The sequence below is a fragment of the Populus alba genome, chromosome 19 (assembly GCF_005239225.2).
Source record: "Populus alba chromosome 19, ASM523922v2, whole genome shotgun sequence".
In the NCBI taxonomy this organism is placed as follows: Eukaryota; Viridiplantae; Streptophyta; class Magnoliopsida; order Malpighiales; family Salicaceae; genus Populus; species Populus alba.
The window spans coordinates 21,060,461-21,132,549 of record NC_133302.1 but is presented as its reverse complement, the minus strand read 5'-3'; the positions used below and the strand labels follow the sequence as shown (position 1 = coordinate 21,132,549).

The following is a 72,089-nucleotide window of genomic DNA, read 5'->3' as shown; positions in this document are numbered from 1 at the left end:
AAGATTGTAGTTGGTCAATCAATTGTTCAGCAGTAGCAGCAGAGATTATGATTCGTCGTGCGAAGATGTTAGAAATTCCTGTTCCACAGCTTGATCAAGGAAAGACAGCAACTTATCATAAAAACCATTAACATTTAACAAACCTATGGGTTTATGGTGAATGTGCAGTTGGGCCCAAGATGAAATATGAAAGATCTCTTCCAATGTGCCCAGACCACCTGGTAAGGCAATGAAGGCATCAGCATGGTTAAACATGGTATTCAGTCGGTCAGACATTGTTGGGACCTGTAGTTCTTCTCCAATTGTTTTTTCCAATGATGTCCCCATTTGCTAAAGCTTTGGGGACAACCCCCAAAACTTGACTGCCTCCTAAAAATGCAGCCATTGACACACCTCCCATTAACCCAAGGCTACCTCCCCCATACACTAAATGAATCTTTCTCTCAGCTAGTACCCGGCCAAGATGATTTGCTGATTCTAAAAACTCTTTTTCTTTCCCAGAACTAGATCCACCGAAAACACAAATATTTCTTATATGATGACTTGAGGAACCTGCCATTTCTACACACTTCTATATTTGATGAATATATGGGATGAGTAGAAATGAAGGGAAGGAAGAGAAGAATTTATAGATGAAAAAGTGAAAATGCAATCATACCACCTATATGTAGGCCAGCTGTAGTCTCACAAACTCTCTCTCTCTTTATTAATTATTTATTTTGAAAAAGCATGTATGTACAGGTAGTTGTGATTGTGGCTCACATCTTCCCTTGGTTTTACGTCCAAGAACGGCTTAAACGCCCTCTATGGGTCGGGGATAGGCTTCCCATCCAGTTTTCTTAAAAACTGGCAAACAGGGTCTTTTTTAGTCAGATTCCCAAGACTAAGTCGATCATGTTCTTTATGGAATTGTGGCCATAAATCATGAATTACACGATGTACATCTCCACTAGGATGCGTCTCAAGGGTCAACAAAAGATTATCTAAAGACCCCTTACTCAGGCCATCCTTAATGAATTGTATCTTATCTTCACGGTTTACAGATACCATTCCTAAAGAACGACATGTTGCATTACAAGTCCATCTGGCACATCTGTGACAGACTTTCAGTCGTTTTGCACGACGTTTCTTTGCAAAAGTGCTTTTACCTGTTCCAGGCATGTGTGAAATGAAAGAATTGAATGACTCACCTGATAATCGAACCTTTGCTTCAATTAACCAACGGATATCTTCAGGAATTCCATGATTCATTAACAACCTCAATCTTGCACACCTAGCACGGTAAATTTTATTAATCGCATTTGGAGGCAAAGCGGGAAAATACCTTTTCAACTTTTCAAGAGTGGTGTCCATTTTCAAAAGAGAATTAGAGAAGCGATTCAAAGAAGGAAGAAAGAGCTAAGAATTATACAAACATATACAGATATCAGTTATTTGGGAAACTGAAAAAACCGACTTAAGTCACGGAGTACCGTTATCCGCCATTTGACCGGGGTGAAAGAGAGACTAGCAAAAACAACAAAACACAAAACAATGTGAGAAAAAGAATCAATCTTTATATACAGGATCACTCAATTCAATAGAGTCATTTTCAACCGAAAAATTATCAAAATAAACTTTCAAACGATGCCCATTTACCTTGAAAACATTGCCATTCTTTGGATTCTCAATATCACAGGCCCCATATGGATACACATGTTTCACAATAAAAGGACCGCTCCATCTTGTTCTTAGTTTTCCAGGAAATAAATGGAGTCGAGAATTATAAAGCAAGACTTTTTGACCAACATTGAATGTTTTTCTCAGTATTTTTCTTGTCATGAAACTCTTTAATTCTTGCTTTATGAATTTTTGAATTGTCATATGCATCATTTCTTATTTCCTCAAGCTCATTTATTTGCAATTTTCGCAGCTGACTAGCATCATCAAGGCTTGAATTGAAAGCTTTAATAGCCCAATAAGCTTTATGTTCAATTTCCACAGGCAAGTGACAAGGTTTTCCATAGACTAGTCTATAAGGTGACATACCTAATGATGTTTTATAAGCAGTTCGATAAGCCCAAAGTGCATCATTAAGTTCTTAAAGACCAGTCTTTCCTATTAGGGTTCACTGTTTTCTCCAAGATCTGTTTGAGCTCCCTATTAGCAAGCTCTACTTGTCCACTTGTCTGAGGGTGATAAGGGGTGGCAACTTTATGTGTGATTCCATATTTCTTCATTAAAGACTCAAATGGCTTGTTGCAAAAGTGTGTTCCACCGTCACTTATCATGGCTCGAGGGATTCCAAATCGACTTTAAAATGTTTTTCTTTCAAAAACTTTATCACTATTTTGTGATCATTGGTTCGACTTGGAATTGCCTCTATCCATTTTGAAACATAATCTACTGCGACCAATATGTACAAGAAACCAAATGATGGAGGAAATGGACCCATGAAATCTATACCCCAACAATCAAAGATCTCAATGACAAGAATAGGGTTTAAAGGCATCATGTGACGTTTCGAAATAGATCCCAACTTTTGACAATTTTCACAAATCTTACAGAATGCATGTGAGTCTTTGAACATGGTGGGCCAGGAAAATCCACTTTGTAAGATTTTTGCAGTTGTCTTTCTTGATGAGAAATGACCCCCACATGCCTCAGAATGACAAAATTTAATGACACTACTTACCTCATTGTCAGGAATGCATCTTCGAAATATTTGATCAGGACAATATTTGAATAAATAAGGGTCATCCCAATAAAAGTTCTTCACTTCGTTCAAGAACTTTCTTTTGTCTTGGGTACTCCAATGAGCTGGCAATTGTCCTGAAACAAGAAAATTAACAATATTAGCAAACCAAGGCATCGTAGAGACAGAAAATAAAGATTCATCAGGAAAGTAGTCATCGATTGGTGTAATGTCAGATCTCGAATCGGTTGTCAATCTTGACAAATGATCTGCGACAACATTTTCGGTGCCTTTCTTGTCTTTGATTGTGATATCAAATTCTTGAAGTAACAAAATCCACCGCACCAATCTAGCCTTAGAATCTTTCTTAGAGAGAAGATATTTCAATGCTGCATGATCACTAAAAACAACAACAGGTGAGCCAACAAGATAAGATCTGAACTTGTCACATGCAAATACTACTGCAAGTAATTCTTTTTCAGTGGTAGTGTAATTCATTTGAGCACTATTTAAAGTTTTACTTGCATAGTAAATCACATAAGGTTTCTTATCTTTCCTTTGTCCCAAGACAGCACCCACGGCATAATCACTAGCGTCACACATTATTTCAAAAGGTAATGACCAATCAGGAGGTTGAATGACAGGAGCAGAAGTAAGCAAGTTTTAAGTTTAACAAAGGCTTCCTCACAATGTTTAGTCCATTCAAAAAATATTATCCTTTGTTAGAAGGTTACTCAAGGGCTTAGATATTACACTAAAATCTTTGATGAACCTTCTGTAAAAACCAGCATGTCCTAAGAATGATCTAACATCTTTAACAGATTTTGGTGTTGGTAAGTTGGCAATTAACTCGATTTTAGATTTGTCAACCTCAATTCCTTTCGATGAAACAATGTGACCAAGTACAATGCCGTTTGTTACCATAAAGTGACATTTTTCCCAATTCAGTACAAGATTCTTCTCTTCACACCTGCTCAAAACCTTTTCTAAGTTAGTCAAACAATCATCAAATGAATCACCAAAAACAGAAAAATCATCCATAAAAAATTTCAAGAAAACGTTCAACCATATCACTGAATATGCTAAGCATGCATCTTTGAAACGTGGCTGGTGCATTACATAATCCAAAAGGCATCCTTCGATATGCAAAAGTACCAAATGGACATGTGAAAGTAGTCTTCTCTTGATCTTCCAATGCAATTTCAATTTGATTGTAACCTGAATAACCATCTAGGAAACAATAAAATTCATGACCTGCAACTCTTTCTAGGATTTGGTCCATGAAAGGTAAAGGGAAATGATCTTTTCTAGTCATTGAATTAAGTTTCCTATAGTCAATGCACATGCGCCAACCCGTAACAGTCCTAGTTGGAATTAACTCATTTTTCTCATTTGTTATCACAGTGACTCCAGACTTTTTGGGTACAACTTGGGTAGGACTTACCCATTTGCTGTCAGAAATAGGATAAATGATTCCATTATCTAGAAGCTTAATGACTTCATTTTTCACTACTTCTTTCATATTAGGATTAAGCCTTCGTTGCATTTCTCTAGAGGGTTTAGCATTTTCCTCCAAATAAATCCTGTGTGTGCAAATCAAAGGGCTAATTCCTTTTATGTCAGCTATGGTCCATCCTAATGCATTTTTTGTGCATTTTCAAAGTCTGTAATAACTTACCTTCTTGATGCGCATTAAGTTTGGACGAGATTATTACCGGAAAAGTTTCATTTTCTCCCAAAAATGAGTATTTGAGATTAAATGGTAACGGCTTCAATTCAGGTTTTGGTGGTTGAACACTTGAAGGTATGGGCTCAATTGATCGTGGTGGCAATTCTTCAATTTGTGGTCTCCAATTGCATGCCTTTGATTCCTGAAAGTAGACCATTTGCAAATCATCAGATTCATCAATCTCAGTTTCACTAGAAGTGGTTTGAAATTGATCATGAACTAATTTTTCAATAAAGTCAACTTCCTGTAAATCATTATCATCTCCAGGTTGCTTGTAAATGTTGAAAATATTCATTTCCAATGTCATGTTTCCAAATGATAGCTTCATCAATCCATTCCTACAATTAATCAATGCATTAGAAGTGGCAAGAAATGGACGTCCTAAAATGACAGGAATTGAATTACATGCTTCAACAGGTTGCGTGTCCAAGACAACAAAATCCACAGGATAAATGAATTTATCAACTTGTACCAACACATCTTCAATTATTCCTCTAGGAACTTTTACAGATCTATCGGCGAGTAAAAGAGTTACAGAGGTTGGTTTTAACTCACCTAGATTGAGACTCTGAAAAACTGAATATGGAAGTAAATTCACACTAGCTCCAAGATCAAGTAAGGCTCTTTCAATTTTATGTTCTCCAATAAAGCAAGAAATTGTAGGACAACCAGGGTCTTTTATATTTCAAAGCATTATTGTTCTGAAGAATGGCACTTACTTGTTCGGCTAAAAAGGCTTTCTTTTTCACATTCAATTTTCTCTTCACAGTGCACAGATCTTTCAAAAATTTAGCATAGGAAGGAACCTGTTTAATAGCATCCAACAAAGGTATATTGATCCTTACCTGTTTGAAAATTTCAAAGATTTCAGAGTTGTGACTAACTTTCCTTTGTTTGATCATGGCATGAGGAAATGGAAGTGCTGGCGGGGAATCAGCCTTTTCTTTGCAATGTTCAGGTTCAACCCCTTCCTTACCCTCAGAGATAGACTCATCATCTTTCTCACAAGGTTCAAGAATAGGTTTTTCAATAACCTTACCACTACGAAGAGTGATGACTGATTTGACTTGATCCATGTGTTGGCTTCCAGAACTACTTGCATTTGCATGGTATTGCCCCTTTGGATTTTGCTGTGGTTGAGAAGGAAAACTTACCTTTCTCTTGGAAACTGAGAGCAGATGTTAATTTTGCAAGAGCATCTTTAAAATCAGTCATGCTTTGAGCAAGTTGAGTGTTGATTGTCTCCTGCTTTTCAATGAATGCATGCAATGTTTCCTCAAAAATTTCTTCTAGGAGGTGGAGCATAAGGAGGTGCATATCCATGAGAATTTTTGGAAATTATGGTGTGCTTGAAACGGTGGATGTGAAGTTTGTGCATTGTTGCTATCACTCTTCCAACTAAAATTTGGGTGATTTCTCCAACCAGGGTTATATGTTTGTGAGTATGGGTTATGGTTGGGTCTTTGGAAACTGTTTAAAGCATGGGCTTGTTCATGGAGGCATTCCTTGAAAGAAGGCAAAGTTGGACAATCATTGGTTGCATGCTCATTTGTTTCACAGATTTGACACACAATGTCTTGAACAGATTTTAATTGACCACTCTTTTTTAATTCTAGTGCCTCGACTTTTCTAGCTAAAGATGCAAACTTGGCTTGGAGGTCATGATCTTCCCTAAGGTTGTGCATACCCCCACTAGATGTATGAGGTTGAGTTTTACCTGGTGCCTCATAAGTACCTGTGGTGTCCCAATTTTGAGCATTTTCGGCTAGCAAGTCTAGGTACTCCATTGCTTCATTAGGGTCTTTATCTTCAAAGGTTCCATTGCACATCAATTCAACCATTTGCCTATCTCTAGGTGTTAAACCTTCATAAAAATGTGAAACCAATCTCCATGTTTCAAAACCATGATGTGGGCAAGTATTAAGCAAATCTCGATACCTATCCCAACATTGGTAAAATGTTTCTCCTGGCTTTTGAGTGAAAGTGATGATTTGTCTTTTGAAAGAGTTTGTTCTATGAGATGGAAAAAACTTCTTTAAAAATTGTTGTTGCATATCATCCCAAGCACGAATGGATCCTGGTCTCAAATTTTGTAGCCATGTTTTAGCTTTATCTTTTAATGAAAAAGGAAAAAGCTTTAATCGAATGGTGTTCATGCTACAATTTGAGTCATTATAGGTATTACAGACCTCCTCAAATTCCCTTAAATGCAAGTATGGATTTTCTAAGTCTAAGCCATGAAAAGATGGTAAAAGTTGAATAATGCCTGGCTTTAAAATTAAAATGAGATGCATCAGGAGGGAAAACTATGCATGAGGGTGCACTTGTTCTTGTGGGATTCATGTGGTCTCTAAGTGTTCTCATACGGTTATTCTCATTATTCTCATTATGAAGTGATTGATTATCTTTCTTCGGCCATATTTTCTGAAAATGATGAGGATACCCTACAAAGTCTACCACTTAATGTACGTGACCAAACTCTCATGCACGTGTAAGAAGAGAATAAAAGCAAGAAAAGAAATAAAAGAAAAAGAAACAAAACAAAACAAAGGAAACAAAAATAGATAAAATGAAAAGTGAAAAGAGAAAATAAATTAAATATTATAATTTATACAAGAATTTACCTCCCCGGCAACGGCGCCAAAAACTTGACACGACCAAAAAGCTTGATGTCTCTTCCCAAGTGCAGGAGTGTCGAAGTAATAAATAACCCGGCAAGACCGGGGTCGAACCACAGAGAGGTTAATTGTATAAATTATAAATAACAAGACAACAACAACAACAACAACAACAACAACAATAATAATATACTCAGTACGTGGCGTTGTTATACCTGAGAATGATCTAAAGATCGGGTCACAGGTTTCCAGCCTATATACTGACTTTTATGAAAAGATCAAAGATATATATTATATAATATAAACAGAATGTAAATAATAATAATAATAACAATGATAATAATAATAATAACAGAAGATGAAGAAATTAATGAGAACTTTGAGATAAAAGATTAACGTAAGGATTTAAACAATGATAAAAACAAATGTCAAGGTTAGAGGATCCACTAATGGTACTTCAAACAAGTATAATATAAACTCTTATTACTCAATTGGAAACCACACATAAAGGAGGTTCCAATCAGATTATAAATTGTTAACATGATTACATTAATTATCTTATTCGAATAAAGCTAATACTTGTAAATGTTGGCAGGCATTCATGATTATAACTTATGTTAACAACAAATCAAGTTCCTTTCATAGCTCAGGTGTCGGTTAAACCATACAGTATGGGCTATGAAAGTGCCAAGTATTTGTTGTACCAAGTGTTACACAACATAAATCTAGATTAACCATTTAACAAGCAAAGTATTAAAGTGAACAAGATAACAAATATAAAACATGTTAGTATCCAATGTTAAGGTCCATGTTAAGTTTATATTATACTTGTTCTTACACCATTAGTGTACCCTTTTCACCTTGACATAATTAACTTAGCTAGACATAATAAAAGAAAGAAACATAAATGAGCAAGACAAGAACATAAATGAGAAAGAAGTTAACTAGACAAAGGAAAGGAAATGAAGTGCATAAACTTGATATTAATGAAAGCAAAACATAAGCAATACAAAGAGAGAAAGCAAGAGCATGATCTTGATCTGGAAACCAAGATGCCTCAATACATGGTAAGTGCCTCCTTTTATAGGCCAAAATTTGGAACTATTGATTTGTTGACTAATTGATGAGTGGGTGGCCACATCTTGACTAGATAACAATCCTTATCTTCTTGTCTGATCAAGACGTCATTGATAACATCATAATTTGCCCAGAATCCTCAAGAATGTTCTAGGAAATTGTCTCAGCTTCCAACAAAAAAAAAAATGAGGTCATTTTGGACTTCTAGAACTCAAGATATGGGCTGAACACTAAATAGTGTTTGGGCTGCAGGACAGCTTCGGACTTCTTCGTTGTTCCTTCAATTTGGACTTCAAAACGACCTTTTCAAATCTTGGGCTCCTCATAAAAGTTGTAGGCCTTTGTCTTACCTTTCCATCCATATAAAGTGGACCTAAATCCGAAATCTAGAGCTCCAGATATGATCCAATTACCGAGCAATGTTCCGGTTTGGACTGCACCGACATCTCTTTTCTAAGTTTGGCCATCTCTTTGTCCTTTAACTTTCAATGCTTAAACTCATCAATCAATCCTTTTATTTATGTGATAGTCCTGCATTTAAAATGAGCATTTACCATAAATTAAGGTATCTTATAATATCAAACTTGTTATTATAAAACATGCTTTAGTTAAGGAGTTATTGATACTTCAAGTGCAAAATGATGATATAAAACCTTGATAAACATGCACTTTTAAGTATTAATCACCTACCCAGAAAAATATGGTCTCATTGTGATGGGTGACCTACCCAAGGAAAAAGAGGAGTGGTCTCATTCTTTGGGTGACCTACCCAGGGGAAGGAATGGCCTAATTCTTATGGGTGACCTACCCAGAAAAATAATGGTCTCATTGTATGGGTGACCTACCCAAGAAAAATGATGGTCTCATTGTATGGGTGACCTACCCGAGAAAAATAATGGTCTTATTGTATGGGTGACCTACCCAGAAAAATAATGGTCTCATTGTATGGGTGACCTACCCAAGAAAAATGATGGTCTCATTGTATGGGTGACCTACCCAGGGGGAAGAATTCTTAGTAAACTCCATGCTTTTCTAAGAAATGGTTTCAATATGAGGTCCTTTCTGGCGACCTTCCTTGATGAATGTCAAAGTACGAGATCCCTTCTGGCGATCTCAAATAACTTGGAATCCCATCTGGCGATTCCTTTTATTCAAAGCTGAAATATTAGGTCCCTTCTAGCGACCTTCATCGAAATATGAGATCCCTTCTGGCGATCTCCCTTAGCCAAACAACTTGGAATCCCATCTGGCGATTCCTTTTATACCAAAGCTAAAATTTGAGGTCCCTTCTAGCGACCTCCATTGATGAATATCGAAAACGAGACCCCTTCTGGCGATCTCAAACAACTTGGAATCCCATCTGGTGATTCCTTTTATTCAAAGCTGAAATATGAGGTCCCTTCTGGCGACCTCCATCGAAATACGAGATCCCTTCTGGCGATCTCAACAACTTGGAATCACATCTGGCGATTCCTTTTTACCGAATGCTATCGATGTCGTTCTTCCTGCTGGCAGGGTTTGAAAACCATTATCTTCTCTTTTTGTTGTTCTAGAATCAACTCAATGATTCTTTCTTCGTCCATAATCTTGTTGGAATGCGCTAAGATCTCCTCCTGTAACGATCCAAAAAACATATATGCAATGATTTATGATTAGATGCAATGCATGCATTCATACCTGGTTTTGAAACATAGGTCCCATCCTCTTCTTCTAGTTCATGAGACTCCCTTTTAATATGAACTTTGCTTTTGAAGTCGTATGCTGGATTCATCTCTCGTGTTGCCTATCATATTCTTGGAGAAGAAGTCTTTGACTTTCTTCAAGTAATCCTTTTCTCAAAATGTATGACTTGTATTTGCCTCTTTGTCATGCTTTTGTCAAATGCTTTAGCTTGGTTTTCAAATCTATAGGCTTTCGTAAAACTTTTCATAAAACATCTCGTCTTGCCCCCAGTGTAGGGGTGTGATCATAGTCTGGGTTTTTATATAGAGAACAAATTCATTCAGCCAGTGATAAACCTTTTTAGTGAGTGAAGAGATAATGATTGATAAATATAGATGATTATAAAGTGACCACTTAATCATTTATCCATGCAATTTATTATGCTATCAATGATAGGGTTGTATTTTAGCTTTTCTTAAATTTCATATTAAACCATTTTATGATACTTTATTTGTAACCACTCAAACTCGTTCAAAAAAAAAAAAAACATAAACTCATCATTTATCTAAAGAAAAGGTAAGCTCAAAGACAAACACAAAATCTGGTTGACATCATGAGCCCCGATTGCCCACTAAAGAAAATAAAAGCAATGACAAAAGCAAATGACAAAAACATGCTAAGGCAAATAAAGTTGTTTTACATTTTGAAAATTACGAGAAGTTCTTGGGTCAACCCGTTCTGAAACTTCTTCTAGTGTGTGGAAAGTCAACCGAGGCAATGCTTCATCTTCCTTCCCCACTTGCGTTTCCTTGTCGTCTCTTTCGATCTCGCCTTCTTCATTATTGACGATTCTTGACCAAGGTTTTCCAACCCTTTATCCCCTATCACTTTTGTCATGACCAAGCAATGGATTTGAACTGATATTGGGTGTGTCTTCAAATGACACCCATCCTATCTTGATGAGCTTCAACAACTTGTTCTTGAAACCATAGCACGTTTCAAGACAATGCCCAGGAATACCAGCATGGTACTCGCAAGTGAACTCGGGCTTATACCAGATGGGGAATGGTGGCTGTAGTGGTAATGTAGGGATAGGAGCTATTTGTCCCATGCTTAGTAGTTTGGCATATATGTCCTTCAGAGGCATGGGTAATGGCGGTAGTTGTTCTGAAATGTATCTTGTGTTTGGTCTTTGGTGGTTGTTTTGGGTGTTTGACTGGCCATTTGCTCGATTAGTGGAAAAAGGTTTGTTAAAGTTTACGTGGGCCACATGATAGGTAGGTATTTGTGGGTTATATGAATCCGCTATCTTGTCATTGGACCCACCTTCGAAGTTGTTAACGGGACCTTTTAATTTTCTTCCGAAAAAACCCTTTGTCTCCAATGGCTCAATTATGCGTCCCGCTTTAATCCCTTGCTCTATTCTTTCCGCTATTCGTACAACATCATAGAAATGTTGAGATGAGCTACCCATTAAATGCTCATAGTAGGGTGCCTTGAATGTGTTGGCGAACAAAGTCACCATCTCCGTTTCTATCAAAGGGGTTGCACATGCATGGCCTCGTCCCTCCATCTTTGCGCATAAGCCCTTACTGATTCTTGGCTTCTCTTTTCCATTGACATAAGGCTTGTTCGATCTGGAGCAATTTCCAAATTAAACTTGTATTGCTTAAGGAAAGCCTCCACTAAATCCTTCCATTTCTTAATCCTGGCATTTTCCAGTCTCATGTACCAACTTAGCGCCGACCCCGATAGACTGTCTTGGAAAAAGTAGATCAGTAACTTATCGTCATGAATCACCTCAGCCATCTTATTGCAATAAGATCGAAGGTGAGTGTTTGGGCATTCCAACCCAGTGTACTTTATAAACTCCGGTATCCTAAAATCTTTTGGTACCGTGATGTTTGGTACCAAGCATATTTCAGACGCTCGCATGGGGTCAAACCAGTCATTTCACTCGACTGCTCTCAACCTTTCTTCCAAGGCTGATATCTTGTCATCGTTCATAAATCCGGTGGACCTATTATCGGAAGGCCCATCTACAATGATGTGAGCTTGAGGGGGCTGAATGGGAATGGTAGGCGCAAAGTGCTGCCCCGTCACTAAATCTGCCCCCAAGTTCTGAGATACCCCCGGGACATGAACTGATGGTGCTCCTATCGGTGGTTGGGTAGACGTTCCCTCCCCGTTTTTGGCTCTTAAAAATTGCTCAAGCAGATTGGTCAGTCGAGAAACTTCATTTTTCACGGATTCCAACTCGGTATGGTAGTGCGACTCTAAGTGAGCTCTTTCTTCATTTTCCATTATTGATCTTTGTCGAGTGTTGTGGATTCTAGAAGAGGGACCTATGTTTCTTAATCTGGCGTGCATGTATAGATGTATGAGAAAATGTATGATTTTGATGGATACATGATTGAAAAATGCATGTTATAAGCATTCTCTTGTCACATTGCTTTGATAGGTTCTAGTTCCTCTACGTGAGACATAGGGTAGGTTTACTACTGGGTCTCTAAAAGAGGGTCTCTTGCTGTTCCAGTGATCAACCTTCGTAAAGGCGATATGGAGGTCTAGCAGATAGTGGGATGGTACGTGTACCAATCACAATCAGTCTAAACACTCAGCAAAGAGTTGGGGTTTACACAAACTTAAACCTTGACTCAAGTCATAAGGCAAGCTGCTAGTCCCCCACTTAAACTTAGAGTTACATGTGTGTGCACTCCAAAACATAATAATAATAATAAAGTGATGCATGACTATGCCATGTATGATAGAATGTAAAGATATATGCTAAAGCTTTTAAACAAAACATCATAAAAAAAACCAAAACCAATAACACATAACATAAACAAACAAACAAATCAAGCTTAGTCCAAGGGTCCCCAGTTGAGTCGCCATCCTGTCGCACCCCTAAAAAATAAACAAAAAAAAATTTGCTTTTTTGCGACATTCGACTGGCGACTTTCGTTTTGTTCTGTTTTGCTGATTTGGTTCTTTGGAGTCGCCACCTAGTATTTTGGTCACTAGGAACCCTAACTGGTCTTTCAGAGATTCTAAGGCAAGGGACTGGTTGCGTAAAGGGAAGGTATTAGCACCCCTAGTACGCCCTACCTAAGGTAAGCTGCTTGGTGTTTGGTTTGCTCTACAATTGTTATGGTGTTGGTATTTTCTAGGCTCGTCAATTGATTTTGGATAGAAATCTAAGGAGATTCCATGTGCTTTGAAAGCTCATTTTTCCCTTAGTATTTCAAAAGTTTGCAACTCATAAATCGTGTAATAATAAATAATAAAAAAATAAATTTTGAAATGTCCTCGATTATAATCAAGGCTTCTTTCAAGAATGTGTGCAGATTTATTACTCCCAATAATATTTTGGATATTCATCCTTTTAAGGATTTCTTTATCCGAACATTAGCGGTAAATAATAAATAAATTCCCTCTCCAAAAATAAGATTTTTATAGTTTTTGGAATATTGGCCAATACCCTTTGGAGTTTTACAAACACGTTGTAAAATCCAGAAATGCAAGAAAATAATTTGTGTTTAAGAAATCTATGCGAAAAACACACTTTCGAAGCTTCCAATATATTTTTTTTCTAAAAAAAACATTCAAAACATGTTAGAGTATTGGCCGTATGCAACACGCAAGAAAATATATATTTTTTTTAAACAATATTTTTTTTTTGACGAAATCGGGTATTTTAAACTCTGAATTTGTATCTCTACGGTATAAAAAATACAAACCAATGTAAAAAATCATAAACAAAATGTGCAGGAAAATCAACAATATTTTTTAGGGAAATGTTTTAGAATTTTTGAAAGCAAACAGACATTTTTATCTTTGAAACTCTGGATGTTTTGACGAAAACCGGGTATTTTAAACACTGAGTTTGTATCTCCACAATATAAAAGTACAAACCAATGTATATATAAAATATATATATATGAAAAGGAAACAACAATATATTTTAAAAAAAAAACTTTTCGGATTTTATTTTTTTTGTTAAAATATATATACATGCATAATATAATATAATAATATAATAATATAATAAATATATAAATATATATTAAGTGGGATGGGCCGGCCCAACTAAACTGGGCCGGACCCAGCCCCAAAAGTCGTTGGGCCGAACTCGGCCCAAAAGGGGATTGGGCCTATCTCGGCCCAAGAACTAAACTGCCTCGGTCTGGGCCGGACCCAGCCCAGACCGCCAGCCTTGGGCCAGAAACACTCTGGCCCGTCCCAATAGTTCTGGGCCAGAAACCATCTGGCCCCGAAAAGAAAAACGGGGGGGGGGGAATTATTTTCCCCCCCGCCTCCTGCATGCAGAACGATTCTGCATGCAGGAGGCAACTTATGCAGGCCTCAGGGGGAAAGAAAAAAAATGCGCAGGGGGTGAAAGGAAACGTACCTGGCGTGGTGGAGACGATGGCTTGCTGGCGGTGCTACGGTGGAGGCGGTGGCGACGTCCTAACTCACGACGGCTCCTTGGTGATTTCCAAACAATCCGGCGACGCCCTCTCGGTTCGCTTTCTTCGTTTTTGTTTTCTAAACTCCCTCCCTGCGTCAAACTTTCACTCTTCTCTCGGTTTTCCTGGGTTTTCAGTGGCTCTCTCTCCTCTATTCAATTTTTTTCGGCCCCTTCTCTCTTCGGTTTTCCTTCCTATTTATAGGGAAAAAACGGTGCCTTTTGCTAGTGCGCCTTGGGCGTAAATCACGCAACGGCTGGTCGGCCATTGACGCGTTCGGTGGTGGTGGGGGCGAGGAGAGAGAGGCGGGACGGTTTAAAAATGGTTTTTTGTCTTCTGTTGCTGTTCAAATGGGGGGAAGGAGGAAGATGAACAGTGTCGTTCAAAACGACACCGTTCTGGTCTTCCTCTTTTTTTTTTTCTTTTTATATATATATATATATATATATATATATATATGAAACGGCGTCGTTTTGGATAAAACGTGTCGTTTCATTTAAATGGCCAAACTTCAAATCAGTCCTCCAAATTCGGTCCCCGCCCCTCTTGTTGGCCGCCTTTTTCACTTTGGTCCTTGGCCTCTGATTTATGCAATTGAGCCCTCAATTGATTAATAAACTTTCAATTTCTTCAATTAGGCCCCTGAACCGAATAATTGCAGCCCCTCCATTTACGCGCCTCTTCCAATTTGGTCCCTGGTTTCTGATTTTTCTTAATTAAGTCCCTAATTGGCCATTAAACTTCAATATTTATGCAATTAAGCCCCTGATTTGACCCAATAAATTCCTAAAAAATAAAATTTGGCCCCAAAACTTAAATTTCTTCTAATTAAAGCCCAAATTGACTTAAAAATTAATTTTTCTTGCAATCAAATCCTTTATAAATTCAAATAAAAATCCAATTAAGTCCATAAAAATCCAATTAAGTCCATAAATATCCAAATTTGGGCTTTTCTCCTCAAAATTCAAATTTTCCTTCTCAATAGGGCTTTCATCCTTCAAGAATATACTGTCAAAAATTCAATCCTTGTATTTTAAATTCCTTGACCAATTTTCTGACTGTTTTCCGAGCGCTTCTGCCTCCTGTTATTTTTTCTAACATTTTTTGGCTATTTATTTTATTTTTCATGGGGACCCAAAAATGGGTTACAACAGTGGTGACAGAAAAAAAAAAAAATCTTCTTCCCCTGCTTCGTTGCGTGTCCAGGGGAAGAAGATGATGGTGCCGTTCAAAACGGCACCGTTTTGAGTTTTCCCTTTTTTTTTTTAAATAAACAGTGCATGAAACGACGTTGTTTTTCCCAAAACGCGTCGTTTCATTTAAATGGATTTTGGCGCCAAACACGTCAGATTCAAAGAAGGCCCTCAATTTGCGCGCGTTTTGCATTTTAGTCCTTGGTCTCGGATTTCTTCAATTAAGTCCTTAATTGGCCATTAAACTTCAATATTTATGCAATTAAGCCCCTGATTTGACCAAATGAACTTCAAAAAATTATAATTTGACCCCAGAACTTCAACTTCTTCCAATTAAAGCCCAAATTAACTCAAAAATCAATTTTTCTTGGAATTAAACTCTTTAAAAATTCAATTAAATCTTTAATAAAATTTAATTGAGTCCATAAACTTCTAATTTTGGACTTTTCTTCCTCAAATTGAATTTTCTTTATCATCGGGGCTCTCATCAGTCAATGATATACTGTCAAAAATTATTTTTTATATTTTTGAACATCCTCAATCAATTTTTGAGCATTTTTAGGGCGCTCTGGCATTTTTTCACTATTATATTTTTTTTATAATATATTTTTTTTGAATTTTTTTGTATTTTATTATTTTTATATGTGGGGATCCAAAAATGGGTTACAACACATGCATATTGATCATAATGCATTTCTTTCAACATTGGCATATCAGTGTTTCATCACCACCATTTGGGTAGTGTGTTTTCTAACCCTACCTCATTCCGAGTGCGCCTTTGAGCCCTTACATCTCGGGTAGTGTGTTTTCTAACCCTACCTCATTTCTAGTGCGCCTTTGAGCCTTCACTTCTCGGGTAGTGCGTTTTCTAACCCTACCTCATTCCGAGTGCGCCTTTGAGCCACCACCATTCGGGTAGTGCGTTTTCTGACCCTACCTCATCTTGAGTGCGCCTTTGAGCCCTCACATCTCGGGTAGTGCGTTTTCTAGCCCTACCTCATTTCGAGTGCACCTTTGAGCCCTCACTTCTCGGGTAGTGCATTTTCTAACCCTATCTTATTTCGAGTGCGCCTTTGAGCCCTCACTTATCGGGTAGTGTGTTTTCTAACCCTACCTCCTTTTGAGTGTGCTTTTGAGCCCTCGCCAACATTTTTCTAGGTAGGTCACCTATTACAACGCGATCAATTCTCCATGTTTTTTATCTGGTTAGGTCACCCATTACAACGAGACCACTCTTTCATTTTTCTCTGGTTAGGTCACCTATCATAATGAGACCCTTTTTCATATTTTTTTCATTTGTGTAGGTCACCCATTACAATGAGACCACACTTCACATTCTTTCCATCTGGGTAGGTCACCTATCATAATGAGACCATTTTTCACATTCTTTCCACCTAGGTAGGTCACCCATTACAATGAGATCACTTTTTACACATTCTGTTATTTTGGTTAAATGAGGTCGCCAAATGGGATCTCAGGTGGCTTTGGTTAAAAGGAATCGCCAGATGGGATTTCAGGTTGACCGAGCTACGTATATTTTTTGGTTTTGGTTTAATGAGGTCGCCAGGTGGGATCTTAGGTGACTTTGGTTAAAGGGAATCGCTAGATGGGATTTCAGGTTGACCGAGCTACACATATTTTTTTTAGTTCCAGTTGAATGAGGTCGCCAGATGGGATCTTAGGTCCCTTTGGTTAAAGGGAATCGCCAGATGGGATTTCAGGTTGACCGAGCTACACATATTTTTTTAGTTCCAGTTGAATGAGGTCGCCAGATGGGATCTCAGGTCCCTTTGGTTAAAGGGAATCGCCATATGGGATTTCAGGTTGACCGAGCTCCATATATTTTTTAGTTCCAGTTGAACGAGGTCGCCAGATGGGATCTCAGGTGGCTTTGGTTAAAGGGAATCGTCAGATGAGATTTTAGGTTAATCGAGCTACACATAGTTTTTAGTTCCAGTTGATGAGGTCGCCAGATGGGACCTCCGGTGGCTTTGGTTAAAGGGAATCGCCAGATGGGATTTCAGGTTGACCGAGCTACATGCAGTTTTTTAGTTCCAGTTGATGAGGTCTCTAGATGGGATCTCAGGTGGCTTTGGTTAAAGGGAATCTCCAGATGGGATTTCAGGTTGACCGAGCTACACGTAGTTTTTAGTTCCAATTGATGAGGTCGCCAAATGGGACCTCCGGTGGCTTTGGTTAAAGGGAATCGCCAGATGGGATTTCAGGTTGATTGAGCTACACACATTTTTTAGTTGCAGTTGAATGAGGTCGCCAGATGGGATCTCAAATGGCTTTGGTTAAAGGGAATCGCAAGATAGGATTTCAGGTTGACCGAGCTACACACAGTTTTTAGTTCCAGTTGAATGAGATCGCTAGATGGGATCTCATATAGCTTTGGTTAAAGGGAATCTCCATATGGGATTTCAAATTGACTGAGCTACACACATTCTTTGGTTTTGGTAAAGGAGGTCGCCAAATGAGATCTCAGGTTAACGAAAAAAAAAAGAGAAAGAAAGAAAAACAAGAGAAAAAAAAAAAGAGTAATGTCTTTAGATGAGTGGGTATTAAACAAGTTAAGATAAGAAGACAAGTTTTCTTTACAAAGCTTATTCTGCAAAACATTGAGGAGTTTTTCTTCGTAAGCATTGTAAAGAGAGGGCATCTGTTGCTATCTAATTTTTAACCCATGTTTTGATAAATTTTCAAAAAATCCAAAAATAGAGAAAAACATCGAAAATCCAAAAAAATACTTTTTTAATATATTTGCAACGTTTTAGCATTTTCAACGTCGTCTAAGAAAGAATTTAAATTTTTAAGGGTCTTTTGAACGCGTTCGACTTTTCACGCATCATTTTTTAAAATCATTGATTTTCCTCATCGAGTCGACGTTGATATTGCTCGTTTTCAAAAAAATACAAAAAAGAAAAATTAAGAAAAAGCTCCACCTTTCCCCCACTCTCACAGAATCCACACCGTCGAGCACTTCAGCAGCCGTAAACTGCAGCTGAGACACACGGCGCCCATAGACCCACCGCCAGAACTGCCCAACAGCGGCCACCAAAGCGGGCCATCGCTAGATCTACAACTAGTAAAGAAGAAGCTAAGACACACGTTGTCCACAAACCGACCTCCAGTAACAGCCCATCTCCAGCAGCATGCCCGCAGGTGCCGTCCCTTCCTCATCTGCCAGAGCTGCTCACCTTCTTTAACCAGCAGCGACGACCCGCAACCATCACAGACCGATCCAGATCTCCACTAGCCGCCGCCCAACTACCCAGCAGAGGAGAAGACGACGAAGCCCCAAGAACAGACCTGAGAAAGAAGAAAGTGAAGCAGATAATGATGGAAAGCAGAGGAAAACATATCTAAAAAAATTAACTAAAACAGACTGCTTGTGCGTTTTCTTTTGGTTGCAGGTGATGGTGATCTTCACCACCGGCGAGGAAAGGAAGAAGGAGAGAAGCTGAGTCAGATCCACTATGTCTCCTATTCTTGCTTGCGGCGACGCGTGGGAAGACGCGCCACCACTGTTCATGCTGTTCCAGGAGGGCTTCCCAGCACTGTAATGGATTTTTTAGGGGTTATTTTGTAATTTTAATGTGTTTAATGTAATATTTTTTTTAGTTTTGAGTTTTTTTGTAATTTATATTTTGTAAATGTGTAAGCAAAACAAGGAAAAGAAAAGAAAAGAAAAGAAACAAAAATAGTGAAAGTGTAAGTGTGTGTTTGTATTTGTTTTATGAATGTTTTATTTATTTTTCTTTTTTATGATAAAATTGCAAGGATTAAAGAAGAATTTAATATTTTGAGTGGATCACGGTTAAGAATTATTAACTTATACGTAAGTTGTATTTCTAATATCCGATGAAAAGACAATTATTAAAACTTCTTTAACACATCAAATTCGCGAAGCAGCTTACCTTAGGTAGGGTGCGTTAGGGGTGCTAATACCTTCCCTAACCACAACCAGTACTTTACCTAGGAATCTCTGACAAGACCAGTACATCCGGTTTCCTAGTAGCCTTCAATAAATTACTAGGTGGCGACTCCAACGAACCAATCAAAGCGAACACAACAACGAGAAAAAATCATCAGCCGATGCCGCGTGGATTTTCTGACGTGCGACAATACCAATTTGTGGTAGGAGCATAATTGGCAGCACTCTCGCGCACCATCATGACCACGTCCACCGTCTCAAAAGAATGCAACCTACTTTAGGTAGAATGTATTTGGGGTGTTAATATCTTTTATTTACGCAACCAGTCCCTGTACCCAATCTCTTATACCAGTTAGAGTTCCTAGTGACCAAAATACTAGGTGGCGACTCCCATTTTATTTTTCCACTCATGAAAAACAAGAATTTCTTGTCTCCCCACACATTTGCCAGATCGATAGAAAATAATAATTTTAAAGATAGATGTTTTTACCGGGACACGCCACACACAGTTATGAAGATTGTTTACTCCCATGAATTCTCCACTTCCTATGGTAAAGTGTAAGAGTTAGGCTTAAAGCCACGATTTTAGGTTTACTTGTATGGTAACTCGATAACAATGACTTGAATAGCTTAACTTGTACTGTTAGACCAAATTAGTTTTTTACGAATCTCATTTCCTTATTAAGTATTTAGAATCCAAAAAAGAAAAAACTAATTATTTGATCCAATGTTATGTGTTGGGTTGTCCAAGTTATCGTTAAGATAAGATCATGCAATTAAATCTCATGCTGAATGGAAGTTGTTAAATGTTAACAAGAGACTCATAACAGTTGAATTTCATATGTGAGTAAGGAGTTTTGTAGCAAATTTTGATATGATTGTTGCTACCTAATTTTTGACCCATATTTTGATAAATTTTCAAGTAAAAAAATAATAAAAATAAATAATAAATAATAAATAATAAATAATAATAATAAAGGTTTACATGTGGCGATAACATAAAGCATTAGGGCTAATATCAAGGAAGCAATATGTCCAGGAGATAATTATTGAAACATATATAATTACTACAATATAAAATACCATAGATATATGATTTGATTCGTGCTGGTTAGGGAAAATAATCACTGCAATAAAAAAAATACCATATATATAAGATTTGTTGGTGCTGGTTATAGAAGATAATCTCTGCAATAATTATTGCAATATTTCTTTAAATAGCACATGTAAAAATTTTCTATATAAAGTGAACACCCAACCATATAAAAGGAAAAAGAGGAAGAAAATGAAAGGAAAGCAATTTTAGAGATAAAAATAGAGGGCAAACAAAAAACCTAACCCTATTCTCTTTATTAAAAAGGCTACAGTGGCTGCCCCTGTCCTAGACCAAAAAAACAAGCTAACAATTCGGCACCCCCCTCCCTTTTGATATATTTTTTTTCTTCCCAAGCCTCCAGCCAATCCCCTCTCTTACACGGAGACCAGCCCCCCTCCATCTGGGCGACTCTCCCTCACGAGCTCTCCTCTCTTTAGCCAAACTAGAGAAAACGTTGCTTTGGCCTTTAAGAATTGTTAAGAATTGTGTTGCTGTGTTTTGTGCAGGTGAAGGGATGCACAATCAAGAACAACAATGCTGGTATTGAAGAACACGAATTACACACAAGGTGTTTGATAAAATGTCTCAGTGAGTATTTCATTAACTGCATGTCTTTAAATACAACAAACCTCCCTAGTTATCAGCCACTAACTGTAGTGGATAATTTGCTGTCACTAGCCACTAACTATAGTGGAGAATATGCTGCCACTAATCTCAGCAACAACATCAAAAAAACAAGGGATTTACTTTAACAAAATCAAAACAGAAATGAAAGAAAAGAAAACAGACAATACTTGATTAAACAACATGAAACACTAGAGTTAAAAATGTCAATTGTCTAACACTCCTCCTTGACATTTTGACGAAAAATTCCAATCATTTGTCTTAATGTCTCAAATCTCTCTTTAGGTAGTGGTTTGGTAAATATATCTGCAAGTTGTTCTTCGGAAGAACAATGAATCAGCATCACTTCATTAGATTGTTGAACTTCTCTAATAAAATGAAACTTGATTTTGATATGCTTTGTACGTCCATGAAAGACTGGATTCTTTGAAATTGATACTGCAGAACTGTTATCACACATGATTTTAGTAGCTTCAACCTGTTCATGTCCCAAATCCTTTAACATTTTCCTCAACCAAATTGCTTGGTTGACAGCAGCGGCAGCAGCAATGTACTCTGCTTCTGCAGTGGATTGAGCTGTTGTCTCTTGCTTCTTTGAACTCCAGGTGAAGACACCTGAATTGAGTGAGAATAAATACCCTGAAGTGCTTCTTGAATCATCAACACAGCCTCCCCAGTCACTGTCAGTATAGCCTTTTAGTTCCACAGCCCCTTTCTGATGATCTTGGACAGAAAATACCAAGATCAATGGTACCTTTGATGTATCTAAGTATCCTTTTTGCTGCAATGAAATGAGTCTCCCTTGGAGAATGCATGAACCTTGAAAGAATACTCACAGCAAATAATATGTCAGGTCTACTTGCTGTAAGATATTGAAGGCTGCCAATTAAGCCTCTATACAAACTTTCATCCACTTTTTCAGATTCATCATCCTTGCTAAGCTTGATACTTGTTGTCATAGGAGTCCCCACTGGTTTACAATCCTCCATTTTGAATCTTTTTAGGATGTCTGAAGCATACTTCTTTTGGCATGTAAAAATGCCATTGCTGGATTGCATCACTTCCATTCCAAGGAAGTAATTCATCATTCCAAGGTCAGACATCTCAAACATCTTCTTCATTTCATCTTTGAACTCTTGGATCATTCCAAGTTCACTTCCTGTGATAAGCATATCATCTACGTAAATAGATACAATTAGAAAATGGTTACCACATGATTTCACATACAAAGTTGCTTCATTTTGGCTTCTGCTGAACCCAAGTTGAAGCAGATGTGTGTCCATTCTGTCATACCAAGCTCGGGGAGCTTGTTTCAACCCATACAAGGCCTTCTTAAGTAGATACACATGATCTTCTTTATCTTTAACAGCATACCCATCGGGTTGCTCTACAAAGATTTCTTCAGCAAGAAATCCATTCAAGAAGGCAGACTTGACATCAAGTTGGTGAATCTGCCAAGAGTTATGTGCTGCAAGTGTAATGAGAAGTCTAATAGTATCATACCTTGCTACTAGAGCAAAGGTCTCTAGGTAGTCCACACCATATTGCTGAGCATAGCCCTTTACCACCAATCTAGCCTTGTGTTTGCATACTGACCCATCTGAATTGAGTTTTGTTTTGAAAACCCATCTTACACCTATCACCTTACGATGCTTAGGCCTTTCAATCAGCTGCCATGTTGCATTTTTGTTGATCATTTCCATTTCTGCCTCCATTGCTCTCCTCCATGCTGGAAATTCTTGAGCTTCAGTATAGCTGGTTGGTTCTAGGATTGCCATGTTGCATCTTAGGTGAATATCTTCCAATGATCTTGTGCCTCTAACTGGAAAATCATCCACTGATTCATCAGCTACTGGCTGGGGCTGAATGGTGAATGGTTGATCAGAAATCATATTTTTCTGATGTTCCCAATCCCATGCGATTGCTTCATCAACCTTCACATCTCTGCTGAGAATTACCTTCTCTGTTTGTAAGCAAAGAATTCTGTATCCTTTGGTTGTTATTCCATAACCCACAAGAACTCCCTTTTGAGCTTTGTTGTCCAGTTTGCTCCTCTTTGGCTCAGCTATATGATAATAGCATATGCTGCCAAAGATTCGAAGATGATCTACAACAGGTTTAACACCATTTCAGCCTTCATATGGTGTCTTGTCCTCCAGTGCTTTGGTTGGAAGTCGGTTCAGCAAGTAAACAGAGGTATTGACTGCCTCTGCCCATAATGTTTTTGGCATTTTCTTTTCAAGTAAGAGACATCTAGCCATCTCCATTACTGTCCTGTTCTTCCTCTCACATACACCATTTTGTTGTGGTGTGTATGGTGTAGTGTATTGGTGCACAATGCCTCTGCTGTTGCAAAACTCAAGAAACTGATTTGAAGTATATTCAGTACCATTGTCAGATCTTAAGCATTTAATTAGCATGTCACTTTGATTCTCAACTAAAGCTTTGAATGTTTGAAAGATTGTAAATACTTCACTCTTAAATTTGATGAAATACACCCAACACATCCTAGTATAATCATCAATAAAGAGAATGAAATACTTGTTACCACATAATGAGGCTGTCTTCATAGGTTCACACACGTCAGTGTGGATGAGCTGAAGTTTTTGGCTGGCTCTCCATGCTTGCCTTTTAGGAAATGGTGGCCTTGATTGCTTGCCAAGTTGACATGTTTCACACAATTGAATCTCACCATTCAATGTGGGCAATGCTGCAACCATTTCCTTTTGTTTCAAAATTGACAAGCCCTTTTGATTGAAATGTCCAAATCTTTTATGCCAAAGATTTGAAACATCCTGAGTAGCACTCACATATGCATGATTGGATACTTTATCCCAGTCAACAACAAAGCTTCTGTTTTTAATCTTTACACAGAACATTTGTTCTCCAGAAGGATCAAAGATAATGCATTTATGATCCTTAAACTGAAGAGAATAGTTTTTCTCCATCATTTGTCCAACACTCAACAAATTTTGACTGATTTCAGGTATAAATAACACATCAGGAATGATTTTGATACCTGAACTTGTTTGAACATTTACTGACCCTCTGCCTTTGACCTCCAGAAATTCTCCATTGCCAACCTTTACTCTGGATTTGTAAGATTCATCAAGGGTTTTGAACATTCCAGCATCATTGCACAAATGATGTGTGCATCCACTGTCAATAAGCCAAGTATCAGCTGGATCATTTGTTGAGAAACAAGTGACAGCAAAGAATTGCTCCTCCTGTGTATCAACTTCATCTGCTAGGTGAGCTTGTTGAGGTTTTGGATCTGATTTTTTGAACTTGCAGACCTTTGTGATGTGCCCTGATTGCTTGCAAATTTCCACAAATTGCATCTGGCCTCCACCAACAATATTTTTCTGAATGTGTGTTTCTTTTGCAGTGAGTGCAAGGAGGAAACTTCTTTTGTTTTGAAGCTTCACTAGTGCTGCCCCCTTCATTTCTGCCTTTGAATCTCAGATTAGGCAACTTCTTTCCTTTTCCAGCTTGTTGTTTTTGCACATAAAAGGCTCCTTCAGTCAATCTGTCTTGCCTGATTGTTCTTCGTTGCTCCTGTGCTTGAAGAGCACTCATTAGTTCACCTAATGAGATTTTTACTGAGGTCCTTTGATTCTTCTAGAGAGGAGATTTTGGATTCAAACCTCTCAGGAAGAGTCACAAGAACCTTCTCCACAATCCTACTGTCAGGAAAGTCTTCTCCAAGTAATCTGATGTTGTTGATAATTTAGTGAAATTCGATCAGAATACTTAGAGATTGTTTCATCTTCTTGCATGTTTAAGTGCCTCAAAATCTCTCTTCAAATTCAGCACTTGCATTTGCCTTGTTCTGTCACTGCCTTGGTATTCTTCTTTTAGTTTGTTCCAAGCCTCTTTGGCTGAATTTGCATGCCATAATTCTGTAGAAAATGCTTTCTGCCACAGCATTTTGGATGATTGATTTCGCCTTGGATTTCTTTGCCTTTTCCTCACTGCTGAACTTGATTTGAGCCATAGTGGGATTTGTTGGTAAGGGAGCTACTGGTTTGTCTTCGGAAAACAATTTCCCAAAGATCATAAGCTTCAAGAAAAGCTTGCATCTTCACTGACCAAATATGGTAGTTTTCACCAGTAAATATAATGGGGGAGTTTAAAAGTAAGTTTTGTTGGATGTCATTTTTGAGATTTTGAAAAAAAAAGGTGTTTTGGTCCTGTAAGATCTGAGATGCTCTGATACCACTATTAAGAATTGTGTTGCTGTTGTGTTTTGTGCAGGTGAAGGGATGCACAATCAAGAACAACAATGCTGGTATTGAAGAACACGAATTACACACAAGGTGTTTTGATAAAAATGTCTCAGTGAGTATTTCATTAACTGGCATGTCTTTAAATACAACAACCTCCCTAGTTATCAGCCTCTAACTGTAGTGGATAATTTGTTGTCACTAGCCACTAACTGTAGTGGAGAATATGCTGTCACTAATCTCAGCAACAACATCAAAAAAAAACAAGGGATTTACTTTAACAAAAATCAAAAACAGAAATGAAAGAAAAGAAAACAGACAATACTTGATTAAACAACATGAAACACTAGAGTTAAAAATGTCAATTGTCTAACAAGAATTCTCGGTTTCCCTCTTCAGCCGGCCATTGATCAGCAGTCTCCTCTCTCAGTCGGCCAAAACCAGATCTCCTCCCTCACTTCTTCTTCCCCTACAGAACCCTTTTTTCATTTTACCCATAGCCAACCACCTTCCCCGATTTCCTCATCTCACTCTTCCCGACAGCCCACTCATTTCCATTTCCTTCGGACAAGAACGAGAGAGAGAGAGAGCACCCAAAACCAGTCCCCCTCCTGGCATTCCCCTCTCTCGGCCATTTCTTCCCCTGCACCTGAAGCAGCCCTCTCTGTCAACGTAGCCTCAGACCAGCCTCCACCGAGCCCCACAGCAGCAGCAACCATTTCCTCTCAGTAGAGACAAGACAGACGCGAAATGAGATGAAGGACGAGCAGAAGGAAATAAGATAAACAGACGAAAATCAGAGAAACCAACCAGCACGCCTTCGCCATCACCTTTGTCCCTTCATTCCGTCTCCAGTTTCTTCTCCTCTAGTGGTGAAACTTTTGTTTTCTCCTCCATAGGAACATGTATTAATTAGCCGAAGCAGCAGCCCAGTAATGAGACCAGTTCCATCCCGGTCGACGCCATCCTCTAGCTTCATCCCCGAGCACCAGCTTCGTCCCTGCACCAGGTAAGCTCTTCTCATCCTTGTGCATGCATGCATGAATTCAATCCACCCTGTTACTGTGCATGTGAATTTTAATTCACCAGTAACTGTTCACGCGGGTCTCCTGCTGGCAGAAAAGAAAAAAAGTTTATGTTTGGCTTCGAAGGGTCATCCTTGATTTTTTGGACTGTTTTAGTTTTCTTGTAAATTTTAAGAATATATAAGCAGTTTTGTTGTCTTTAATTGCAATTAAATGTGATGTTTAATTTTTTTTTTTTGACAAAAAAATATAAAAATATATTTTTGGTGTGTTGCATACGGCTAATACCCTAACATATTTTGAATTTCCTTTTTTTATATATATAAAAACAAATATTTGAAGTTTTAAAAATGTGTTTTCGCATGGATTTTCTTAAACACAAAAATTATTTTCTTGCATTTTTGAATTTTACAACATGTTTTGTAAAACTCCAAAGGGTGTTGGTCAATATTCCAAAAAAATATAAAAATCTTATTTTTGGGGAGAATTTATCTATTATTCACCATTAATGTTTGGATAAAGAAATTCCAAAGGGATGAATATCCAAAATATTATTGGGAATAACTTGTTATTCTTCATTGTTAATATTTGGATAAAGAAATTCTAAGTGATAAATATCCAAAATAATTTTCTAGGAATAATAAGTCATCAAACATCATTGAAAGAAGCCTTGATTATAATCGAGGACATTTTAATTTTACTCCACGGTTTACGAGCCATGAGTGTATGAAACACTAAGGCAAAAATAGGCTTTTAAAACGCCATGAATTTTCTTAGATTTCTAAATTTTTTGTCCCTCTTCCTTGTGATTTATGAGTCGCAAAACTCTTTATATACTAAGGGAAAAAATGAGCTTTTGAAGCACATGAAATTTCCTTGGATTTCTATCCTAATAAATTTAGTTTGAATCAAACCTAGGAAAATTGATGGGATTACAAAACATCAACACTGTAGCAATTATAGAGTAAACCAAACACCAAGCAGCTTACCATAGGTAGGGCGTACTAGGGGTGCTAATACCTTCCCTTTACGCAACCAGTCCCTTGCCTTAGAATCTTTGAAAGACCAGTTAGGGTTCCTAGTGACCAAAATACTAGGTGGCGACTCCCTTATTCACAATAAAACAAAAGACCCCGAAATTTAATGAAAATTCGCCATCGGACGCCGCGCGGATTTTTTTGACATGTGACAATGATTATATACAATGATGAATTTATATTTCAATAGCCTGGATTTATGATTTAAAGAAAGCATCCATCAACGTGTATAAATCCTTACGTGCATCTCATGTGAAGACAAAGGTGATCTCAAGTGCAGATTCTCCCTAATACATATATACGAGGTACAGCTTCTTAAAGACAATCAGACCAGAGATGAGTTCTGTTGGTTGTAATATTGGATTTTGGAACCGAACTATATATGTAGAGATGTCCAAAGACTGGCTTCCTGAGAAGTTTGAGACGGAAATGGGGCTGATGAAGTTCTTGACGAAGAATATACCTATTTCTTGGATGAAATAATCATGTACATCAACAGTAGAGAGAATCTTGAACAGAAGAAAAAGAGAGTAAAAATTTATATCTTCGAAAACATTTTCTGATCCAACATCCATTTGCAAAGTAATTATATATGAAAAGAAAGCCGGTCCAATAGTAAATTATATAATAAGTTACAAGTCCAATCATTCCCATTATTTTATCAAATTACATGTTCTATTTATAGAGAGCATATAGCACCTTGTTCGACATATTCATACTATCATACACTTCAACTCAATCGTTCTTCTCTACAATCAAATTCAGGCTTCAGCAGCAAAAGTTACAATGGCGGTAAGCGTGTATAGATGTCGTGGATGAAATTATATAAGCGTAGGTTAATAATTAGTAAGAGTCTTCTATTAATTAATATTTTCTCGTATCATATTACAACTGAAAGGAAAGAATGGCACAGTTGTATTGAAAATTTTCATTGTATTTTACTCAGTCAACCATAGAAATAAGAGTTGTCGCACCCGACATCGCGGCGGCCTTAAAAATTTATTAAATATTTGAAAAGAACGGATTTCTGACATCCTGTTCTTTGATGGAGATATTCTTGTTTAAGGAGTTGTCACCTAGTATTATGGTCACTAGGAACCCTAATTGGTCAATAGAGATTCTATGGATCGGAATTGGTTACGTAAAAAGAAGATATTATCACCCCTTAAACATTTTGCCTGAGGCAGACTGCATTGCTGGTTTTTTCTTAAATTGCTAAATATTTATTGGTTTATGCTCTGATGATTTACTTGTAATATTCCTGACTTTGGCGCCAATGAATATTCAACTACGAATAATTCCAACTCTAGTGTTGGTAAATATTACGTGGCTATAAAATAAATTTGGATCAATATTTTTATTCCTGACTCTGGCGTCAGTGAATAAACAAATAAAAATAAATTTATTTTTACGCATGCACATATTTTTTTATTTTTTCTAGCTAAATAAAACAAAATACAACGAATAAAAATAATATAAATTTAAAACTGGTATTTTTATTCCCGACTCTAGCATCAGTGAATAAATTAATAAATTTACATTACTTTTATCAGTGCATGCACATTTTTTATTTTTTTTTATTTTTTTTATTTTTCTATTTTTTATATTTTTTTATTTTGGGCTGGGCCCGGCCACTGGTCATGGTCCAAGCCAGTGACCGGATGGGCTCTGTTGCAGGCATGCGTCATGCGTGAATTATTCACGCATGCTTGCAACAGTAAGAAGGTAATTATATTACCTTTGCACAATTACAAAATTCTGAATTTGCAAAGCAGGGAGAAGGAAGAACTTACCCGGTAGCCAAAGACGAAGGTGTGTGGTTGCTGATTGACTAGCCTCTTCTTGCTTTCCCTTCGTCTAGCCTTTTCTTTCTTGATCTCTGGCTTTCTTTTGATTTTGCTGCTGGTGTGGTTCGTTTGTCAGTTCTCCTTGATTCCCTGTCTCCCTCTTGATTTTCTGTTCCTCTGTGCTTGTTGGGAGACAGACGAAGATGATGACATATGAAGGTTTGGTGGCTGAAAAAAAACTTCCCCTCCACCTCTGTTTCTTGGCCTGTTCCCCCTCTCTGTTTTCGGCTTACACTCGTCGTTCCCCTGCTCGTTCGTGCTCTCTGTTTTCTTCCCCGGTTCTGTTTCATTTGCTTCCCCCTGTTCGTTCTTTTTTTCTCTGCCCCCTTTTCTAGGTTTATTTCTATGTTTTGCTATGCTTTTTCCTCTTCCTTTTCTGGGTTTATTTCTCTGTTTTTTTGTTCAATCTCCCTCCACTGGTCCCCCCTGGTTTCTCCCCTCTGTTGCTTGGTCTGTTCGTCCTGGGTTTTTTTCTAGGTTCCCGTTTTTATATTGGGTTTTTCCTTCCCCTGGTGTGCTTGCCTCCTCTTCTTCTCCGTTCGTTGCTCATCTCTGCCTTTTAAAAGGCCAGAGAGCTTCCACAACTGTTACCCCCCATGAACGGGATCGTGGTCCATGATTTTCTGTAGATTTCCCCGTTGAATCGGTTTTCTCCGTGCGAAACGGAAGGGACGAAGAACGAAGTCTTCCAAACGACGCTGTTTGTGTGCTTGAGGCATTTTTTCACTTTGGTCCCTGGATGTTTTAAACTTCACAATTGAGATCTTAATCATTAATAATCAATTTCTAATTGTACCCTTAGATTAATTCAATTGAATCCTTGATTTATAGTGCCATTTACACAACAGTCCTGGATTTTTGGACTATTCAATTTGGTTCTTGGACTTTAATTTTCTAGTAATTTTTCCTTGAATCAGCTCCAAACTTTGGTATTTCTTCAATTACACCCTGATTCCTTTAATTAATTAAATCAAAGTATAATTAAGTCCTCAAACTCATTAATTCTTCAATTAAACTCTTGATTTCATTAGTTAAAATCATCTAAATTTTAATTAAATCAATTCTCCAATTAAACCTTTAATTTAATTAATTAAACTAGTCAAGAGTTTAATTAAATCTTTAAACTTTCAATCGTGTTGCCCTTAACCCAAATTTTAATTCACTCTTCATTTATTTTATTTTTATTTGTTTTTCATCATTTTTTTTAAATAAAATAATAAAAATAATAATAAATAAAAAAGATCAAAATTGGATTACAACAAAAGTGTATATGGATTGTGCTGGATGCGAGAGATTGGTGAAAAATGCTCTGGAAAAAGTCAAAGGTAAAGAAATCACCTCCACTAAAAACTTTATGCAAGCGACGATTTTCATCTTAAGCATCCCTTTTTTTTTCATGAATTATTTTCTCTGTTCCTCTCTTTTTAAGGTTTTCTTTGGACATATTTTCTTGGACTATACTTTTGTATTTATTATATGTATGCACGCACAAGCGTAGGTGACATAGATATAAATATGGGGTTGCAAAAGGTGACGGTCACAGGATGGGCTGACCAAAAGAAGGTTCTAAAGACAGTTTGTAAGACAGGAAGAAGGGCTGAGCTCTGGCAATTTCCTTACAATCCACAGCATCATAGCTATTCTGACCATTACTACAACCAACACCAAGTTAACGGTCCACTTACTTACCATGCTCTTCAGCCTTCCTCTTCTTACAATTACTACAAGCATGGATATGATAGCAACGATCATGGTTATTATCATCATCTGGTGCATTCCTCCATCTTTAACCACCAAACAGGAGCAATTTTCAGCGATGAAAACCCTCATGGTTGTTCTATAATGTGAACAACGTGGTATATATTAATATTCTTACTATATATGTACTTATGCTACATTGTTTTTACATGTGCTGATTTCCTTTTCACTTTATTAAAGAACTCTAAAAGGCGTGGGGAAAGCACTGTAGCTTCCCCACGCCTTTTAATTATACTTATATATAATAATTATTATTATAATTATAATTATAATTATATTATTATATTATAATATATATTATTTTTTCGTTTTCGTTTTTTTCTATATTTGTTTTGGTTTTTTATGCCTTTATGGATTTTTTTTGGCTTCTTTCTTAGTTTTTTTTTCCTTTTAATTTTTTTTGTTTAATTTAGTTTGTTAACTGATCCGAGTTTTGACGGGTTAACCTGGTTTGACGAGTTAACTAGATATTTTATTTTATTTTATTCTTTTTAATTATTTTTTTTCATTAATTTAGTTTGTTAATGTTAAATTCTTTCTATTTAATTATCAGACTTTCATAACACGTATTCCAAGCTTGACAGGTTCACTCAGTTAATTATGGGTTAACCCGTCAATTTTTTTTTCTATTTAGTTATTAAACTTTCATGACGCGAATCTAATGTTTGACGAGTTATCCTGGTTTGAAAGGTTAATAAGAACTCCTAAAACGCGTAGCTTTTTCACTGTAGCTAAAGCTGTTTTTTTTTTTTTTTTTGCATTTTTTTTGTTTTTTCTTCTGTGGCCAATTTTTTTTTTTTTGGTTTTGTTTTTTTTGTAGCAGTTTTTCCTTCTTTTTTTTTTGCTTTTGTTTTTTTTAAATGTTTTTTCATTGTAACAGCTTTTTTTTTTTCTTTTTTTTTACATGTTTTTTTTTTAACCCGTGGGGTTTTCACTGTAGCAACTTTGTTTTTTTTTCCCTCTCTTTTTTTTTCTTCTGTTTTTTACATATAATGTATCACTGTGCATACAGTGAAACACTTGACTTTTTTTTTTCGTTTTTGTTTTCCTGTTTTGCCAATGGTTTTTTCTTTTTTGCTTTTTTTCTTTGTGTTTTTTTTTTTCTTTTAATGAATTTTTTTTTTGTTTAATTTAGGTTTGTTAATGTGAAAAAAAAAATTAATTTAGTTATCATACTTTCATTACACGGATCTCGGTTTTTTCTATATATTAAGTTTTGGTTGAGAACTTAGCTTTGTAGCTTTTTTTAAAATAAAAAAAACACTATGGATTACTACAGTGTTTCCCTTACATGATTTTTGTTTGGCTGCAGTGTATCCCCCCACATGTTTATTTTTTAAATTATCTTTGTTAAATTATTTTTTTAATATTGAGTTTGGTTGAGAATTTAGCTTTAGCTTTAGCTTTCCCCACGTTTTTTTCATCATTATTATTATTATTATATTGTATTATATTATATGACTGTTTTTTTCTTTTGTTTTTTCTTTTTAATTTTTTTTAATGAATTTTTTTTTGTTTGATTTAGTTTGTTAATGTTAATTTTTTTTATTTAGTTATCATATTTTAATGATACGAATCTCAGGTTTGATGGGTTAACCTGATTTGACGAGTTATTTTTTTCATTTAGTTTAGTTTGTTAAAGTTAATTTTCTTTTTATTTAATTATCAGACTTTCATGACACGTATCTTGGGCTTGATGGGTTAACTTGGTTTGATGAGTTAGCTCGGTTAATTCTGGGTAAACCCGTCATTTTTTTTTCTATTTAGTTATCAAACTTTCATGACGCAAATCCCAAGTTTTACGGATAACCTGATTTAAAGGCGTTAACCCAATTGATTCAATTTCTTTTTCTTTTTCTTCATTAGTTTTTTCCTTTCTGTTGATTTTTTTTCTTTGTTTTTTTAATTAATCTATTTAATTATCACACTTTTATGACACCACCTTATAGCCAGATCCACATCCAATATTCTTGGGTCCGGTGTTACAGTCAGGCTCACTTAAACTTGGTCATGCAGGTTTAATTTATTATTAATATTATAAATATTATTCTTTAAGTCAGACATTGCAACCAAACCCAAGATTCTCGGGTATAACTTTATAGAAAAACCCAAGATTTTTAAATTTTATTTTTTTTAATATTTTTTATATAAAAAAATAACCTGTGACATCACGCGGGTATCAAAGCTAGTGTTTTGTTAAACCTTGTTCACTTGAAGCTATAAAATATACATAAGAAATGCCTTTTTTTCCTTATCATTTTGCAACTTATAAGTTGTTTTATTTTGACTTGTGCCCTAGGCATGGTATTGTCTGTTGAGAAAACCTAAAATCGCCACCGATTGCAATGAAAATTTTGATCTACATTAATATCATTCAGAAAGGATTAGGATGGACTCCTCCACAATCTCTAATAAATCTTTTCCAAAAAAGATATGCCTTGGAATGTTTTAGAAAAGGGATAATATTCTCATATGCGCACCTAACTTATTCACTATTACCCTTTTCAATTGTGTCCCTAAACTATATATTGAAGCAATTAGGTCCAGAAAGTATCTAGGAATTATCAATCTGATCCTTTCATCCTCAAATATACTTTGTAGTCATCTTTAGGTGTGGACTCAGTTGAGAAAACTTTTAAGCAATTTTTTTATGGACAAATCCAGTTGAGAATTCTTGGACTAGTTGGTTGAAAGTTGTAGTTGGGTTGAGGATCAAATTTAGAAAAGAATTAGAGATAGGGGACTAAAATTATGTTATCAAGGAACCCCATAAAAATTAGGGATGAAAATTGTTAGAGAATATAAATTATATCTTATGATCTCACTTAACAGTTTAAGCTTTTTAAATTGAGATAGTTTTTTATATAGTATCAAAGCCTTGATGACCAAGCAGTCACAAGTTCGAATCTCACCATCTTTATTTTATTTGATAAAAATTAAATACAATATAATGTGGACCTACGCAAGTTTTAAGCCCAAAGGGCTTTAACTTAAGGAGGTGTTAGAGAATAATATAAATAATATCTTAGAAACTCATGTAACAATTTAAGTTTTTGGGTTGAGATGATTTTTTAACATGGTATCAAAGCCTTGATGGCTAATCAATCAGGAATTCGAATCTCACCATTTCTATTTATTTAATAAAAATTAAGCACAAGCTAGTGTGAGTCTATGTAAATTTCAAGCCCAAAAGACTTTCAGTTAAGGGAGTGTTTTAGAGAATAATATAAATCATATCTTGAAACTTCACCTAACAGCTTAAGTTTTTGAATTAAGATGATTGTTTAATAAAAATATCACCACTCAACATATATTATACTACGAATCCTCTCATCTAATTGAGATGGGTTTTAACCCAGTTTGATTAGGATCCAAACTAGTTTGGATATAACTTAACTCGCTTTTATTTTTTAGCATACAAATAAGTGTGTGGTTCGCCCAATTAATACCCAACTATGTTTTATTTTTATTATTATTTCCCAAGTATTCTAAGAATTTTTGTGACCTATAATTTTCAATTTTTTATTTCCTTAATATTATTTAAAAAAATATGTGTATTTTAAATATTAATTTTCAAATTTCTTTAAGCTTTTCAAACAGTTTAGAATATATGGTTATGCTATACTAGAGCAACGACTTAAAACAGAGATAACAAGGGATTCAATGGTTGGGCGAGATCAAATTTTTACAAGAGATTATACAAGTTGTTTTCTTGTGGGAAGCCACTCCATTATTTATTAGACAACTACATCTTCCAAAATTAAGCCCAAAAAATTGCTACTTAGGCTAATTTGTTATTTTTTTCTAAATTGTTTTTTGGATTTATTATTTTTATTTCAGATTTTATATTAATTTTCTTTATGCTTTTGAATTCTAAATTGTTTCATTATAGAGATAGAGTTTTCTAATTTATTTTAAATATCTTGTAAACATTTTAATAAGATACTTAATATATACTTATTTTCTGGAGAATAAAATCACAAATTTAAAGTCTGAATATGCTATCAATTTCACTTATCAAAATTCTATTAACAAATTCTTGAAGTGGTGGGGGTAATGACTGCCTCATATCATGCAGCATAGGTGGATCATAAAGGGACTCAGATAAGTGTTTCCCCATTAGATGTCATTCAAATTTTTTTTTTTAGTAAAAATTGTTGTCTTTTTCGCTTTCACACACTCTCTTTTGTGAGATGGAATTTATCTTTGTATCTCAAGAGCAGTCTGGTTTGTCAGGTCTGACTTCATGGAGCGAGCAAGCTAGCTAGCTAGCTGACACAGGAACCAAAGAAGAATGAAACTTGGCATCCCACATTTCAAAATAAGTTATTGTTTTTTAAAATATTTTTTATTTAAAAATATATTAAAATAATTTATTTATTTTTATTTTTAAAAATTTATGTTTAATATCAACATATTAAAAAAATATAAAACCATAAAAAATTAATTTAAAATAAAAAAAATCCAATAACATTTTTTAAACACAAAACAACCTCTCACTACAAGATTTCACAGTTTTTACCGACGAAAATATTCCGTCGGTGTGTGATAGAAAGTTCGTCGGTAAATTATTTACCGACTATATTACAGACGGAATACGCCCGTCGGAATACCTTTTGTCGGTGATTCCACATTCCGTCGTTATATCGGTCGGAAATACAAAAAAAACATTTACCGACGGTTTTACCGACGGATCGTGCGTGCCAAAAAAAAAGTTTCCCACTTGGAATATACCGACGGAAAATATTCCGTCGGTGTTATGTAAATACCGACGGACTAAATCCGTCGGTAAAAGTGTCGGTGATATTTCATACCGACCGAATTTTTCCGTCTGTAAATTCGTCGGTGAATATGTCGGTGATGGGATGGAATACCGACCAAATCTGTCCGTCTGAATATTCATGGGTGATGGTGGCAGACACTGTCCAATACCGATGGACTAAATCTGTCGGTAAAAGTGTCAGTGATATTTAATACCGACCGAATATTTCCGTCTGTAAATTCGTCGATAAGTTTATACCGACGGATTATTTCCGTCGATGAATATGTCGGTGATGAGATGGTTTCCGTCGACGATTATTTCTGGATGGGTCGAAGGATCGTCCCCGTATCTCTCCCTTAACCGATTATTATAGGTCTCCTGAAAAAAAAAATCATCATATTCAATTCAATAAACATAATAATAACTTACAAAATAAAATGGTTGAACAAACATACCACAAACTGTTGAGCACAGTTGTCAACGAACTGTTGCGTCCCCTTTTGGCGGTCATGACTCCGCACGTGCGTCTCCACAAACAACTCCATAGGGCTCGGCTCACGTCCAAGAGACGTAGCCTATAATGAAAAAAATTTATTAACAACAAATTAATTGAATGATATATTTCATTTAAATTAATCTTACCATCCGTTTCGCATGTGCAGCAAACAGAACAGAGCCGCCGGTGTGCGTTGTCACCAAGCCATGAATTGGCCGATTCCGGTTGCCAGCACCGGACTGTGAGCGTCGTATGAACCGCTCAGACATCACGTGCTGAAGATAGTGCGGCCATATATCTTCCGGGATGTATATCGGTTTGAAATCCCTCCAAACCGCAACATCGTTCCAGCCTTCGAACCCCTTATCCCTCGCTGTTTTTTTTTCCGCCTTTTCTGGGTTTCATACCAAAAATCACGCAACCTAATTTACGCATGAAAAAATTACATTTCAAAACATAAATAATTATGTAAAAAAAAAGTCGTATTGTTTTCGATGTTACCTAATTACCGCGTGATTTTCCCACACCCTCCTCACAACGGTGTCATGTTCATCGTCCTAGCTGAATCGATGCTGTGTATAAAAAAATAATTTTTTAAAATGTTAATAATTTATTTACAATTATAACTAGAATTTATTAGAAATAAGATGAAAATTATATATTAACACGAACCTCAAACCTACGAAACCATGCATTGATTTGAGGCATCCATTCAGGATGTCTGGATATCTGACTCCATTGAAACAATGGAATCTCCATCGACGCTTTAAACGCCGATGATATTACTCGGGCGGCCTCAATGTTTGTGAACCTGAAAAGAAATGAAATTAATGAAATAGTGATTACTTCATAAATTATGTTTTAATTTTTTATATATATATAAAAAAAAACTGAAACCTTAACAAACTTACATTGAAAGATCGTCCTTCCATTGTGCCTCGTACTTGATTCCGTTGCGAAGGCACGCCGCTTCTGCGATGTGAAACATCGCTGGAAGGGGCAGCATCAGTTGACGGCGCAGGTGATGTAGGTGCCTCTTCTTGAGAGGCACCTAAGGAAACATCAGCATCGCTGCTAGACGAACTTGATTCGACTGGACGTGAACGACTAGCTCTGGTTTTCATTCTGCGCATCTAAACAATTTTATATAAATAATTGTATAATAAAATTCAAAAGTTAAAAAAAATCGGCAACACCTCCCCTATACTGGATACTACCCAAATCCACAAACCTGCAAATATTAACAATAGCCACAACCAATTGACCCAATCTATACTAGTTATTCCAACATATTCAACTATTAATCCTAAGATAAATTCAACATTAACAATTACAATTCACAAATTATTCAATAATTATGTCAATACAACAAAACTATAAATTCAAAATAAATAGAAACAATTAAACACAAATCATCAAGTTATAGTAAAATTAATAATTCTTCCAACATATTCAATTATTAAATCTAAGATAAATTAAACATTAACAATATTAATTCAACAAATTATTAAATAATTATGGCAATACAACAATAAAATATATTCAATAAAATAAAAAAGAATTATAGCCTAACAATTAAAATAAATGGAAACAATTAAACACAAATTATGCAATAATATAAAAAAAATACTAATTATTCCAACATATCCAATTATTAATTCTAAGGTAAATTCAACATTAACAATTATAATTCAACAAATTAATCAATAATTATATATGGCAATACAACAATAAATTATATTCAATAAATTAAAAAATATATATAGACTAACAATTAAAATCAATGAAAATAATTAAACACAAAATCATGCAATAATAGAGTAAAATTAATAATTATTCTAACATATTCAATTACTAATTCTAAGTTAAATTCAACTTTAACAACAAATATTCAACAAATTAACTAATATGTTATTATGACAACAAAACAATAAAAAATATTCAAAAAATTAAAAAAAAAAAAACCTACATCAAGAAAAGGAACGAAATATACATACCTTAATAATGTGACAAATTCAAAACTTTATCTACATTATAAAAAAAAAAAACACCAAAACAACAAAATAACAAAAATAAAAACAACTAAAAATAAATTAAAAGTAAATAAAATAAATTGGAAAAAAGCACATACCTTTTAATATGAGGAAGATTCATACCACTAAATCTTGCTAGAGATTGAAGGTGAAATTCTTGAAGGATTGAGGGCAAAAAAATCAAAAATCTAAGGTGCAAAACGGAGGAGAAGAGAAGAGAAGCGGCGTAGGGAGAAGAAGAAAAAATGAGGCGAAGCGACGGGGCTGGAACTTATAGGGCAGTTTTACCGACGGACTTAATATCCGTCGGTAAAAGGTCAAAAATTCCGTCGGTAATTTTTGAATTTCGCACCGAATTTTTAAAAGCCCTCCATATTTTTCAACGTCCGTCGGTGATTCCGTCGGTAATATGACAAGTTCAGAGGCGCATTAATTCACACACTTTGGAAATCACGCGGTCTGTCGGTATTTCTGTCGGTAATATGTGTGACCGACAAATTATCGACGGAAATATTCTGTCGGTATTAGCATCGAAAAATCGGTCGGTGAATCCGTCGGTGATTATGGCATTTTGTTGTAAATATTTTCGAACTCTCTGTGAGATACCGACAGACTAGAATCCGTCGGTATACTCGTCGATGATTGTGGCATTTTGTTGTAAATGTTTTCGAACTCTTTGTGAGATGCCGACGGATTTAATTCCATCGGTATGCCCGTTGGTGAAGGTGGCATTTTGTTGTAATTATTTTTGAAGTCTCTGTGAGATACTGACGGACTAGAATCCGTCAGTGTATGTGTCGATGAATCCGTCGGTAATGTCGTCGGTGTTGGTGACATTTTGCGTAATTAATTTCGAACTCTCTGTGAGATACCGACGGATGGTTATCCGTCGGTATGGACGTCGGTAAGTTTGCATTATGCAGGAAAGGTTGTCTTTGTATTGCCTGTTTACCTTCCTGCAAAAACTTAACTGATAAATTGTCCATCACATAAAACAATAACCACATTGCTTAAACAGTAAATATTTTGTTTTACAAAATACATCATCCATAATCTAAATTAAATGAGACAAATGTTTTTACATAGGGCTTCATTTTCATAATTAGTCAGAATTTTCTTCTTCTTCCTCATCAATTGAATTGTCATCATCTTCATCGCAATCTTCAATATGGATATCATCTTCTTCATCGACATTTGCTTGTCCGCTAGAGCTGAGAACAACATTCAACTCCTCTCCGTCAATATCAACAAGACTATCATCGAGAACTCGAAAAATTGAATTTTCTTCCAATTCAATCGAAGGAGCAACTCGATATGGTTCAACCAACTCACGAACTTGAAAGACTTCATCTCGCACACTTATGTTTTTGTTCTCATCCTGAACAACCTCGACACGACCCCGTGGTTTCGTTTTTAAAACGGACAACCAATCAACTCTTGATCGATACTTTCTAAATGAAGGGGTGTATGTGTAATAAACTTGTTGACATTGCTTTGCGAAAACAAAGACATCGTTTATGTTGCGGAGTCTAGCTTTTGAGTTGATTTCGACCAGACCATGGTGCGGATCAACTCTGATTCCTCTGTCCGTCGTGTCATACCAATAGCATTTGAATAAAAACACTTTATTCTGCTCTCTATGATATTGCAGTTCGACGACCTCTTCTAATCTACCATAGTAGTCAACTTCTAACTGGCTACTTGTGGATCCCTGAACACAAACACCACAGTTGTATGTCTTTCTTCCTTGCCCGTATTCTTCAGTATGGAAAACATATCCATTGACAAAATACCCGTTGTAGCACTTAACTTTGCTTTCAGGGCCGAGGCTTAGTGAAGACAATGACTTAGGCGCACTTCTTCCTATTTGATAAACCTTGTAAATATATGTAATTAAATGTACATCAATAAACAATAAATGAACGAGAATCTCCTAATGACATGCATACGTTAGAATGAGTTTGTGATAGTGCTTACATGTGTTATGAACCATGTGGCAAATTGTTCATCTTGTAATTGAAAGATCTGGGATTCGGTTAGTTGCGAGTTATTGGAGAGCAAATATTGTCGATGTTGCCTGCAAGTGATAATGAGTGTATGATATTACAATGTATAATTAACAGTATATTACTAACAAAGTTTAATTAGTATTACACATAAATAGACTTACTGAATAAATGGTCTCAGCTCATCACAATTAAATAGAACATAGTTGTGTGCTTGTTTGAATTCTATTTCCAACAAATATCTTCCTCTTACGGCATTTTTGGGTGTGGGTCGTCCAGTATTGGAGAATATTGACAAGTTCCCACTAGAAGGCACTTCACCGCCATCGTCATGCCGTGGAACGCGATTGATTCTTGTTCTCAGATGAGGTTCGAAATAGTACGAGATAAATGTTGATATCTCTTCAACAATATAGGCCTCAGATATCGAAGCCTCAACATGCGCCTTGTTCTTAACCTTTTTTTTTAGATTAAACAAGTACCTGCATTGAAGTACAATTCAAGTATTTTCAATTAAGAAAAACATAGAAAATACTTTAAGATATGAATTCCATTGCAACTGTAATATCTCACCGTTCGAATGGGTACATCCATCTATACTGGACCGGTCCTCCAGCTTTTGCCTCGAACGGTAGATGTATAGGGATATGCTCCATTGAGTCAAAAAATAAAGGAGGGAATATCATCTCAAGTTTGCATAGTGTCTCGATGATATTCGTTTGAAGCCTCTCAATGTGCTCAACATTCATCTTGCTGGAGCATATATCTCTAAAGAAATGACTGATCTCCGTTAGTGCATCCCATATTCCCTTTGGCAATAAATCACGAAAAGCTAATGGGATGAGTGTTTGCATAAACACGTGGCAGTCATGACTCTTCATTCCATACAATCTGCAGTCCTCTATGTTAACAAGCCTTGATATGTTCGATGCATGTCCATCCGGAAAACACAGACTCTTAAGCCATTTGTAGACTAGCAATTGTGCGTTTTTCTCTAACACGAAGCTTGCCCTTGATTTTGCAACCCTTGGCTCCTCATAAACCAACTCCATATTTTTACGGTTACAGTATAAAGCTATATCCAATCTAGCCTTCATGTTGTCCTTTGTCTTCCCCTTCACATCCATGACGATGTTGAAAATATTCTCAAACACGTTCTTTTCGATGTGCATGACGTCAAGGTTATGGCGGAGAAGATTAGTCTTCCAATACGGAAGCTCCCAAAAGATACTTCGCTTTACCCAATTATGGGTCAAACCAAAACCAGGAAACTTTTGCTTACCTGATTGAAGGCCAAACACAATGTCACCGTACTCTGATACAACATGATGCAATTCTTCACCAGAAAGACGCGGGGATGCAACATCTTTTTCAACTCTGCCAACAAAGAAATATTTTTTGTTCTTTCTGAACCTATGATTAAGTGGCAAGAAGCGACGGTGACAATCAAAAAAAGAAGTTTTACCTCTGTTTGCTAGCATGAATGCCTTGTTGTTTTCCATGCAGTATGGACATGCGAGTTTCCCATGCGTGCTCCAACCAGAAAGCATTCCATAAGCTGGAAAATCATTGATAGTCCACATCAAAGCCGCCCTCATAAGGAAATTTTGTTTCCTCGATATATCATAAGTCAGAGATCCGGAGGACCACAACTGCGCCAGCTCATCTATCAACGGTCGAAGACAAACATCTATATTCCGCCTCGGGCTGCTTGGACCGGGTATGACAGTAGATAGAAACATGAACTCCGGCCTCATACACATTTCCGGTGGCAAGTTATAAACTGTGAGAATGATCGGCCAACAAGAATAGAGAGCAGCAAATGACCAAAATGGGTTGAACCCGTCTGTACACAACCCAAGTCGGACATTCCTTGATTCAGCAGAAAAGTCAGGATGTACACTGTTAAAGCGTTTCCACGCTTCGCCGTCAAAAGGATGCACCATCACACCATCAACGGCATCGTGTGTTTGGTGCCATGTCATGTGCTCAGCAGTCCTTGGTGACATAAATAACCTCTGCAATCTAGGTGTGATTGGGAAATATCTAAGTTTTTTATATGCCACTAGAGTCTTCCCCCTGCCAGTTCTGGGTTTGTAACGGGAATGCCCGCATGTCATGCACTCGGTCATCTCAGCATTTTCAAGGTAGTATATCATGCAGAAGTTAGGGCACATGACAATTTTCTGGTATCCTAAACCGAGGGGTTTCATCATGGACTTTGCAGCATAGAAGTTCTCTTTGAGCCTGTTCCCTTCAAGTAAAATGCTTCTTGCCCAATCAATAATTTTGTCATACCCGGCCTCACTCAACCCCTGATCTGACTTGTTGGTGAACACATGTGCCACGGGCAATAACTTACTGTGGTTTGTGCAGCCATCCCATAATGGTTCGTCAGAATCTTTCAACAAATCAAAAAACCTAGCTGCCTCTGCATTAGGTTCATCTTGTACGATTGGACATTGATTGACATTATCTTGATTCATTCTCATTGCATCCATAACCATGTTTCTGTAAGGATTAGTGTTGTTATTTGCCGCTTCATGCACGTTGCTAGCACTAGAAGTTGACCCAACCACCGTTTCTCCCATTCTCCTATTACTAACAAATACCTCTCCATGTGCATACCAACACTCGTAATCCTCCACAAACCCTTTGTGTAGAAGATGTATCATTACAACATCTGGATGCAGATACTTTTTATTTTGACACTTCCTGCATGGACACCTAATACCGCCTCCAGTAAAATTTCTAGGAATAGATGTTGCGAAATTAATAAAACCCTGAACCCTGTTACAATAATCCATCCTCCGCAATCCTTGGAGTGAATCTAGATACATCCATAAACGATCATCCATGACTTCTATCGAACCTCTATAAAAAGGACCCATTAAGCAAGCTCTTAATTATTTCAAAACATAACATGTAATTCGGTAATTCTACAAATTAAGTTTTAACAATTTACAAACAAATACAATCTTACAAAATCTAAAACAAACCATAACAAGTATAAAATTATACATTCATATACTACAAGTTTGTTTGAGAAATAACAATAAAACATGTACATCTAGTAAAAAAAAATACATATACTAAAAAAACAATAAAATTGACATTTAAATGTTAAAATTTTAAAAGATAGAATTACTTACAAAAAATGATAAAATCCATCGGTAAATCAGAACACGGATGTTGTGACCACAAAACTTCAAGAAATACAACTTGTTATGCTGAGATGAGGAAGATTTTTGTTTTGGGGCAAGGGGGGGCTAGTTATTTGCAGATGGGGAGGGTTAGGATTAGGAAGAAGAATGAGAAATGGGGGAGGAGAGTGTCGGCAGAGTGGCCATATATTCACTTTTGCAACGGACTTACCGACAGTTTTATTCCGTCGGTGAATACGTCGGCGAAACCGTCGGTAATTCTGACGGGCAATCAACACGTCACCGCACGGACCTGCTATTCAAATCCCTCGGTGATTCCGTAGGTATTTTTAACGGTGCACCGGTCACGTCATCGTTACGGATCTGGCATTTCAAATCCGTCGGTGATTCCGTCGGTATTATTGACGGTGAACAGGTCCCATCACGCGTACGACTCCCCGGTTTTCATTCCGTCGGTGATTTCGTCGGAAAAATCACCCGCCAAAACCTCTGCGCCACCTACCCGCCCTTTTTTCATTAATTCTGAATTTTCTGTCAGTAATTCGATCGGTAATTACCGACCGAATTACTGACGAAAATAGTCCGTCGGTGATTTCGATCGAAAAATACCGACAAAATTTTTTCTATCGGTGAGTCCGTTGGTACTTAGCGAATTTCTGGTAGTGTCTTTACAATCTTGAATTATAAACAAACAATCAAAGCAAATTGTACTTTGTCCCAACTAGTATTTGTGTCGTTACATTTTAGTCATTAATAGGAAAATAAAAATAGATAAATAAACAATAGTGTTAGAGGTTTTTACCATAAGTCTTATGATCATGTGCATCAATTACAATGAAAAAATAAATTGACAACTGATTTGGCAACCAACCATATGATTTCTGACCATATGACATCATAATTTTTTTAAAAAAATAAAAGCATTAAGGATTTTCTAATAAATCCTTATTTTATAAGTTGAGCATTGAGTAAGAATGAACCTAAAGATAAGGAAGAAGAAAAAGCTTAGACCAATGAGACAAGTACTGATGGCAAGCCCCAAGGAAGGTTCAAGAACCGCATATATGCCTGTGATGAATGCAATAATCATTGTACCCATGCCAATCATGGTAAAGATTGTGGCAACCATTAATAAAGTGGTATTCTCATTTATCTCTTTACCCACAACCATTCCCAAACCATGAGCCAGCGACGTCCAAAAGTGGATATGGACAGCTAAAATAGAGAGCACCAATGACATTGCATCTGAGATGACAAATACTATAAAAGCAGCTTTTTTAGCTAGAAGTGCAGTGCCTCGATCGCTCTTGTAACCACCAGGTAGAGTGAATGCTGCTGCAAATGATACCGTTGCTATCAGCGCCGCAACAACTAGTTGAGACTCTCTTACTTTACTCAAAGCATCCTTTAACTCTTTCTTTCTCTCAACATTCTTCATTCTCAAATCTCGACTACCAAGCAGTCCACTGCCAGTATCTTCAAGGGATTCTAAGATCTCTTTCTGCAAAATATTCAGGGTAAAATATCGTACATATCCATCATTTTTAGCTATTTAACAAATATCATACATCAACTTCCAGGCCTTTGTTTTTGTTTCCAAAACTAGTTTGTTTGCAATCAAATCCTTTTTGTTAGTACTGTATATTTTAACAGGTAACAAAAACTAATTTGGTTGAAAACCACATGCTTTACATTGGCCCAATTATCCCCAAAAAGAAAACTAAGATGTGGACTTAATTTTATATACCATTAATTTTACATCATTTCATTCCAAAATTAATTTCCAATATATTATTGTTTATTGTTACTCTCCTTAATTGCTTGTAAGATTATGTTAAGTTTCTATTTGATTTTTCAACTTTAATTCTTAGATTTTAAAAATTTTAATTAATTGTATATTTTTTTTCATTCATTTGCACTAGTTTTTTTTTTATTGAATAATATATATATATATTGTGCATGTGTGTGCGTGTGGGTTTCATGGATGCATTAATTATCACAACAATTAATTCATAGAGGATTGATTACCTGTATCTCTGCAAAATCTCCTTCATAAATGTCTTTGACGCTTAGCTGTCGCTTATTGAGACCACATACCTCCTTTTCACTAAAACAATATTGAAGTAAAACACGTTTCCATTGCATCTGCTCGCGCGCTAAAGCAGCAATTAGATGGAAAGGCGTGTTTCCTTTGTCATCCTTCTTTGTTTCAAGTCTGTCAAGCTCTGGAATCTTCAGACATTGGACGAATACTCTACTTCTTTTACTTGCCACAGCATAGTGAAGGGCATTCCAGCCTCTGTTATCAACTAGCTCACAACAAGCTGGACATCCAGAAACAATCTCTTTCATTGCGTTTACATGTCCTCGAATGGCTGCAATGTGAAGAGCTGTTCTCTTCTTCTCTGTTTCAGCAATGTAGGCCGCAGACGCATCATTTTCTAGTAATACTTTCAGTACACCAACAGACTGGAAATAATAGGCAGCGTAGTGAAGTGGTGACCAGCCGTTCTCATCGGTTGTTTCCGTCAACTTCTTTTCTCTTTCTAACAATTGTATTGCTGTCCCTGAAAGCAACAAAACAATCAAATAAAATAATAAAGAGTACTTATAAATTAAAAGGTTAAATAAAAATAAAATTTTCATAAATAAACAATCAAGATAATTAATATCAAATCTAAACTGATAAAAAAATTAAAAAAAATAAAACTAAAAAAAAAATTATAATTTCATAAATTATTTCAAATAAAAAAATAAAGACTAAATCTTATAGATAAAAAAAATTCAATTAATGATACGAGAAAAAATAAATAACAATAATAAAAATGAGGAACAAAGTTGATATAAAAATAAAATTAAATCAAATTCTAAGGGATGCAATTTTAAAAAAAAGATTCAAAATAAAATATACATCAATCAAAAGTTTGAGGATCAAATTCAATATAATCAGTAAATAACATGATATTTCTAAATTTTTCACAATTTCTAAAAAGTATTTATTCACCCAAAATAAAAAGAAATCATTTTCTTAGAAACAAATTATTTTTTTATTGAAAAGTGTTTTTTGTTTATCAATATTTATAATAACAAATAAATATAAAAATAATTTTTAAAAAACCGGTTACTTATGTAACCTACGTGAATTACTATATATCCAATACTTAACTCACAATTTTTATTTATTTTTTTAAAGAAAGCTATTTATGAAGCGAACACGGATATATAAAATCAAATATACGTGGCTTTTTAAATTATAGTTTACACTATTATATATAAATTATTTAATTCTCCAGACTAGAGCACAAAATCCTACATTCATCGCCCTCCGCGCTTGCCGCGTGGAGAGCAGTTCTACCATGAGGGCCGCCGTAGTCCACTAAGATGCAATTTCCCAAGATTCCATCGACTACCTCTCCGCGTTCTTCGATCCACATTAGCAAGCCCATGCGGCTCCACATTAACAAGCCAATGGAAGCAGCAATATAAATTGGAGTTTCTCCATGAACATTGGCGGAATATGAAAACTCAGGGTCCTCTTTAGTCAATATATCCACCACATGGCCCCGCCTATTTCGAGCTGCCTCGTGCAACGCTGTATCTTGCTCTTCATTGGTCATCCTCAACATCTTTTTTGCTTCTGTTACTCCGCTCTCCGGATCTACAGGTAGAGCTTTTGCACGGTCAATGAGGACTTTTACCGCATTGGAATGGCCATATCTGGCTGCCAAATGGAGGGGGGTTTCTCCTCTCTTATTGGCTTGCAATAACAGTGGTGGACACCTTTCAAGAATTTTATCAACAAAATCAGTGAATTCCGGTTCCCTACTTTGGTTTCCTAAGTAGACATGAAGAATGGTGTTCTCGTCTGGAGTCAATAACTGATCAAGGCGGGTTTGATAACTCTCAAAGGGATAGATATCGCCTGCTTCCGCAGCTATGAACAAGACAGGATCCATATAGGGCGTCATACTATTTTGTAGCTTAGAGAAACTCACTAAATGAAAGGTAAACAAATGAAGGGGAGGTGAAATTAACCACTGTGGCTCGAAGGCAAGAGGTTCCACTCCTCAACTGATCACAATCTGCTGATTTCTTCGGTATTTAAAGGAAGAAAAAGCGTTAAGAACCACAAATTACATTTATTTTCCTTTTTGATATTTTGTCGCAATATCTTTTCTTGTGCCTTGCCGGAAAGTTATATCTGTTTTATCAAGATAATAAGAAAATAAAAAATAAATTGTTTGGCTCATCCATCATTATTAGTGAACTTGGACTCGTCTATGTGTATCCACGTCACTTTTGTCATCCAAATACCTTTCTTTCGGTTCCATGTTATGATGGGCACTTGCATCGACAAGAAAATACAAACAAATTTCATTAAAATCACGTTTTAACCACAAAAACAATCACTGTCATAAAGAAGCCAATGTAGAGAATCAGAATTAAACAACCGCATGTGGGTTAATTATGATCGAGGTGTTCTTCGAAACCAAAAGTTAACAAATTGGCCCTCCTTTTTCTTTTTCATTTCTTTTCCTATTCTGCCTCTTTTTTCTTTTTCTTTTTCTTTTTCTTTTTCTTTTTTCTTTTTTATTTCATCTCTTTCTCTCTCTCTTGTACTTCATTTTTTCTTTTTCTTTATACTCATCCACACACGTTTTTTTAGCATACATTATAACTTATTAAACAATGATTTCAATTTAAATTAATTTAAGGGACGAAACTTTAAAAATAGTAATACAGTGTATATAATTATTTAATTTTAATTAAAAAAAAAGTGTCAATAAGAAGATTGAAATTCGTAACTCTTGACAACTAAAATTTTATTAACATATAAAAAAAACAACAATTAAATTCAATAGCTCAATTACGGCAGCTCCCTCTTTTCAATACGAATTAGTGTAAAAACGCTTACAAGCCTAGCTAGTACTTGGATTAATTAGCCAAAACTACCTGCTGTCAACGGCCACTGTCAAGAAACAACAGTCATACAAGATGATTTCCTCTGATGTTGCATCATGCTGCAGTAAAAAAGCAACATCGCCCATTCAAGAATCATCAAACTTCTCTCGACCAGCTATTGACTCCAAAAATAAACACAATTCTTCATGTTTACTTAGAGAACCAACACGAGAATCAGAATCCACTGATTTTGTTGATCAAATCATTGATATGTGTACAAATCAGAATCCACTGTACAAATTAGACAACCAAATTTCGGATCACCAAAAGTTAACAAATTGGCCCTTCTTAGTCTTCTTTTGCACCCTTCTCTTTAATTACCCTCTCCCTTTGGCCTTCATTTTCTTAATATTTGAACATGTTCCCCGGGGGACCATCGAACAACTGAACTAATTTTCTTAATATTTGACCCTTTTTTTCAAACCATCACCAAATCTAGTTAAAATAAGGAGGAATATGGTGTCGCAATCTGGAATTTTATTTTGAAGACCAACTCTTTCAAAAAAAGCGTAAACCATACCTTCCTTTGGATTTTTCCTTCAACAAGGACTTCCCCATTGCTGAAAAAGGTCAGGAAAATTTCTTGGGCAACATCAAGAGAGGCCCCACCATTCACATGATTTTGTCCAGATTTTCTGGTGATTTTCTAGTGCTCCACAGATCCTGTTTCCAAGGAAGAAACTGCGAGTTGAATAAATTGATCTCCCTGAGTCTAAGAGATCTTCTCCATTTGAAGTTCCATATCGAATTCAAACCATCCCATATTCCCATATTAGCAATAGAAGAAGCTTTATCTTGTGAAAGATTAAAAAGTCTTGGTAATTGCTCTGCCAACCTAGAATTACCAAGCCATGGATCATTCCAGAAGCTGGTATCACATTCATTGCCCACTACAACACAAATTTCATTCTTAACAATATTCTGAATTTTCTCCTCCTCGGCACAAGCATCGACAATGTTACACTAAGAACTACCCCCTTGAATTAACCATCTCAAGAGGTATATTAAAATATGATTTCTGCTTATAAATACTAGAGACCAAATTTTTCCATAGACATTTATATCTAAGTTGCCGTATCTCCATAACCATTTAAAGATCAAACCTTTAGTTTTGGCTGAAATGGAGCCAGTTCCTAGACCACCCTGGCATTTTGATGTTACCTGCCTGCTTTTTGAAGTTGTATGTGCTCTTGAACATGAGAAATGTTCATATGAATAACCTAACTTGTCCCCCTCATGTTTTTTATGGATAAATAAAAAATTTTCAATTTTTTTTAATGTTAATTCCTTATGTTAAAGCATAATTTCTTAGCAGGGCAAAGGATTTTGCAACATAAAAGTGAAAAGAGAAAGAAATGTGATTCTGGTAGGGTACTACCTGCCTTTTTTTATATATGAATAGGGTATTACCTGCCTTTTTTAATGTTGTCTATGCTCTTGAACTTGACAAATGCTCAAATTTGAATAAATAACTTGTTTGCCTAATTGTTTTTTGGGACAATAAAAAGTTTTCAAAAAAACTTAATTTATTGTTAATTCCCTCAGCATAACTTCCTAGCAAGGCAAAGAATTTTGAAACACAAAAGAAAAGAAAAGGAAGACCATGCTACCACTTTTTTTAATCTTTTTTTTTTCTTAATATTTAGACACTTTTATATATCAAAGTATCTCGAGTGAATTAAAAAACACTTATATATGTGCAAGCATATGCCACACATCAACACACATAAACTAAATCAACATTTTATTTATTAGGGATTAAATTTTATAAAATTTTATTTATTTATTTTATGGGGTTATCTCAGTTTTATGACCTTAATTGCAATTTTGACAGGTTAACTCGGGTCGCTTTTTTAAGTCCTTTTTTTAATTGATTTTGTTTTTAATTTCATCCTTTAACTTTGAGTTGATTAGAAATTAAGCTTTATACTTTATTTTAATTTGTTTTCTATGGGGTTATTATAGTCTCATAACTCAAGTCACAGATTTAACATGTTAACCTTATAAGTTGATCCAAGTCAATCTAATATGTTTTTATCTTATTATTTTAAAGAAATATCATCTTGAATTATTTTTAGTCAAATTTTGTTTTTATTGGTCGTCCGGGTTACTTTTGGACCCTCAATATCTAAATATATTTTTATGTTTAAGAAAAATTTGACCCAACCTACAACATAGCTAGCGTGAGTCAATAATCTAGTACACACATTAAACTAAAACAAATATCTCACTATACATGTACATGCATTCATAAAAAAAAACTATTAAGAGAATCAAACTAAAAAATTCAATCACAAATTGTTTTTAAAATTCTTTATTTTCTATTTGTAACTAACAATTTATTCCAAATAATGAATATTATTTTAAAAAATACAACTGAACTTTTTTTTATAGCAAATCAAGGATTGGTTATTTTAGTTGTAAATCAAGTTCATAAATTTTAGATTAAATTTTTAATTTTTTTGTTTAATTACTGCAAAATTGTGTTGTTGTTGTTGTTGTAAGAAAATATACTTACTATGATATTAAATATTAATAACTATCTAATTAGGAAAATTAATTATTCATACTAAATACAATTTTAATATCATTATATATATATATATATTATATATATTAATTGTTTCAAACAAATTCCAAATTTGCATTATTGTGAAAAAATTAGATTTTTGTGAACATTTATTTGTAGTATGTGCTGGATTAAATAATAATTTATTGATTAATTTATTAATCAAATTCATTAATATGGAATACTATCAATCTAAGGTTATATAAATGCAATTATCGATTAATTTATAATTTTTATGTTTTTTGTATTTTTTTTCTTTGTTTTCTTATCATAAAAAACACTAGAGCTGAAAAGTTTACAAAAAAAAATTGTTGTTAATTCCCTCTTCTAAAGCATAACTTGCTAGCAAGGCAAAGGGTTTTGGAATACAAAAGTGAAAAGGAAAGAATGACTATGCTAGCACTTCTTCCTTTTTTTAATGTTTTTTCAAATACTTAGACACTCGTTTACATCAAAGTATCTCGCTACATTAATAGTTAATGAACTTAAAAAATGAATAAAAAACACAATTTTATTTATAAAAATTTTATTTGATAGTAAATCTGGGACTGACTGTTTTAGTTTGAAATCTTTTTCATAAATTTTAGCTAAAATTTAAAATTTTTGTCTCATTATTGAAAAACATTATTATTATTATTATTATTATAACCCAATTTTTTAATTTAAAAATAAAGAAAAAAAAATGAATGGATAAAAAAATAATTTGAGAATTGGGTTAAGACAACACAAATTGAAAGTTTGAGGATTACTAATGATGGAATTATAAATTTGGCAGTCAATGTGCTAAGAAATTAGAAGAATTAATAAATTTGGGGACTTAATTAAACTTTGATTTAATTTATTAAAGCAATCAAGAGTTTAATTGAAGAAATACCAAAGTTTGGGGTTGATTTGACTCATAATTGCAAGCAATTAAAGTTCATAGATCAAAGTGAACAGACAGTGATACTATAGAGGGTTAATTGATTTTTTCAAGGGTAATTTTTGATTGAATTAAAAGTTAAAGAGTCAATTGAGGAGTGAATTGATTAAATTGGAAACCAAGTACTGTTTTGTAAATGGCTTTGAAATATAGGGGTTTAATTGCAATTTGATCTAGGGTAATATTAAGGGATAAAAAAAGAGATTTTTCTTGATTAGAGACCCAATTGTTAAGTATCAAAAGTTCAAGAGTTAAATTGAAAATAGTCTTTTAAAATGAAACGGTGTCATTTTCAACACTGTTCATCATCTCTTCATCCTCTTGAAGACCGGATCAACAAGAAACAGAGACAAAAATATCACGGACCCCGCTGCCAATATCCCCACCCACACGATGAATCTCCGGGTGAACGTGGGTCGCAGAAGTTTTTGTTCCCATCGTGCAAGATGCCCCTGATCGTCATTCCTGGGGACAAGTTGAGTGCATTCTCAACACAGAAAAAGGAACAGAAAAAGGCCAGAGAAAGGAACAGAAAAAGGAGGGGCACAGGACAGAGAGAACCAGGGAGAATATAGACATGGAACAACACAGGGGAAGCACATAAAGATCATCGCGATGTGGGTAAGACAATTATTATTATTATTGAAAATGATGATGATGCTATGATATTAATTACAAATAACTATCCAATTAGGTAAATTGATTATTCCATACTAAATAATAATTTTATGTTTTTTTTTCTCGACCAATATGTGACCTATATGTATTATTAAATTGTTTCAAAACAATCCCAAATTGATTTGAACTTTGCAATCAATTTCTTGTTTACCCACCTGTGTTGTTTCTTGACCACATGCAATCGACTTTATTCCTGTGTTTAACAGTAAAAACATCATAAAACCCGTAGAAACCTATGACAAATAATATCGATTTATGGCTAACTTCTTATAGTTGTAGTTATATCATATACAGGCTTTGAAGAGGTAAGCTTTGATAAGAAAGATATGCAAGAACACTTGCTGAATACTCCACTGTATTACTTGAATGAACAATCATATAGTTTTATATAGCCTTTACAGGATGCAGAGTGATTAATAACTGCTGCCCCAAAAATCAAGGATTCTGTTATTGAACTAACACTAACCAATTACCTGATTTAACTAACTAACTGCTCTAACAGATTTAGCTAACAGTTTTACTGAAGTTATTGATCATTTCTCAACAAGCTTCTTATCAGAAAAGATATATAAACACAATTAGCAAACAACCACATAATTTTTGACCATATGACGTCATGAAATTTTTTTTCAAAAACAATAAAAATTAAAAAAAAAACATCTGAATTTTATTTGATAGAAAATTTATAATGGATTGTTTCACTAGAATAACTTATCTTTTACATCCTTGCAAAAAAAACCTAAAAACCTACACACTATGAACGTGTTTGGAATTGTAGTAGCGATGACCATTTAAAACACTTCTTATTTAGAAATATATTAAAATTATTTTTTTATTATTTTTTTAAAAATTATTTTTGAACTCAATACATTAAAACAATCTAAAAATATAATATTTTTTTTTATTTTAAACAAAATAAATTAAAAAAAATTTAAAAATTTTTAAAAATACAATTTGAAACACACCTACCTTTACATGTAGAAGATGCTCTAACAAATGAGACAGACGGTGATGGCCCAGTGAAGGTTCTAGAACTATGTATGTGCCCGTGGTAAATATGATAATCATTGTCCTCATACCGATCATGGTAAACAACAAGGCAACCCTAGATAATATCCTAGTGGTTTCTTTGCCTATCTCTTTCTTCATCCTTGATCATTTTCGAATCTTGAATTAGCGAAATCAAAGGTTAATGAAGACAGCAAAAAAAACAATAGAAAACAAGTTGCTTGTAGTAGCAAACAACTTGTTACTGGGGTGCTCAAAATCCAGCTGCTATAGAGACGGTTGAAAAAAATAAATGATATGTTTTTTTTTTTGTCTAAAAAATTCATTGTTCAATCACCTAAAAATATATAATAAAAGTTCTTAGAACTTTAAAAAACCAATTTATCAACAAAAACTATCCAAAAATACACTTGTATTTTGGCTCAAGTGCCAGCAAGGTGTTAAATAATTACACTTGTATTTTTTTTTTTTTGTTAAAAAAAAAAAACCCAATTGTTAGTCTCTTTTTGCTCATGCCGGCACATGAGCAAAAGAAGAATGAAACTTGGCATATCCTCCTTTTCATAGTAGTTATCTTATAATTTTTTGAGATTGTAGTAGTAATGTTTTTAAAAATATTTTTTCATTTAAAAATTTATTAAAATAATTTATTTATTTATAAATAAAAATAATGTCAGAGTTTTTGACTACTTAACTTGTGATGCGCATCAATTACAAAATAAAATATAAAAAATTGATAATTGATTTGGAACCAAAAACATGATTTCTGAACATATGACATAACAATTGTTTTTTCAAAAACAATAAGAATTAAAAAAAAATACATTAGAGTTTTATTGATAGAAAATTTATAATTGATTGTTTTACATCTAATCTCGTAAAATCCTTAAATACACAAGGAAAAAAAAAAAGCTCAAACTAATAAAATAAATGTTGATGGCAAACCCCAGAAAAGATTCTAGAACTGCATATATGTCCGTGATAAATGAGATATTCATTGTCTCCATGCCAATTATGGTAAGCAACGTGGCAAACCCAAATAATATGTTAGTGGTATCCTCACTAATAATTAATTTGAATTCGCTCATTAGAACTTTTGACTTAAGCATTTTTCCATCTGCTCTTTCTCAACAGTCTTCCCAAATCCCAATGTTAAATTTGCAATTAGTGTTCTCATTGGAAATTTAAACATACACAATATATATATATATATATATATATATATATATATATATATATAATATATATATATATATATATATATATATATCTTAAATATTTTTAAAAGATTTTATTTATAGTTTTATGCAAACCGTCATCTACCTTTACAAGTTTTTATTTAATATGACGGTGCGCCGCGTAAACAAACAGCATCGTCTTCAAGGTTCAAAGCATGTAATGGGTTTTCTTCATTGTCAATTCTCTGTTGCCTTGTTTATTTAGCGAACTGAAGTACTGGGTTTTCTTCATTTTTTCCATGGTACCAGGGATCTTGCATTTTTTAATAATTCCTTTTTTTTTATCCTATTGATTCTCTTAACTGGAGTACTCTAAGACTCATGCTTTATTCAGAGCATCCTTTTCCTTTTTGTTTTTCTCATTCGTTTCTTCCAGAACAATGCGCCGGCAGCCAAACGGTCCCCTGCCAACATCTTCAAGGGATTTTAGGATCTCCTGCAAAATATTTTGGGTGAAATATCGTAGGTCATCCATCATTTTTAGCTAATTATCAAATATCATATATCAACTTCATAACATTTATTTATTTTCTGAGCTAGTTTGTTTGCAATAAATTCTTTTTCTTACTGTATATATGATAGATAATTAGCGCGCGCGCATATATATATATATATATATATATATTGGGTTTTAATGGATGCATTAATTATCACAACAATTAATTAACAGAGGATTGATTACCTGTATCTCAGCTATATCTCCGTTATATATGTCCTTGATGCTTAGCTTTTGCTTATTAAGGCCATATATTCCTTCTCCTCTAAACCGAAAAACAAGTAACCAGTTGTCGAGCTTGAGTGCTAAAGCAGCAATTAGATGGAAGGGCGTGTTTCCATTGTCATCCTTCTTCATTTTAAGTTTGTCAAGTAATGGAATCCTCAGACATTCCTTGAATACTTCGGTTTTTCTTACTGGCCACAACATAGTGAAGGGCATTCCAACCTCTGTTATCAACTAGCTCACAACAATCTGGACATCGAGAAACAATCTCTTTCATTGCGTTTACATGTCCTTGAATGGCTGCAATGTGAAGAGTTGTTCTCTTCTTCTCTGTTTCAGCAATGTAGGCTGCGGACGCATCATATTTTAGTAATAGTTTCACAACTGAAATATTTAACCAAGTAGAGAAATAGGCAGCGTAGTGAAGTGGTGATTAATTGTATTAAAACACCATTTGCTATACACTTATACTAGAATAGTTTTTCTCATGTTCTTTATATTTCTTTTTGTACTTATCTTCATGTATATGAACTTTTCAAATAATTATTCCAATAAAAAATTTATATTTTTGTTAGGATACATTATAATTTATTAAATAATCATTTCAATTTAAGAATTCAAGTTATTGAAATTCGTAACTCTTGACAACTAAATTTTTAATAACATATAAAAAAAAAAACAACAATTAAATTCAAGAGCTCAATTACGGCAGCTCCCTCTGTTCAATACGAATTAGTATAAAAACGCTTACAAGTCTAGCTAGTACTTGGATTAATTAGCCAAAACTACCTCCTATCAACGGCCACTGTCAAGAAACAACAGTCATGCAAGATGATTTCCTCTGATGTTGCATCATGCTGTAGTAAAAAAGCAACAGCGCCCATTCAAGAATCATCAAACTTCTCTAAACCAGCTATTCACTCCAAAAAAAAAAAAAACATAGTTCTTCATATTTAAGGCCCCATTTGAAAACCGGGTCAATCCATGTTTTTAAAAAATTTAAATTTATAATATTTAAGTTTTTTTTTTTGCTTATCATAAAAGACAATAGAGATGAAATGCTTTCTATCGTAATAGGTGACAAATGCTCAAAGGTGAATAAATCACTTGTCTGCCTAATTATTTTTTAGGACAATAAGAAGTTTTCAAAAAACATTTATTGTTAATTCCCTCGCATAACTTCCTAGCAATGCAAAGGATTCTGAAACACAGAATAAAAGGAAAGGATTACCATGCTGACACTCTTTTCTTTTTTTAAAAAAAAGTCTGATACTTAGACACTTATATATATTAAAGTACCTCACTACATCGGACTTGAAAAGTGAAAATAAAAACACACATATATGTGCAAGTGTATGCACACCTCCGCGCCCACACATAAACTAAATCACTATGAATATTGGATATACATTCATAAAAACATTATTTAGCAAATAAAACTAAAACATTTTATCACAATTTAAAAAAACAATTGTGAGTATTTTTTTTCCTTCTTTTATAAATAGAGAATATTGATACTTTTAACAATAGTGTTGATATCTAAGTATTGTAAGGAAAGAATTTATATATATATAAATAGAGAATATTGATACTTTAACACTTATATATATCAAAGTATCTCTCGCTATACTAATAATTTTCAGACATGAAAAAGTTACTTAAACACATTAACTGTAATCTAAAACTTGTGAGGAAAGTACTATGGCCATAGTACTTTCCCCACATGTTTTGTGACTCTAAAAAATACATTTGCTTTTGTTTTTATTTTTTTCAATCAATATTTTGTTTTTTTATTTTATCATTTTATATTAGATTTTTTATTGAGTTATCTCATTCTCAAGATATGGATCGCGGGTTCAGCGAATTAACCTAGTTGGCTGGGGTTTTTATTCCTTCTTATTTATTTTTTTTTAATTTTATCATTTAATATTGATTTTAATAAAGAATTAGGTTTCATGATTTATTTTATAAGCTTTCTATTAGGTTAATCCGGTTTCATGACCCGAGAATAGTTCTTAATAGATTAATCTAAAGTTAACTTAGATTGTTTTTTTTTTATGTTTTTTGTTTAATTGAATTTCTTTTTAATTTTATCATTGAATATTAGGTCGGTTGGAAATTGAGCTTTCATAATTTATTCTGATTTCTTTTCTATTAGGATATCTTGGTATCATGATCAGGGTCGTGGGTTTTTATATTTTAACCTCGGTTAAATCAGGTTGTTATTTATTTTTTTATTTTCTTTCAAGAGGTTATCTTGATCTCATGTCCTTCAATATTATATTTGTTTTTTATTGGGTTGTCCATGTTTTATGATCTAAGTTGTGTGTTTGACAAATTAATCCAATTGACTCAGTTTTTTTATAACTAATTTTTTTCTCAATTTATCATTTAATATTGTATTTGATTGACAATTAAGCTTCATTATTTATTTTGATTTAATTTTTATAGGATTATTTCAGCCTAATAACTCGGGAATAATACTTAACGGGTTAACATTTATTAACTTAGCTCTTTTTTTTAATTAAAATTTTTACAAATCTCATCATTTAACATTAGGTCCAATAGAATAGATTAAGAATTAAGTTTCATAATTTATTTTCATTTACTTTTTATTGGGTTATATCAACCTCATGACTAGATTTATAATTTTGATAGGTTATTCTAACTTAAATTAAGTTTTTTTTTTTAAGATCGTCTTAATTTTTTTATTTGAGTCATGAGTTTTACTGATTGACTTAGATCATTGTTATTTTTTCCCTCCCGTGCAGTTCGATGGCAAGCTGGGGTTGTGTATTTTGAGAATGGGATTTGCTTACATTTTGATCCTCCATGCAGACTGCAGGATGTCACTGTCATAAAAAGCCAAATTTGCTTCTTCTTTTTTAGCTTATCATAAAAGACAATAAAGATGAAATGCTTTCTATCATAATAGGTTATTACCTGCCTTTTTTTTAATGTTGTCTATGCTCTTGAACTTGACAAATGCTCAAATGTGAAATCAATTGTTTTTTGGGACAATAATAGATGAAATGCTTTCTATCCTAATTGTTTTTTTGGGACAATAAGAAGTTTTCAAAAAAAAAAAAACAATATTGTTAATTCCCTTAGCATAACTTCCTAGCAGGGCAAAGGATTTTGAAACACAAAAGAAAAAGGAAATGAAGACCATGCTGCCACTTTTTTTTTATCTTTTTTTTTTAATATTTAGACATTTATATATATATATATATATCAAAGTATCTTTACATCAAATATTTATCAGACTTAAAAAGTGAATTAAAAAACACTCATATATGTGCAAGCATATGCACGCATCCACACACATAAACTAAATCAAGGACTAATTATTTTAGTTGTAAATCAAGTTCATAAATTTTAGCTTAAATTTTAATTTTTTTGTTTAATTATTGCAAAATTATTGTTATTGTTTTTGTTATTACCATATGAAAATATACTTACTATGATATTAAATATTAATAACTATCTAATTAGGAAAATTAATTATTCATACTAAATACAAATTTAATATCATTATATATATATATATATATATATAAACAAATTCCAAATTTGCATTATTTTGAAAAAAATCAAATTTTTGTGAACACTTGTTTGTAGTATATGCTGGATTAATCAATATTTTATTGATTAATTTATTAATCAAATTCATTAATATGGAATACTGTCAATCTAAGATTATATAAATGCAAATTATTGATTAATTTATAATTTTTATGTTTTTTTTTTTTAATTTTTCTCTTTGTTTTCTTATCATAAAAAACACTGGAGATTAAAAGTTTACAAAAACATTTTATTGTTTATTCCCTCTTCTAAAACATAACTTGCTAGCAAGGCAAAGGATTTTGGAATACAAAAGTGAAAAGGAAAGGATGACTATGCTAGCACTTCTTCCTTTTTTTAATGTTTTTTTTTCTAATACTTAGACACTCGTATACATCAAAGTATCTCGCTACATTAATTAATAGTTATTAAACTTAAAAGGTGAATAAAAAAACACACATATATGAAAATTTTATTGATAGCAAATATGTGACTCATTGTTTTATTTTGAAATCTTTTTCAAAACAAATTCCAAATTTGCATTATTGTGAAAAAAAAAATCAGATTTTTGTGAACATTTGTTTGTAGTATATGCTGGATTAATCAATATTTTATTGATTAATTTATTAATCAAATTCATTAATATATATGGAATAACGTCAATCTAAGATTATATAAATTATATAAATGCAATTATTGATTAATTTATAATTTTTTATGTTTTTTTTTAAGTTTTTTCTTTGTTTTCTTATAATAAAAAAACACTAGAGATGAAAAGTTTACAAAAGCATTTTATTGTTAATTCCCTCTTCTAAAACATAACTTGCTAGCAAGGCAAAGGATTTTGGAACACAAAAGTTGAAAGGAAAGGATGACTATGCTAGCACTTCTTCCTTTTTTAATGGTTTTTTTTTTTTTCTAATACTTAGACACTACATTAATAGTTATTGAACTTAAAAAGTGAATAAAAAACACAAATATATGAAATTTCATTTGATAGCAAATCTGGGATTGATTGTTTTAGTTTTGAAATCTTTTTTCACAAATTTTAGCTAAAATTTTAAAATTTTTGTCTTATTATTATTATAACCCAATTTTTTAATTTAAAAAAACAAAAAAAAATGAATGGATAGAAAAATAATTTGAGATTTAGGTTTAAGACAACACAAATTGAAAATTTGTAGATTAATAATGATGAAATTATAAAATTTGGCGGTCAATGTGGTAAAAATAATAAAAGAATTAATAAGTTTGGGGACTTAATTAAACTTTTATTTAATTAATTAATGCAATCAATGGTTTAATTGAAGAAATACCAAAGTTTGAGGCTGATTTGGGTCACAATTGCAAGCAATTAAAGTTCTAGAATCAAAGTGAATAGACAGTGATACTATGGGGGGGTTAATTGATTTTTTCAGGGGTAATTTTGATTGAATTAAAAGTTAAAGAGTCAATTGAAGAGTCAATTAATTAAATTAGAAATCAAGTACTGTTTTGTAAATGGCTTTGAAATTTAGGGGTTGAATTGCAATTTGATCCAAGGGTAACATTAAGAAAAGAAAAAAGAGATTTTTCTTGATTAGAGACCCAATTGTTAAGTGTCACAAGTTTAAGGGTTAAATTGAAAATAATCATTTCGAGTGAAATGATGTCGTTTTCTACCTTGTTCATTATCTGTTCTTCCTCTTGAAGACCGGATCAACAAGAAACACAACTAAAAAAAATCACGGACCACGCTGCCAATATCCCCACCCACACGATGAATTATGTCTATCGCAACTGGCTTGTAACTCGTAAGAATGTGAGCCTTGGGCTTGGTTGAGGCGGATATGTGGCAAATACGTATTCCTGGTTCAACTCTGAGAACCATTGTAACGCAAACATAAGATATCAATTAGCTAATGTGTTCATAAAAAACAAATATAAAACTTTGGTACAAGGACCACATGCAATCGACTTTTATAATCGGTTAATAAACGTTATTCTCCTTAAAATAATAATAAAATATAATTTCTAAATCTTTATTTAAAAGCTTAATTTCTCAAATATGGAGAGATAATCATATATATAGTTATTACATATCGAGAATTTAAAAATTTCTATGTAAATATATACTATATAAAAAAAAAACTTAAATATTAATAAATTAATTTTTATATTTTTTTAGTTTTAAGCACTCGAATTCTCTATAAATAAAAATAGATAATTGATGAAAGCTTGTTATTTAATGGTATAAAATAAAAATAATAAAAAATATAAAAAAAAAGATACTTGATTTCACATCAGTCATCCAAATCTGACTAATGGTTTAAGACCTAGCCAATATCTTAGATTGCCCGGTTACGGGTTAAAAGGTCTCTCATAAGATTATTAGATTTTTATGGCCTCAAAAGGCCAGAGTAATTAGATTATCTTGAAAGGGCAGGGATGAATTTGACTTCACATATGATTTCTTTTTTTCTAGAGAAATTAACAATAAATTTAATGAAGGACAACTTACCTGGCTTTACATCACCTTGTCTATAGTCTCATGGCCAGAAAGTTGTCCTCCTCATCCAATATTAATAATCTTAAAATAAAATTTTTGAATTAAATATGCCATTTTTTATTTTAAGATTAAGAATTCTTTAAGAATTTGGACTCATTTTCAAGCAAGTTAAGAATTCTTTAATTAATAATTCCTAATTATAAAGGGATCTGCATTGATTTTTTGGAGGCATTTTTAATCTCTTAAATTGTAGTAAGGTTTCTTAATTAGGTGGCGAGAAATCTGTCTGAATTCGTTATTTATTCTAATAAAATAGCATGCAATTTAGTCTTTCTTAACCAAGTTGCAAATTGGCTCTGAATTTTCTAAACTTTTTGGCGTTGTCCATCCTTCTTCATATTATAAACTAGTTATTTGACACAGAGACTATCACGTTTAGAATCACTCTATTTTCTATTTAACCTTTTAAAAGGCCAGAAAAAAGCTCAGGCTATCGAGCCCACAACCCAGAATGCATAGCCATTATAAAAAAAAGCTTAAGCATGTGGGTGGGCCTTCAAGCCCAGACCGGCATGCTTGGGCTTTATTCTATTTTTTTAATATAAAAACAAAAAACATAAACGAAATGTTTTCTACAAATCTATTCCAGCCACTAAAATAGTAACTGGAAAATTAGGATAGCCTTTTTTTTTTGGTAAAAAAAACGACACCTTTTCAAACATCAGGGCAACGTTTTTTTTGGTTTTTTAAAAAAAAAAACCTCTATTTTTAAGATGTTATAACCTCAAAAACACCTTACAAACATCTTTATAGCACCCAAAAAATACCTAAAAAATAGCTCAAAAATCTGAAATCAAATCAGTTTAGTTTTAGTTTTCTTGGTTTAGATCTGGATTTTTATGCAACATTAAAGCTCTAAACAACCATCAATAAAATCCATTTTGGTGGTCGAAAATGGAGTGAACAATGACTTTATCTCTTATCATTAGAATCTAGCAACACTTATGTCTCTCTTCTCTGTAACCTTAGACTGAAAAATAATACAAATAAACTTGTATACCAAAATTATTTTTAAAAAAATTTCAAGAGACCTGAATTCTATGAATAATCTTATTTTTAAAGATCAAAGACCTAAGTATATTTTGCTTGAAGTCTCTGATACATCATTCATGTTTGATGTTTTTTTTTATTTTAATCTCCATTTTTTTAATTTTACTCTTGATTAAGAAATCATAAGTAATTTGCTTTTAATTACGATTAAATTATATAAAATAAAATTTTGAGAATCAAAATAAATTATTATGAAAAAAAAAATCATAATGTTTTGTGAATGTATGAACAATACCCAAATATAATAATAAAAAAAAACAAACCACACGGTTTTTAGAGTTTGTTATAAATCCATCATTTAGACTCGAATTAAAACCTCACAGGACAGATTCATTACGGCATGCACACCAAAATGGAATTTCAACGAGAGCGATATATAGAGATGGTTTTTTTTCTTATTGGGCAAGTGCAGTGGATTTACACATCATTTATACGAGTAATGTGTCGCTGCGAAAATTTGACAGCATTCAGGATATCACTAGCTATTTATTTAATGTGTTTCTTATATTTTATTAAAATCTTCAAAGTAAAAAAAATTAAAATATATATGATTATGATTTTAAAAAACTACCCCAAGGTGGTAGTCTAGCCGTATATCAACTAGGGGCTTGGGGTTTGCTTCTTCAGAACTCTGGTACTAGAAAAGTTATCCTTCATGAACAGTGATTTCACAAGCTGCTGATTTCTTCGGTTTTTTAAGGAAGAAAAAGCGTTAATAACCACAAATTACATTTATTTTCCTTTTTGATATTTTGTTGCAATATCTTTTCTTTTGCCCTGCTGGAAAGTTATATCTGTTTTTATCAGAATAAAAAAAAATATTTGTTTGGGCCATCAATCCTTATTATTGAGCTTGGACTCGTCCATATGTATCCACGTCACTTTTGTAGCTTGCCATCTCGAACTCTCTAGCCAAAATTTATTATTGAGCTTGGACTCGTCCAATTTTTGTATCCAAAATTTCTCTCCACCTGAGAGCTCCTCTTTCTTTTGGCAAGTTTCCTGCTCCCGTCTCAGCTTTAAAATACCAAGATACAATAAAATATAAAATATAAAATATAAAATCCTAAAATAATATAAACTAAATCATACATGAAAGTAAACTTTAAAGAAAGTTTTATTACATGAAAATGAAAAACAATTATGGTTTCTTTTATTTTATTTTGATCTTGTTTCTTTTAACTATAATCTTAAATTATATTTCATGAAATTAATGTTTAATCTAATTCAAAAGTTTTCTAATACACTTTTGAAATAGATAAAATAGATGGGCAATCAATACAAAATCAAAAGTAACAAAAGTAGAACAACGAATGTGAACTTTCTATCGTCATAAAACTATGCTTATTTACCTTTATTTTAATTCACGCAAAAGACATTAGGAAACCAAGAGGCAATTCACACCAAGTACAAGACGCCTCCCGGACTGGTTAAGGGGAGAAGAGGAAAGGGGGGGGGGTTTCTTTAGACACCAAAACGCCATTATAGAACTCACTTTGATACAAAGAGAGAGAGAGAAGAGAAACAACATTAATGGATATCAATCTCCTTGACATCCTTTTTAGGCTTTTCAGTTCTTGGAATGGTAATGTATAGCACACCATCCTTCAACTCAGCCTTAATTTCATCAGCTTTAGCATCATCAGGCAACATAATTATAACATCCATAGCTCCTCATTGACCAGCGCTCGCCGTCTGATCCTTCTTCCTCCTCTTCCTTGAGCTCTCCCTTTATTGTCAAAACCCCATCATTGATGGTGATCTTTAAGTCCTCCTTGGATACACCCGGAACCTCGTATCGTAATTTATAGCATTCATCTTTCTCTTTAACGCGGCCTATGAGGTTCGAGGGTGACGGAATATGCAAGTTTTGGAACAGCTTGTTTGATGTTATCAGTTGCTTGCACAAGTGCATTTCCAAGACCTGAAGGGAAAAACTCTGGTGGAGAGTGGGGGCAAATATAAAATGTATCAAAACATCTTTGAGAAGTTAAATTTAGCTCAGAAATTTATGTAGAGACCGAGTGTACCATAAAGTGCAGGAACAAAATCAATTCCATCACTCTTCCTCCAGAGACCTTTCTTCCTGCGAAACAGCTTAGACTTGTCACCATCCTTGTCGACAGCTACTTCTTTGCCATCTGATGTCTCACCTGCTATTTGATCGCTTGTTGTTGTTGTCATAAACCTCTTCAAGAACCCATCACGGTTCCACCTTTGCCTTCGAACCCCACCGAGAACACCATCAATGCTAACTCCATGATTCACCAAAGAAGAAGCGGAGAAGCTCGTCCTTTGGGGCAAATTCCTCAAGGCCAAACGTGCCAAACTCATTCTTGAAAGACTGTCAAAGGGTTAGCGAGAGACTATCAAAGGAAGAGGCGGATTCTTGCGGCTACTTGAATTGTATTGTTGCTTAAGCTGGAGAAAAATGAAAGCGAATATAAAGAGGGAGATGGTGTTGCAGTGGAGCTGGGTTGTGACAGTCGGAGAAGTGTCTAAGAGGTTCTGGGAGGTGATGACATAATCAACCAAAAGGATTCACATGTAAAGCACTAGAGACTTCTTCTGGGTGTTTCTAAAACTGTAGTAACTAATTTGCTGCATGGCTAGAGAGTTCGAGATGTCAACCACTTGCCTCCTTTGTTCCCTAGAATGGACCGTATGCAGCAGGACCACGCTGCCAATATCCCCACCCACATGATGAATCTCAAAGTGAACGTGGGTCGTAGAATTTTTCGTTCCCATCGTGTCGTTCTCAAAGTGAACAACACAGGGGGAGCATACAACAGGGACGAACAGAGGAAAACAGGGGAGAAGGAAGAACGGGGGAGCGAGGGTAATACAGACAGACCAGAGGAGAAAATCACAAGGAACGAACAGACAGAAAGACGAAGAAGAAGAGGCACAGAACAGAAGGCGAGAGAACAGGACGAACAACACAAGAATACCAGGAGACAAATACAGAGAAAGAACAGGGGACCCAAGAAAGTGAAAGAAGAGAAGAAGCAGAGGAGAGAGTTTCTTTTCGGCAAGCAACCTCACGCCTTCATCGCCATCATCCTCGACTTGCAGCGACCAGGTAAGTTCTTCATTTCCCTCTCCTTCACAATTATAATTGCATAGGTACTGTTCTTATGCAGTTTTATTAATTCACTCTTGCAACTTCAGCAATTATAATCCTGTGGTTGGGTGTGCACGCGTTCCTCATCCTTTATTTTCACCCTCAATGTTCTTACAAATCTTTTTTGACTCTAAATGAAAAAAAAAAATATAAACTCGAAATGAAAAAAATAATATAAACTTGAATTGTAAAATTATAAAAGTGTAATTAAATCTTTTAAAATAAATACATATTGACAATTCTAGTTATGAAATTAAATTATATTAAAATTTGATAAAGTAAGTTAACAATATTATAATCAATGAGTAATCTAAATAAAATAAGAGAAATAAATAGTGTGAATCAATAAATTAATGATATTTTAAAATAAAATGTTTAAGATCAAAACTTCTCAATATATGAATGATAGGAAGTATACATAAATCTGGTGATAACTTGATTGTTCCCATTTCAATAAGTTCTAATATACCCCTTTCGGGTTGCAAGCTAATGAACATAAAGTAGTAATTAACTAATATAAATTTAATAATAAAATAAATCCATAAACAATGTCTAATACACTAGAAAAAAATTCAAATTCAAAATAATTATTCAAAATAAAATAATAAAATAATAAAAAAAATCTTCATGTTAAAAATTCCTCTATGTATTTGCGAATCTCTAATTTTTGCATATATCTTGGCAGATTTTGAGTCCTGATTTCAAAACATGTCGTTCTCTCTCGTGTTGATGAATTAATGGGCGTACGATATATGGTTGGAAAGCTTTAGATGTTTAGTTTCCAACCCAACTATAATTAATCGAAGCAAAATTCTACTGGTAGCTTTATATATGTCTCAAACAGTACATAAAGGTCTAACTTGACATATTTGATAAGATTCATCTACTAACTTTGACCCTCTGAAATATTATGTTTTTCAAATTTCATTTGACTTGAAAATTTTACCACAATATATTTTTACCTGTCTAATATTTTTCTATATAAAATTTTAGCTTTATCTAATATACAGTGTAAAAGATATGTTCAATCTTGTAAAACTAGTAAGTAAACTAAAAAAATTTTAAGACTAAATTTAGTTACCTGTAATGTAACTTTATAGCTTACGATATAAGCTAGTGCTTGGGATTGTAATGTAAACAGGAAACTAAATTGTAATGTACTAAAAGAGAATTCATTTTTATCTTCATACAAGTAAATAACAAATAAAAAAACAACCATGTTATTAGGTTAGATATTTACACTTGCATTTATTTTTTGTTTTTAACACAAAAAAAAAACCCAACTGTTTCAGCCTTTAATTAGCATGAACAAATATTCTTTATGTGATTTATTAATTCGAATATTTTTTATTCATTTTTTAAAAAGTAAAAATATCATCTTTTTCAATTTCCAATTTAAAAATTTTCATGCTATCAAAACACATGTCCACATATTCACAGCTTCTTGTTTTTTTTTTTTTTATTAACATTACAATTTAGTTTGGAATGTTACCCGTATTAATTAACTAGATGGTATCTAATGTCTCGTCTCTATGTATCTCAAGAGCAGTCTGGTTTGTCCGGTCGGATTTGTTATCCAATGGAGATTATTCCAACCATTCATGCACTTCATGGAACAAGCTAGCTGGCTGGCACAGCAGCCATAGAAGAATGAAACTTGGCATATCCCAACTTTTCAGAGTAGTTTTCTTACAATCTTTTGAGTTTGTGGTTAAAGTATGTTTTAAAAACATTTTTTTATTTAAAAATATATTAACATAATTTATTTTATTTTATTTTTAAGAAGTTATTTTTTAATATTAGCATGTTAAAAACAATTTAAAATTATAAAAAAAATCCAATAATACTTTTTTAAATACAAAAACAAGCGCTTTACGTTTACAATAACATAAAGATGGTATCCCAGTAGTTGTGCTTGGAAAATTGTGCTTGGAAAATAAACAAACCATCAAAGCAAATTGTGCTTGGAAAATAAATTTAGCTATCCCAGTAGTTGTCACTAAAAAAGAAAATAAATAAATAAATAATAACATTAGAGTTTTTGACTACTTAACTTGTAATGCACATCAATTACAAAATAAAACATAAAAAGACTGACAATTTAGGAGCCAAACACATGATTTATGAACAAATGACATCACAATTTTTTTTAAAAAACAATAAGAATGTTTTAAATAATACATCGGAGTTTTATTTGATAGAAAATTTGCATTGATTGTTTCACTGGTATATTTAACCATTTAGAAATGCGACTACGAATGATACAATTAAATTTAGATTATTGTAAATGACCATAAACACTAAATACACAAAGAAGAAGAAGAAGCTCAGACCAATGAGACAAGTGCTAATGGCAAGCCCCAAGGAAGGTTCTAAAACCGTGTATGTGCCCGTGACGAATGCGATAATCATTGTACCCATGCCAATCATGGTCAACAACGTGGCAAACTCAAATAATTTAAAAGTGGTATCCTCATCTATCTCTTTATTCTTCTCCATTCCCAAACCATGAATTAGCGAAATCAAAAAGTGGATAAAGACGGCAAAAATGGAGAGCACCATTGACATTGCATCTGAGATGACAAATACTATAAAAGCAGCTTTTTTAACTAGAATTGCAGTGCCTCGGTCGCTCTTGTAACCGCCAGGTAGGGTGAATGCTGCTGCAAATGTTACTGTTGCTATCAACGCCGCAACAACTAGATGAGACTCTCTTGCTTTACTCAAAGCTTCCTCTTCCTCTTTGTTTTCCTCGTCATTGTTTATCTCTTCCAAAACAAAGGGACCGCGACCAATCGGTCCACTGCCAACATCTTCAAGGGATTCTAGGATCTCTTTCTGCAAAAATATATATTTTGAGTAAAATATGTTAAGTTGTTAAAGAGGTTTTAAAAGTAATTTTTTATTACTTTCTAGAATATTTTTTTAAAAAATTACACTTTATTAATTAAAATAGAAATAGTAAGATTTAAATTTATAATTGTTTGATCAATAAGATTGTAATACTATTTTAAAAAAACTAACTCAATCTAAAAATTTTAAACAAATAATCCATCATTTTTAGGTATTTAACATATATCATGTATCAACTTCTAAGCCTTTTGTTTCCACAACTAGTTTGTTTGCAATCAAATCCTTTTTGTTACTGTATATATTAGCAGGTAACAAAAACTAATTTGGTTTGAAATTAAACCCCATGCTTTACATTAGCCCAATTATCCAAAAAAAAAAAAACTAAGATGTGGGCTTAATTTTATATACCATTAATTCTATATCATTTCATTATAAAATTAATTTCGTAGGAGGACTTAATTGCTTGTAAGATTATGTTAAGCTGTTAAAAGAGGTTTTAAAAATAATTAATTTCCTAGGAGGAGTAATCCAATATATTATTGTTTATTGTTTACTCTCCTTAATTGCTTTTAAGATTATATTAAGTTTCTATTAGATTTTTTAAAATTTTAAATAATTGTATTTTTTTCATTTATTTTGTACTACTTTTGTTTTTTTTTATTGAATAATATATGTTTTTTATAAAACAGTTACGTGCGATTTATATGCATACCCTGTTATTGTAGATGAAAAACTTAACAAAATCAATAAAATAACTTCATTTAAAAAAAAAAAAGATTATTAAGTTATTCAGATCGATTATTTTATTTTTATATTTAGTACTGTGATATAATAGAGTGAAACTGAAAAAAAGTTATGTGGACCCATTTGGTGGACATGATTAAGATGCGGAGCTAAGAGAATCATAGATGCAAAGTAAAACCAGTTTGCTGTGATTTAATTGATTCATTAATGGATATATATTGTGAATCACAAAAGTTAATTCTTAGAGGATTGATTACCTGTATCTCTCCCAAATTTCCTTCATCGATGTCTTCGACGCTTAGCTTTCGCTTATTAAGACCATATTTTATCTTCCTTCCAAAATGAAAATATTGATTAAAAACATATCTCCATTGCTTCTGCTCGTGCGCTAAAGCAACAATTAGATGGAAGGGCGTGTTTCCTTTGTCATCCTTCTTCGTTCCAAGTCTTGCAAGCTCTGGAATCTTCATACATTCCTCGAATACTTTTATATCTTTACTTGCCACAGCATAATGAAGGGCATTCCAACCTCTGTTATCAACCAGCTCACAACAAGCTGGGCATCCAGAAACAATCTCTTTCATTGCGTCTACATGTCCTCGAATGGCAGCAATGTGAAGAGCTGTTCTCTTCTTCTCTGTTTCAGCAATGTAGGCCGCAGACGCATCATATTCTAGTAATACTTCCACTGTAGCAGAATACCTGCCATCATAGGCAGCGTAGTGAAGTGGTGACCAGCCGTTCTCATCGGTTGTTTTCGTCAACTTTTTTTCTTTCTCTAACAATTTTCTTGCTGTTCCTGAAACCAACAAAACAAGGAATAAAAGTTATCCTTCATGAACAACAGTGATTTCACTTATGCCCCGTTTTATAATTTCTTTTAGAAAGTGGTTTCTTGAAAAATAATTTTTTAGATAATAAATTATTTTTCAATGTTTTATAGAATCATGAAAAATAAATTGAAAAATACTTTCCACTATTTAGCTATGTCATTGAAAATATGCTAGAAAAAAATTGTTAATATTTTTTTTTTCAAGTTTTTATTAAAATAATAAAGAGCTAATCTTACAAATTAAAAAGTTGAATAACAATAAAATTAAAAAAAAATCTAATATCATAAATGATCTCAGATAAAAATAACAATCAAGCTAATGAAAATCAAATCTAACTGATAAAAAAGTTGAAAAAATAATAAAATTAAAACAAAATTATAATTTCATAAATTATTTCAAATAAAATAAATAACAATATAAAAATAAGGACTAAATCTTATAGATAAAAAAAAATTCAATTAATGATAAAAAGAAAAACAAATAACAATAAAAAATGAGGATCAAAATTGATATAAAAATCAAATTAAATCAAATTCTAAATGATGAAATTAAAAAAAAAAAGATTCAAAATAAAATATATAGCAATCAAAAGTTGAAGGACCAAATTTGATATAACTAGTAAATAACATGATATTTTTAATTTTTTAACTTCTAAAAAGTGTTTCTTGTCCAAAATAAAAGGAAATCACTTTCTTAGAAATCAAATTAAATTTTTTTTTAATTGAAAATTTTTTTCGTTAATCAATTTTTTTAATAACAAACAAACACTGAAAAATTTTAAAAATAATTTTTTAAAAATTCACTTTCCAAACAAATGTATGCAACCTACATGAATTACTTTTGAAGTTTCTTTTTTAAAACTCATAATTATCCACTTATATATCCGATACTTAAACTCAAAGTTTCTTTATTTAAAAAAAGCTAATTATGAAGCAAACGCGGATATATAAAATCAAACATACGTGGATTTTAAATTATAGTTTACACTATTATATATAAAAATATTGAATACTCCAGACTTGAGCACAAAAATCCTACCATCATCTCCCACCCTGCTTGCCGCATGCAGAGCAGTTCTACCATTAGGGCCGCCATAGTCCACTGAAATGCAATTAGTTAGGATTTCATCGATCACCTTTTCGTGGCCCCAACTGGAAGCAGCAATATAAAGTGGAGTTTCTCCATCAACATTGGCGGAATATGAAAACTCAGGGTCCTCTTTTGTCAATATTCCCACCACATGGTTCTGGCTATTTCGAGCTGCCTCGTGCAACGCTGTATCTTGCTCTTCATTGGTCATCCTCAACATCTTTTTTTCATCTGTTACTCCGCTCTCTGGATCTGCAGGTAGAGCTTTTGCGCGGTCAATAAGGACTCTTACCACGTTGGAAAGACCATATCTTGCTGCCAAATGGAGGGGGGTTTCTCCTTTCTTATTGGCCTGCAATAACAGAGGTGGACACATTTCAAGAATTATATCAACAAAATCAGTGAATTTCGGTTCCCTCCTTTGGTTTCCTAAGTAGACAAGAAGAATGGTGTTCTCGTCTGGAGTCAATAACTGATCAAGGCGGGTTTGATAATTCTCAAAGGGATCGATATTGCCTTCCTCCGCAGCTTTGTACAAGACAGGATCCATATAGGGATCGATGCTATTCATTTTCTCAGAAGAATCCATTTTGTAGCTTAGAGAACTGACTAAATGAAATGTAAGCAAATAAAGGGGAGGAGAAATCACTGTGGCTCAAAGGTAAGAGGTTACACTCCTCAACTGATCACAAGCTGCTGATTTATTTGGTCTGTTGCTTCTCTGGAGATGGACAGGATATTTATTGAGGTTGG

General features: G+C 33.9%; 3 protein-coding genes, 1 long non-coding RNA gene and 1 pseudogene across 8 annotated transcripts; 2 read left to right on the top strand and 3 right to left on the bottom strand.

The window, feature by feature from the left end:
• Positions 1–20,927: 20,927 nt before the first annotated feature.
• Positions 20,928–24,666, top strand: LOC140955021 (uncharacterized). 5 transcript variants are annotated; one of them, XR_012168755.1, is made up of 4 exons: positions 20,928–21,043; positions 23,954–24,065; positions 24,145–24,330; positions 24,468–24,666. It is a non-coding gene; the product is annotated as an uncharacterized lncRNA (long non-coding RNA). The 5 variants fall into 5 exon arrangements; XR_012168756.1 differs by having other exon boundaries at positions 20,939–21,023; XR_012168754.1 differs by lacking the exon at positions 23,954–24,065.
• Positions 24,667–28,153: 3,487 nt separating this feature from the next.
• Positions 28,154–31,062, top strand: LOC118029602 (heavy metal-associated isoprenylated plant protein 28). Its single transcript, XM_035033506.1, has 4 exons — positions 28,154–28,159; positions 29,143–29,179; positions 30,480–30,539; positions 30,713–31,062. Exons 1-4 carry the CDS (start codon positions 28,154–28,156, stop codon positions 31,060–31,062), a joined length of 453 nt encoding a protein of 150 aa, XP_034889397.1.
• Positions 31,063–44,230: 13,168 nt separating this feature from the next.
• Positions 44,231–47,606, bottom strand: LOC118029563 (protein ACCELERATED CELL DEATH 6). Its single transcript, XM_035033472.2, has 3 exons — positions 46,747–47,606; positions 45,462–46,000; positions 44,231–44,934 (listed from the first exon to the last, which is right to left on the bottom strand). Exons 1-3 carry the CDS (start codon positions 47,399–47,401, stop codon positions 44,368–44,370), a joined length of 1,761 nt encoding a protein of 586 aa, XP_034889363.1. The 5' UTR covers positions 47,402–47,606; the 3' UTR covers positions 44,231–44,367.
• A 16,463-nt stretch (positions 47,607–64,069) lies between these two features.
• LOC118029566 (26.5 kDa heat shock protein, mitochondrial-like) lies at positions 64,070–65,835 on the bottom strand (annotated as a pseudogene).
• A 2,214-nt stretch (positions 65,836–68,049) lies between these two features.
• LOC140955079 (protein ACCELERATED CELL DEATH 6-like) lies at positions 68,050–71,925 on the bottom strand. The gene is made up of 3 exons (XM_073406621.1): positions 71,286–71,925; positions 69,672–70,213; positions 68,050–68,655 (listed from the first exon to the last, which is right to left on the bottom strand). The coding sequence occupies exons 1-3, from the start codon at positions 71,923–71,925 to the stop codon at positions 68,050–68,052; spliced, it is 1,788 nt and encodes a 595-aa protein (XP_073262722.1).
• Positions 71,926–72,089: the final 164 nt, after the last annotated feature.

What these genes read in the sequence shown, in the direction of transcription:
- LOC118029602 (XM_035033506.1), top strand. An exon ending in CCCGGTAGCCAAAGACGAAG is followed by an intron (nt 29,180 to 30,479) that starts GTGTGTGGTTGC and finishes TTACAACAAAAG; the next exon opens with TGTATATGGATTGTGCTGGA. An exon ending in TGCTCTGGAAAAAGTCAAAG is followed by an intron (nt 30,540 to 30,712) that starts GTAAAGAAATCA and finishes GCACAAGCGTAG; the next exon opens with GTGACATAGATATAAATATG.
- LOC118029563 (XM_035033472.2), bottom strand. Translation starts at nt 47,401, where the DNA reads ATGACGCCCTATATGGATCCTGTCTTGTTCATAGCTGCGGAAGCAGGC. An exon ending in AAGCGCGGAGGGCGATGAAT is followed by an intron (nt 46,001 to 46,746) that starts GTAGGATTTTGT and finishes TGTTGCTTTCAG; the next exon opens with GGACAGCAATACAATTGTTA. An exon ending in GAGATTTTGCAGAGATACAG is followed by an intron (nt 44,935 to 45,461) that starts GTAATCAATCCT and finishes AATATTTTGCAG; the next exon opens with AAAGAGATCTTAGAATCCCT.
- LOC140955079 (XM_073406621.1), bottom strand. Translation starts at nt 71,925, where the DNA reads ATGGATTCTTCTGAGAAAATGAATAGCATCGATCCCTATATGGATCCT. An exon ending in AAGCAGGGTGGGAGATGATG is followed by an intron (nt 70,214 to 71,285) that starts GTAGGATTTTTG and finishes TGTTGGTTTCAG; the next exon opens with GAACAGCAAGAAAATTGTTA. An exon ending in GAAATTTGGGAGAGATACAG is followed by an intron (nt 68,656 to 69,671) that starts GTAATCAATCCT and finishes ATATTTTTGCAG; the next exon opens with AAAGAGATCCTAGAATCCCT.